The sequence below is a fragment of the Scyliorhinus canicula genome, chromosome 8, assembly GCF_902713615.1.
Source record: "Scyliorhinus canicula chromosome 8, sScyCan1.1, whole genome shotgun sequence".
Classification (NCBI taxonomy): domain Eukaryota; kingdom Metazoa; phylum Chordata; class Chondrichthyes; order Carcharhiniformes; family Scyliorhinidae; genus Scyliorhinus; species Scyliorhinus canicula.
Window position 1 is genome coordinate 49957134 of NC_052153.1, and position 72089 is coordinate 50029222.

Consider the following 72089-nt stretch of genomic DNA (forward strand, 5'->3'; position numbering starts at 1 on the left):
CGGGACTTGTGGCTATGGTGGGGGCTGCTGCTGGGGTGACTTTGTTCAGTTCCCGGTAATCAATGGTCAGTCGCCATGATCCATCCAGTTTCCTGACGGGCCAAATCAGGGCATTATCAGTGGAGGCTACTGATCTCAGTACGCCCTGGTCTAATAAGCTATCTATAACTTTTGAGATTTCTCCCTCTGCTTCCTGGAGAAATCCGTACTATTTCTGGGGTCTGGGGTCAGGACCTGTAATCTGCACAGAGCCAGTCATTCTGCCACAGTCGTGTTTGTGCTGTGCAAATGCTGCTTTGTGTTCTTGCAGGACTGCCCTAACCTGTTTGTCTGCACTAATGGTTCGCAGGTCGAACCAGTAGTCTCCTACTGAGCTAATTCCGTTTACATACTATCCCACTGTGAGCGTGGCAGGGACTCGAGCTGCCTTTGCCATTTTCCATACACATTTATTGACTGGATCAAATGAAAGGTTGTGGGAGCTCATAAAATCGATCCCTAAAATATGTTCTGCTGTGTGGGGTAGATCAACCAACACTATGAGGTGCTTGGTGATTATGTTACCGATTTGTATTGCTACAGGGGCTGTGATGTGTCCCTGTTGTAAGTGACCTGTAAAGCCACTGAGGGTGATGGTGTCTGTTGTGGGCCACGTGTCCCTCTGGAACATCGTGGAGGAATTGAGTGTGGTGCGAGACCCTCCTGTGTCCCAAAGAAATTCTACGGGCGGACCCTGGACTTTGCCTGCTACGACCGGTCGACCGGACTTGTCCCAAAGGGTGTCGTAGACCCAAGTTGGGGAACCCAAACACCGTCAGTCTGTGCTTGATCATGTCTCCATGGTCTGAACGGGCGCTAACACTATGTATCGGCTTTGCCCTATTTCTATTTAGGGTGCCTGTCTGTTGCACCCTGTTGTTTCTGTGGCGTATTGCACTCTCGTGCAAAGTGTCCTAACTGTCAACAGTTGTAACACTCCTGTGATTTGGGCTGGGGTGGGCTGTTCCTACTCTCATTTATCCATGCGGGGTTCTGGTGCGCTTTAACTGTATGCATGTCTGCATCTGCCTGTTCTTCCTCGGGTTTCTTAAATGTAGGTTTGTTCTGAATGGATTGCTCCCAAACGCGGGATAACTTTTTCAAAACCCATTTCTCATTGTGGGCCTCATCTGAGGGGTCGTAATTCGCTCAAGCTCTCTGTCCTGCCTCTGTTGCATGAGAGACTAGGATTCAAGTCCATTTTGCCATCTTATCTGGGGACAAATGGGCGTGGGCCAAAAACTGCTGTGAAATGAATCCACAAGCGTCCAGCAAACGGTGTGGGATGCTCTGTTTTCTTTTGCCTACATCTATTTAGGCCTTCTACCGGGTCTCCTCTGTTGTAGCTGATCGCATCAAGGATCGCTGTGTGCATCTCTGTTAGGGTGCCTCCTCCTACATTTTGTGGGTCGGGAAGGGCTGCCACAACTGAAGGGTCGAGACTTAAAATTGTGAGCGTTACCTGCTCTCTCTCGTCCAGGCCGTACATGGTGGCCTGCTGTTTAACGCTAGTGAAAAACTGGTGGGGGTCCGATGTGGGGAGGAACGGTGTAATTTTTTTACACGCGTCCCGTAATTGGGTCACGGTTAAGGGGGTTGTGTACAGAAAATCTGCTTCTCCTTCTGCTGCGGCCCTGCGGTGTGTGGTTACCTGGTTCATAGGAGTGTGTTCTGCCTGTTCAGTGGTCGGGTGGGGTGCTCTCCTTTTCTGGAGATTCTCCTGCGTACATGCTCCATGTATGTATCTATGGGCTGTTTCGTTTAATTCTTGCCAATCTGGGCCGTTTTCCTGGTCTAGTTGGGGTCCGAATGTGCTCTGAAAGCTATTTTGAACAGAAAGCAGGGATTGCAATTCTGCAATTTGCTTCCGGCACTTTGTGTGGTCTACCGAACTCTGCCTTTGTTCCGTTGTGGAAGCATGGAGTACTCGTAGGGCTGCTTTTAAATCATTGTACTGTTTCTGCAATGCTTCTACCTGCTGTTCTGTTTCCTGACTTACCAAGACTGCACGTTGTGTGTCCTGGTAGGCCTTATCATACTGTGTCTGAAAGCTACTTAAGTGCGCCAGACAAGACTGGTGTGCCCTCTTGAGGTACCTCTCTGTCTTTTGCTGCTAACTTCTCTTTCAAATCTTTATTCTCCTTCTCAATCTCGCTCACGTCTACCTTACTGGTTTTATCTCTCTCTATCTCTCTATGGAGCGTCCGAATGACCTCCTACCCGGTGCCTCGCAATTGTGCCAGAGAGGACACGATTGCCATCGGCTTGCGACCTTTTCCCAAGCTCTTCTTGTGGATCTCTGTCAGGTTCTCCCACCAAGTATGTCCTATACTCCCGGAACCTGTCTCCTCATCAGCACAGAATTCACTCCAAAGGGGCCATCCTTTCCCTTTGAGGTACTTCCTAATTTCATCTTTCCAAATGGGACACTGTCCTACTCTGCTGGTCGCTGCGACCTCGAATTCCTGTGGGTTCATTAGGCGTTCCATTGCCTTCATTGCCTTCATTCCTATCTCTGGGTTCTCTACTGAATTTGGAACAGAGGGTGATAAAGCGGTGATGTGAACACGGGTATGGCTTACACTAATTTCCGGCCTACAAAATTCCCGACAGTTTTAGGCAACAAAATCTCTCAGGTTTACCTTATATCCCTGGTAGTACGCATGCATTAACACACTTCCGAATTCTGGAGGCTTGATCAGTATTGCTTTCCAATTGGATTTCTAATTCAAATTTTGGGTTCTCTCGGAGTGGTGGGGCCACTTCTAAGTCGAGTCCCATCAGATGTCGCCAGTAAATGTTGCTCGTTATGCTTTCCCTTAATTTGCTCTGTTTTAATTACCTTTGCTCAAGAGTCGCCAGGTATCTTTTTGATACCACCACAAGGTTCAAAACCAAATTCTGATCAAAGACTCGATACACCAGTTAGTAAGTTTGAAATCAATGCACATTTATTTGTACACACAGTCAATTATTACTCATGCACAAACTCTACTCACTAAACTACAACTACAGTAGTCCCCCGTTATACCGCGCTCCGCAATACCGCGGTTCGCGATATACCGCGGGGGGGCTGATGGATCCCAACTGTCAGTTGTGTCAATTTCAGCGGCCGGCTGATTATTTCAGTGAGAGCAGCTTCCCTCTCTGGATCAAAGTGAGCCGGCCGCTGAAATTGACACTGCCGGCTGCTCTCTCCCTCCAATCAGAAACATTAAAACTTAAAAGTTGGATTGGAGGGAGAGAGCAGCCGGCAGTGTCAATTTCAGCGGCCGGCTCACTTTGATCCAGAGAGGGAAGCTGCTCTCACTGAAATCAGCCGGCCGCTGAAATTGACACTGCCGAGGGGGGGCGGGCCGGTGTTGGGGGGGAGAAGAGGGGGGGCGGGTGTTGGGGGGGGGGGGGGAAGAGAAGAGGGGGGGCGGGGGTTGGGAGGGGGGGGGGTGTTGGGGGGGAGAAGAGGGGGGGGCGGGTGTTGGGAGGGGGGGGCGGGGAGAAGAGGGAGGGGCGGGTGTTGGGGGGGGGAGAAGAGGGGGGGCGGGTGTTGGGGGGAGAAGAGGGGGGCGGGTGTTGGGGGGGGAGAAGAGGGGGGGAGAAGAGGGGGGGCGGGTGTTGGGGGGGAGAAGAGGGGGGGCGGGTGTTGGGGGGGAGAAGAGGGGGGGGGCGGGGGTTGGGGGGGAGAAGAGGGGGGGGGGGGTGTGGGGGGAGAAGAGGGGGGGCGGGTGTTGGGGGGGAGAAGAGGGGGGGCGGGTGTTGGGGGGGAGAAGAGGGGGGCGGGTGTTGGGGGGAGAGGAGGGGGGCGGGTGTGGGGGAGACCCCCCTGGGTGTGTGGGGGAGAGAGGGTGGACCTGCGGGTGTTGGGGGAGAGAGGAGGGCCCTGCGGGTGTTGGGGGAGAGAGGGGGGCCCTGCGGGTGTTGGGGGAGAGGGGGGGGCCCTGCGGGTGTGGGGGACGGGGGAGGAGAGGGGGGGAGGGGGCGAGCCGGAGGGTGTGGGGAGGGGGCGAGCCGGAGGGTGTGGGGGGACAGGGGGCGAGCTGGACGCTGTGGGGGAGAGCAGGAGGGTGTGGGGGAGAGAGGAGGGCCCTGCGGGTGTTGTGGGGGGGGGGGGGGGGGGGGGGGGGGGGGGGTGTGGGGGAGAGGAGGGGGGGCGGGTGTGGGGGAGAGGAGGGGGGGCGGGTGTGGGGGAGACCCCCTGGGGGTGTGGGGGAGAGAGGGTGGACCTGCGGGTGTTGGGGGAGAGAGGAGGGCCCTGCGGGTGTTGGGGGAGAGAGGGGGGCCCTGCGGGTGTTGGGGGAGAGGGGGGGGCCCTGCGGGTGTTGGGGGACGGGGGAGGAGAGGGGGCGAGCCGGAGGGTGTGGGGAGGGGGCGAGCCGGAGGGTGTGGGGGGACAGGGGGCGAGCTGGACGCTGTGGGGGAGAGCAGGAGGGTGTGGGGGAGAGAGGAGGGCCCTGCGGGTGTTGGGGGGGGGGGGGGGGAGAGGAGGGGGGCGGGTGTGGGGGAGAGGAGGGGGGCGGGTGTGGGGGAGAGGAGGGGGGGGTGTGGGGGAGACCCCCTGGGGGTGTGGGGGAGAGAGGGTGGACCTGCGGGTGTTGGGGGAGAGAGGAGGGCCCTGCGGGTGTTGGGGGAGAGAGGGGGGCCCTGGGGTGTTGGGGGACGGGGGAGGAGAGGGGGGGGGAGGGGGCGAGCCGGAGGGTGTGGGGAGGGGGCGAGCCGGAGGGTGTGGGGGGACAGGGGGCGAGCTGGACGCTGTGGGGGAGAGCAGGAGGGTGTGGGGGAGAGGGGGAGAGGGAGCGAGCCGGAGGGTGTGGGGGGAGAGGGGGCAAGCCGGAGGGTGTGGGGGGGAGAGGGGTCTAGTTGGAGGTTGTGGGGGGAGGGGGCAAGCCGGAGGAAAAAAAAAGAAATTGACACTGCCGGCTGCTCTCTCCCTCCAATCAGAAACATTAAAACTTAAAAGTTGGATTGGAGGGAGAGAGCAGCGGGCAGTGTCAATTTCAGCGGCCGGCTGATTTCAGTGAGAGCAGTTTCCTTCTCCGGATCAAAGTGAGCCGGCCGCTGAAATTTTAATTGGATCCACGATGGGGGTTTTAAATTTATTTAAAAATCTATGCTAGCGCTTCCCATTGTGAGTCTACGGGGGTCTGACGTCTCCCCCCGCCCCCCGTAGACTCTCAATGGGAAGCGCTAGCATAGATTTTTAAATAAATTTAAAACCCCCATCGTGGATATCCGCGGCTCGGTTACAACGCGGGTGGCTGTCTTGGACCCCAACACCCGCGTTATAAAGGGGGACTACTGTACTACTAAAAGCCTATACTTAGCTTCGGGCGCCCACTCAGTCAGAGGAACAATGGCCGTTGTCCAGTGCTGATACTGCTGGCTTCGAACTGGTATAGAATAGTAGCTAGGAGCGCCTATCTCATAGCGTGCGTTGACCTTACTTGGCTGGTGCTTGGCGGGCCTCTCGTCGTTGAGAGCCAAGGCCAAGATGAAGGTGAAGAAGAAGAGAGTGATCTGTCTTTGGGGACTCCTCTTTATACCCCAAAGGGTTTTGCGCCCTTCTGGGCGGTTTATAAACTTGGCCCCAATTAACTGGACCATGTCCCAATCATTTGCATTGATTCTCTCCAATAAAGGGGTCATTGCTTGATCACGGGGCAGGCCCTAGGTGACCGTTGGCCTGCCTTTGTTTTAGTCTCCACTGGCGCCGGGGAGTCTGCCCTGGTACCGATTGCTTAAATGTTTCTCTTTTGTCCCCGGAGATAGCTCATTACTATGCTAATGGCTTGTAGTATTCAGTTCTGTCTGGGAGCTGCAAGTTCCAATCCATAGGCAACCCTTGCACCTGCTTGTTTTCCTAGTACTGTCCAATTTTCCCTGTACTCTTTGCAAGTGTCCATTTTCAAATCAGGACGTGGCCACCCCAGGTGGCTACACCACCACTACCCCCACACAACCTTCACACTCATACCACCTCCACAGCCCTACTCAACCAACACCACCACTCCTACATCCCCTGCCCAACACACCCCCCACCCTCCTCCCGACTCACAATGCAATTATGCACCTTGTGTTGTGTCTTGCTGGAACTCCTGATGATGGGGCGAAGGTTTCGGCCATGGATCAACTTGTCCAAGGCCTGGGGCACTCTGTGCAGGCAGTGGCCTACGCACAAGACAGGCTTGCCCTTTCATAGGCAGTCATGTGCCAGAGTCACTGGACATTGCAGCGGCGCTCCTGAATGTGGTCTTTCACAGTGGACCGTAGCTGAGAGTGTCAGTGACATTGCCCAGGCACTGGACAACATGGCACAGACACAGAGGGAGCTGGTCCAGTCCCAGAGGGAGGTGGCGCAGTCACATGTTGATGTGTCACAGGCTCAGAAGGTGGTGCCACAGTCACAGCATGATGTGGCGCAGTCCCAGATGGAGATGGTTGACTCCCTGTGCTCCATAGCCGTGAGAATGCAGACCCTGGTTGAAACCAGAGCGTGCCTCCCAGTACTGACAATGCTAAATTTGTGTTGCTAAATTCATGATGGTTGGCGTAGTGTTCACAAAGATCACAAAAAAAGCTTTAACATGAACAAAGCCATAAATTTATTTATACTACTAATTTCGATTTGACATGAACTCCTAAAAATACAGTTGATAATTAACATATAATCTACACTCACCTACAAATAATCTCTACACTATAATAAACCATCATCTGCTCTTACTCACACTATATTTACTTTGTCGATGGTAGCCATGATGTGGAGATGCCAGCGTTGGACTGGGGTGAGCACAGTAAGAAGTCTTACAACACCAGGTTAAAGTCCAACAGGTTTGTTTTGAATCACTAGCTTTCGAAGCACAGCTCCTTCCTCGGGTGAATGAAGAGGTGGGACGCGCAGCAACGCAGAATCGCCGAGCAGAAACTTACAGCCAAGTTCTGCACACATGACGACGGCCTCAACCTTGGATTCATGTTGCATTACATTCACCCCCCAGCATCTAGTCCTGGGCTTGCGAAATCCTACCAACTGTCCTGGCTTGAGACAATTGACACCTCTTTAACCTGGGATTACCCCACTCTCCAGTTGCTCCGTCTCGACCTGTAAAGACTTAATTACCTGCAAAGACCCGCATTCATAGTATCATCTTGCATCATTGACATTGTCTATATATATATATATATGTTTCTGGAACCCACCTCTTCATCCACCTGAGGAAGGAGCTGTGTTCCGAAAGCTAGTGATTCGAAACAAACCTGTTGTGCTTTAACCAGGTGTTGTAAAACGTCTCTAGTTAACTCCTTCACTTCTCTACCCCCACAAGGCTTAGCATCAATGTCTTAAAAGTAATAATCTTTATTGTCACAAATAGGCTTACATTAAGACTGCAATGAGGTTACCGTGGAAAGCCCCTAGTCGCCACATTGCTGCATCTGTTCGGGTACACAGGGAGAATTTAGAATGTCCAAATGACCTAACAGCACGTCTTTTGGGACTTGTGGGAGGAAACCGGAGCACCCGGAGGAAACCCATTCAGACACAAGGAGAACATGCAGACTCCACACAGACAGTGACCCAAGCCGGGAATTGAACCCGGTACCCTGGTGCTGTGAAGCAAGTGGTACCCACTGTGCTACCATGTGCTTTAACCCTTGCAGTTCTTACATTTATGAAAATAATGCAAGTGCCAGGTGGCAGGGGAGCCTCAGGGGTTAGCTCTACCTCCAACCCAGTCTCAGAGTAGCCCGGGGACCATCAGGTTCCCTGAGGGAGGAGGTGGTGATGGGGGCCACGCCGGTGACTCTGCAGGGGGGCGAGAGGTGCTGGAAAACCGCAGCACCTCACACCCCCCCCGCCCCCCTCCTCCTGTCCCTGGTGAATCTGGTGGGCTGGGGGCAGTACAGGGCAGCACCACGCCACCTGGGACACACGAGCAGCAACTGGGCCCATCCAGGCCTGCTCACCCAGAAGACCGCAGTCAAAGGGGACCCAGGTCACAGCAGGCCGCCTCTAATCCTGATGTATCATCTGGGGATCCACCTAGACATAGTGTCAGGGTCCACAAGGCCAGAAAAGTAGATACCAGCTAAATTGTCTTGAGTACAGGACACAGTTTAGCGATGGGCCTACGGTGCAAACCTGTGTATAGTTTTTCACATTAAACACCTGTGCACAATGTTACAATCTGCCTCCGTACTCTGTCAGAAGGGTGTGAGGGGTCGGCAAGCTGCAGAGGAGGCACGGGGATGGAGATGGGCGGACATTGAGGGTGGGAATGGGCGGACATTGGGTGCGGGCATGGCCCAGGGACTGTAGTTCAGCCAGAGCGTACTGTTCACTGCTCCAATGTCCCACCCACGCCCCCACCTCCGCCACCCCAGGGATTCGATGGCACCGTGTGATGTAATGGCCATCTCATATTCCAGGGGCTCACAGGTTGACGGAAAGATGTGCTACCGTGGGCAGGAGTCAGACGTTGTCAAACGATGCGGAGCCCCAGAGTGAGTGGTCATCATCCTCAGTGGGAGTGGTGCGGTGTCCGTGCCCCTGGGAAGTCCCCCCCCCAGCTTTGTCGGCAAACCTGAAGGCGATCAGGAGTCCTGTGCGCGTTGGCCATGGCCCTCAAGTTGTGCGGCCTCCCATGCCTGCCTGGGCCCCATGCCCTGCCCAACCTCGCCCTCCCCTGCATCCTCGTCAGATTAGGACTGGCGTTTATCCTCTTCCTCCAGCACATCGCCTCTCTGCTGCGCGATGTTGTGGAGGACGCAGCAGGCTGCCACGATGTGGGACACCCTCCTAGCATTATACTGGAGGGCCTCTCCAGAGCAGTTCAGGTACCGGAACCACATCCTAAGAATACTGAAGCACCGCTCGATCATACCCCTGGTCGGGACATGGGCGTCATTGTAGCAGGCCTCCGCGTCACTCTGTGGCCTCCAGATAGGTGGCATCAGCAATGGCTGGAGTTGATAAACCCTGTCACCCAGTAGCCAACCCCTGAGCTGAGGGTGCATCTCGAAGAAGCCGGGAACCGTCGGGTGTGCTAGGCTGAAGGCGTCGTGCACACTGCCCGGGTATCGGATGCAGACATGCTTGATGCGCATCTCATGGTCACATACAACTGCATGTTCATCGTGTGGAACCCTTTTCAGTTTGTGAAGATCGGCCTGTCATCTGCAAGTGCTCAGGCGACGGGCATCCCATCGATCACCCCTGGACCCGGGGCATCTCTGCAATAGCGGGGAGCCCCCCTGCCTGGGCATCCTGGTGGGCTAGGCCCACATTGAAATGGATGCATCATGCCGACTGGGCATATAGGGCCTCTGTGACGGAGCTCTGTGAGATCCTGAACAGGTCCCCACTGAGCACCTGGAAGGACCTTGTGGCATTGAAGTTCGGGGCCATCTGGAGCGGGTGTCCTCCCCCATTACCTGCACTGCCAGGTGCACCATGATCCAACATCACATTGTGCCCCTACTCAGCTGGAGCCTTCGACGGCATGTCTGGTCCAGCAGGTCTTCGAATGACAGGTGCTGCCGGTACAGGCAAAGCCTCATGCAGCGCCTCCTTTGCAGCTTCTCCTCCTCCTTGGACTGTTGGGCAGCCAGATCCTCAACGGCTGCCTCCTGTTCCTCTGGGGCATGCTCCGCTGCTGCAGCTTTTCCTCCTTCAGCAGCTCCAGCTTGTACAGCTATATCCCCCAGGGCTGCGGCAGCCAGGAGGAAGGCTGCCATTGCTGGCTGAAATCCATTATTTGCAGGGGGTGAAAGCCTGACATGTTAGCATGCTCTGTACCCCTGTGCCCAACCACGTCCAAGGGATTACACAGTGGCCCCAATTGGCACTGTGGACCCTGCCCCCACTAACCCATCCCTGGCCTCTGGTCCTGGCGCCCATCCCTCCTACCAAGGGTACCATTGACTGATGCTGGCCTTGCCAGTGGTAAGCTCTGCAGCCCCCGTCCGCACACTCGTTGGGGCTACTGTGGGCATTGCCCTTGGGGGGGCTTCGGCATGGTTAGGTGATCCGATGGAACTTGTGCGCCTCGAAAAGGTCAAACACAGACAGGATCAATTGAGGGGTTTTATCGATGATGGCGCCCGTCAGTGTACTTCAAAGAATTGGTCACTGCTAGAGTTTAAGGGAGGGGGGGGTTTACTTGCTTACAGGGAGGGTGTAGCCCAGGTAGGGCGGGTGAGTGGAGGTGTGAGCCTTTTTATAAAGTGTTTGTTGATGGATTCTTGAGAATGGATCATTTTGGGCCCATCAGTTGTTCTTTGTGATGAAAGTGTTTCAGTACGGCAGACATGCATCTTCAGGTGCTTCTCCAGTCTGTGCACGTTGCTGCACATACCCTGCCCTCACTCGACCACGACTTCTGTCAGGCCAATGTTGCAGTTCACACCAGCTACTGTTCAGAGATTGGTCTGTCCACCCATCTCCTCCGGTCTCCCATCCCATAGTTCCATCAGTGATTGAAGCTTCATGGTCTAGAACTCTCTCAGCCGTACTCCATTTCTCTCTAGGTTCCAAAGCCTCAAAATCTATCAAAGCAACTGCACCTTTTGTGTACATTGTATAGTCATTATAGCATACATTTAGTCACTATATATATATATATATATATATAAAACAATTTTTTTTAAGTATATAAAAATTTAATGTTCCTTCTCTTGAGCTGTGAACATTAGTGGTACTCACTTCACTCAGGGACAGCTAAGTCAAGCTGTGCTACTGAAAATCTATCGGAATTGCACAAATGTTTAATTTTTAAGCAGGCTGACTGCCCCCTAGTGGTTAGCAAAAAATGGTGTGACACTCAAAACGTTACTGCACTTGTGTACTTCAGTTTGCCTTTTGGTGTGAAAGCCAGAAATTGTACAAGGTCCAGAATTATTTCCAGCATAACCTTGGACTATAGCAAGGCTGCGTCCAAGGCATTCTTTGGTTCATAGCGGTACAAATTTAAACTATTGCATGCTGAAGTTCTGAAATCAGCAACTTGCAGGTGGAGGTGAGGAAGGGTGAGAGGGGGTTGATGGGATCGCTCCCCCACCATGGAGTTAATCTTGGGCATCTTCACTGGAGGCTTCACCAAAGGTTTAACATTTGTTTAAATTAACACCAGAGGCATTAGAACAAACAAGAAGTTGAAGATCTGACCACAGACCATCAGTACCCATATTCATTTTAATATAATTTTCAGCAAAAATGGTGCAACGGTTAATTGCTTATTCAAGATAAAAATTAATATATATATATTTACACACACACACACAGAACAAGTTGTTCAGCAAATGTAGGCTGAACTTCTGAAGCATTTTTACATTATGTCAGACTGCTTCAAAGAATTGAGTACTCACTGAATTTTGAATTGGAATTCATACTTTTGACATCTTTTGCCATTTTCTTTTTACTAGTCTAACAAAAATAAGTAGTGAATAATCAAAGGCCACTTGAAAAGAACTTCAACCAGGTCACTGGGCTACATGTTTCAATGAAGCGATAAATGAGGGAAGCAGACAATCACTAAGCTACCAGCTGGAAATAGGGCCAATATATAAAGGACATGTTCCAAATTATCACCAGGCATGATGTGAGTACTGTATTGTTAGCCAAACGTCCATTAATACACTGTATACAAAACACTTTAAAAGGCAAGTCAAAATTGTAGAACATGTAAGACAAGACAACATAACAGTGTAGAAAGAACAGGTAGACACCAACATAATGTCCTTGAGAAAAAATAATCCTTTGCAATTAAAGATAACCCAGATTCTTAGGACCACACAAAAGTTTTAGATCGTAATAGAAGTTTCAACGTTCTGAAAATAGGCAGCAGGGGAAAGAATAAAGGGGGAAAAAAATCTAATTTCCAGGGGCTAAAAAGATATATGAACCATCCTCTCTGAGGTAGGTTTGTTGGAACTCTGGTTTGTGACTCTTGCTCTCCGGCCAATACAAAATGAAAGCCGAATATCTTCACAATGATCCCAAACTTGATCCAAAGTACTTTGCAAACAGACAAAATGAACACCTGGTCACTTTTACTCAAAGCTGGGCTTGCCTTCCCTCCTCGCCCATAGAAGTAAGCTGCTTCAAAATACATTTGACTGATGGAGCTGGAGAGAAATTCTGCACAATAGCATAAAGCTGAAAGTATGACTGTTAAAGGTTGGGCTTTGCAAATTTCTCTCAGAGCAACTTAAGCAAGATCTCGTAGGTTGCATTGATAATACCCCATGATATAATTGATCGATGATAATTGAGGTGTACACCTCTCATTAGATGAGACAGTTTTCTATCCCTTTCACTCCAGATTTGCCTGAGGACCTTTGAAAAAGTCTGAAATTCCCCTCCAAACTGTGACTGCATACGTGCTTTCACTACATTGATTGGATAGAACATTATTCCGAGCATTGACCCCAGAAATCCTCCGCAGATGAAGTCATTGAGAACATTCATGCTGTACGTATTGGCTTCTGGCAGGCACTGCTTGACAGGCCCTCGCAAAGCAAAGAACAATGCATTACTTGGTCCATTGCGGAGTAGTATTGGTACAAGACCTCTGTAATATTCTTTGATACCATAGGCTCTCAAAACCTTGAAGGCATGGAAGGTATTTTTGAATCGGTTATGATGCCTGCGATCCTGCAGCAAAGCCTGCACCCTCTCGAATGGTGTCAGCACCGCTTCTGCAGTCCCTGCTAATACTGCAGACACGCTGCGGTTGAACAGCTCTGGAGCATTGGTTGTTCTCTTCAAGAGACAGGAAAAGTCCTCATACAGGCCAAACATCAACGCAACAGTAGTGGTCTTTTGCAGAAGTGGAGGAAGAATCCCACGGTAGAGATTGCGAAAGCCATCCTGCTTTAGCTGCCGGATGGCATCCACTGTTGTTAGCCCATGCAGCTGCTGTCGAAACAGCACCTTCTGGATGGGGAAGGTGATGGCAATGTTATTGAAAGCTGCAAAATAGCCACAGACATAATATTTGGCAGGTCCTACACAAGAAATCTGCTCTGTCAATTCTTGTGTAGACCCTAAGACAAGGTCCTTTGGTCTGTTCTGTGCTTCAGTATCCATGTGTCTCAAGTGTTTATCCTTCTAGATCAATCAAACTGTCCTCAATTAGCCTCATGGTTCTGTGGATGGTAGTTGGAAAGTTTAGAGATAGTTACATTGATATTAAATAGCAAATATAAACATTTTGCATGTACCTTTCAATTTCTACCCAGCCTTTTAAAAAAGAAACCAAGAGTTATATAGTGCCTTTCACACCCTCTGGACCTCTTTGCAACCAATAAATTATTTTTTGAAGTGAGACTTTTGTAGGCCGAACATAAGAACCCTATCTACTTCATCTCCGTTAGGTGATTGTGGGTTTACAGTACCTAATCTAGGCTGACAGTTAAAAGCAGTACTGAGGGAGCACTGAACTGTTAGCAGTGCCATCCTTTGGGAGACTTGAAACCAAGACCATGTCTGCCCTCTCAGGAAAATGTAAATGATTCCATGGTGCCGTTCGAGGAGGATGTGGTGAGCTCTCCAATGTCCTGGCCAATCTGTATCCCTCAACCACCATAACTAAATCAGATTATCTGCTCATGGCTGCTGCATTTTCTACAAACAGCAGCGATCTTATGAGGAAAGGCTGATGGACTTGAGGTTGTTTTCATTAGAGAGAAGAAGGTTAAGAGGTGACTTAATAGAGGCATACAAAATGATCAGAGGGTTAGATAGGGTGGACAGTGAGAGCCTTCTCCCACGGATGTAGGTGGCTAGCACGAGGGGACATAGCCTTAAATTGAGGGGTAATAGATATAGGACAGAGGTCAGAGGTAGGTTTTTTACGCAAAGAGTGGTGAGGCCGTGGAATGCCCTACCTGCAACAGTAGTGAACTCGCCAACATTGAGAGCATTTAAAAGTTTATTGGATAAGCATATGGATGATAATGGCATAGTGTAGGTTAGATGGCTTTTAGTTTTTGACTTCCCATGTCGGTTGAACATCGTGGGCCGAAGGGCCTGTACTGCGCTGTATCGTTCTATGTTCTATGTACACTGCAAAAGTATCTCATCAATAGCAAAGTGGTTTGAGACAGAGGCTGTGAAAGACAATATATAAATGGGAGTTTGTTCTTTGCCCTATCTGCTACTTGAACTCTGGCATGATCTATAATGCACCCCATCTGGTTTTTTGAGTGGATGCCAGTCACAGGCCTAAATTGTGCGCCACTGTTATTTTCCTGCAGACTTAAGACTCATCCCACAATACAGAAAATAGGCATTCAAGTATGCAGAATTTCTAACCCTCCTCTTCCAGTTTCAATTGAAAGATGCTGAGCTTCAACTTCATGTTAGAATAGTGACTATTATATGCAAACACTTGTGCACAATGACACCTGTATGCACATTACACAATAACCACAGCTCTGCAGTCTGTTAACTTCTCAAATAGGACAGATGTGTTGAATCATCTGTTTGCAACTGGGCCTTGAAGACTTAACCTACTTGCCTTTAGGGTGCACTCCTGCTCTGATGCACTTATATGTGAAACATAAGTGGCACCAATCAGCATGTGTCCACCCTTCAACTAGCTGTAAACTGGCAACCACCAACTTTCTCCCATCTTCTAGCAACTCCTAATGAAAAGGACACTATGTAGAGATGGCAGGAGAAAATAGGAATGGGCTGGTGCAATGCAGATATCCTGCCCTCTTACATGAATTGTTTTCAGCAAAGCTAGTGTCGTAGTCAGCATCTGACTATTCATTAAAATATTGCTTACAAGAACTTTCAGTTTTAAGCCAAAATGTTATTTTACCCAAGCTGTTTACAGGGATCTACATGAAAATGGATAGGGCAGTGATTCTGTTAGAAGTTAATTGATCAGAATACATCCTTTGCCTGAGATGAAAGTCTATCAAAAATCTAATACCGGGGTCAAAAAGAACATCCAATAGATACCCCGGGAACTATATTGTTAGCCCTCCCAGTACTAGAAGCACAGCAAATCTGGGACAGACTCAGAAAATTTAGTGACTCTTCCTCCACCCCAAACTTCATCTGGAATCGTTTCAGCACATAATTGGATCAGGGAGCTGCCAAAGATTGTACAATTGCATTTATAAAGTTGTGCTCTAGACTACTAACGATAAAATAGTTAGCCCTTGAGTAATCATGCTGCATACCTTTTTCTCCATAATAAAAGAATAAACATTACGTACAGTAGTTTAATGTTTGAATTACTGGCCGAGAATTCCAGAGACTTGGACTAAACATCCAGAGAACACGAGATCAAATCCCACCAATGCAATTTAAGAATTTAAATTCAGTATAAAATAAAATCTAGAAATTGAAGATTTCTGTAAAAATCAAACTAATGTGGACTTCCGGTGGCGGTGGTGGGAAGAAGCCGCATGTTGGAGGGTCCCCGCCCGAGAATTGATTTTTTGGAGCTTTGATGCCGCATCCCAGGAGCAACTTTTGATTAAACAAAGGTAGGAAGGCACAGAGAAGAGAGATGCCCAAATCTTAAAGAAAAACAGCCGTGTAAAAGGGGGCTAATGGAGGTCTGCTGGTAGGTGGAAAGGTCTTCTCAGGAACTGGAAGGAAGGCGGGGGCTGGGGTGCCGGGTGAGGCGGCACTGGTCACGGCAGAAAGGATGACCAAGGCGATGGCCGTGGAACTTGAAAAACAGTTCACAAAACACATGGAAGTAATGAGGAAGGAGATGGGGGCGGTATTGGAAGTGCTTTTGGAGGAGGCGATTGCCCCGGTGAGGGCGGCGGTATTGAGTGCAGCGGCTGAGGTGCAGGAGCAAGGTGAGACACTGAAGGAAATGGAAGAGGCATTATCGTAACACAGTGATCAACTCAACTCGATGGGTTAAGGAGCTGCGGAGGGTGGTGGAGACCAACAGGGTCTGCGAGCCAAAATGGAGGACCTGGAAAACAGATCCAGGCGGCAGAATTTGAGGATCGTGGATCTGCCCGAAGGGGTGGAAGGCCGAGGCCGACGGAGTATATATGTTAATGGTGATCATGGTCAATTCCCGATTCCTTTTTTGGGTTTTTTAATTTGATGCTTATATTGTCATGTGGGCTGTTGTGTGGGGGCTGGTGGGAGGATGGGATTGTTGTTGTTCAGAAGGAGTTTGACATTGTATTCGTTACCATTTACTGTTATTGGTGGGGGTAAATTTTGAAGAAAATGTGAAAAAGGAGAATAAAAACATTTTTTTAAAAATCCAACTAATTCATTATTGTCCTTAAAGAAAGAAAGTCAGGCATCCTTACCTAGTCGGCCCTCTATGTGACTCCAGCTCCACACCTACATGGCTGACCCGGAATTATAGCAAGCCACTAGGAGCAGACAATATTTTATGCACATTGCGACAATTATTCGAATATAATATTTATAAGTGCAGGCAGATGTCAGTTACGATTACTCTGGACACTTAGTACAGTGCCAGCTAATACATGCTAAAAAAGGATTGTTACTTACGTAACAAAGGGTTTTTGTAATGTTGGAGAAAGATATGAATAAGCTACAGTACATTATTTATAAGGATCAATGGACTGTACTAGTGCAGATGATGTAAAAGGCAGATGGCCAATAGCTTTCTGTCACATACTTGAGGTCAATGTTGCAAACAGCACCGCTTCAGTTTACAGATGCTAACAGAAACTCCCAGACAGCAGAGATAAAGACATTCCTGGCAATTTTAATTGTGTTTTTGATTATTTACTTCTTCCCACTGGGACCACTAGTGTCAACTTGTTTTTAAAAATGCAACTTAAATTTAAAGAAATCTGAGACTAAACCCCAAGGTTTTGCTTTAAAATGTGGGAAGGAATTACTGTGCTTTTGCAGCAAGAACACCATAACTTGTTCCAGTGTCTTTGGGACATTGCAGCGACACAAATCACCGGTCAGGATTCCCAGCTGCATTTACCTGCTGGAAAGTGTGCGAACCGGGGTTTAAACCAGATGAAAAACGTCAGTCGATGGCAGGGCTGGATTTGACTTTGCTGCCTTCAGGTTGATTAGCTTGCTTACTGTATGGATGCCTATTTGTAGTATTAGAAGATTATGCAGACCAACCTTCAACAGAAAGGGTACATAAGGAAACAACATTAAGGATTGCATTTTCCAACCCACAAAATTTAAACATGAGCTGCAGAAAATAAAAACAAATAAGTTGTCTGGAACTTATAGCACAGATTGACCACGCTCTCCAGCTGCAGCTTAGATACTCTCCTGTGTAAGAGGAATTGAGAACATTACAGATGTTATAACTTTGACCAATCCAGGGCTTCATTTAAAAAGTAAATCGGTTTTCTGTTTCATGTTACTTTAAATTGTTTCTTCTCTTCCAACCCCGTTTATTGTATTATTTCACATCATGAGAAAGAAGGGTCACCCAGCCAATTGCTCCAGGGTCACCCAGCCAATTGCTCCAGGGTCACCCAGCCAATTGCTCCAGGGTCACCCAGCCAATTGCTCCAGGGTCACCCAGCCAATTGCTCCAGGGTCACCCAGCCAATTGCTCCAGGGTCACCCAGCCAATTGCTCCAGGGTCACCCAGCCAATTGCTCCAGGGTCACCCAGCCAATTGCTCCAGGGTCACCCAGCCAATTGCTCCAGGGTCACCCAGCCAATTGCTCCAGGGTCACCCAGCCAATTGCTCCAGGGTCACCCAGCCAATTGCTCCAGGGTCACCCAGCCAATTGCTCCAGGGTCACCCAGCCAATTGCTCCAGGGTCACCCAGCCAATTGCTCCAGGGTCACCCAGCCAATTGCTCCAGGGTCACCCAGCCAATTGCTCCAGGGTCACCCAGCCAATTGCTCCAGGGTCACCCAGCCAATTGCTCCAGGGTCACCCAGCCAATTGCTCCAGGGTCACCCAGCCAATTGCTCCAGGGTCACCCAGCCAATTGCTCCAGGGTCACCCAGCCAATTGCTCCAGGGTCACCCAGCCAATTGCTCCAGGGTCACCCAGCCAATTGCTCCAGGGTCACCCAGCCAATTGCTCCAGGGTCACCCAACCAATTGCTCCAGGGTCACCCAACCAATTGCTCCAGGGTCACCCAACCAATTGCTCCAGGGTCACCCAATCAATTGCTCCAGGGTCACCCAACTAACTGCTCCAGGGTCACCCAACCAATTGCTCAGGGTCACCCAACCAATTGCTCCAGGGTCACCCAACTAATTGCTCCAGGGTCACCCAACCAATTGCTCCAAGGTCACCCAACCAATTGCTCCAGGGTCACCCAACTAATTACTCCAGGGTCACCCAACTAATTGCTCCAGGGTCACCCAATTACAGGAAAATGGTTGTTGAACGCCAAGTAGATGAGGACAGGCTGCAATGCCCTAGTTAGTTGAACAGTTCATCATTACACAAATTCTACTTTTACATTTGAAATGTTAGTAACCCCAAAGAACTACAATTGCCCATAATACCATGTCTGAGCGCCACTATATAAATTTCAGGTGAAGTACACAAGGTCCACTATTTTACCTTCCGAAACACCAACCAGAAACTGTTCATAGAAATAAATCATACTCCTAACAAGTGAATGACCAGTTTGTACGGTCAAAGTAGTGAAGTTGAAAATGACTGCCGCAACCAGGTTTTTTTTTTCTTAAAATATTTTCAATTAAGGGGCAATTTAGCGTGGCCAATCCACCTACTCTGCATATGTTTGGATTGTGAGGCTGAGACGCACACAAACAAGGGGAGATGTGCAAACCCCACACAGACCATGATCCGAGGGCAGGATCGAACCCGGGTCCTCAGCGCCGTGAGGCAGTATTGCTAACCACTGGGCCACCGTGCCACCCTCCAACCAAGTATTTTTAATCATGAGCTGGTGTTCTCAGCTTCTCAAGTAACAGATTAATCCACATGTATACTGTCACATAGTAATTGTACCCGAGAAAAACCAGGACTCTCAATTACGTCAGTGAAACTTATTCAAAGAAAGGTACGGTTTGCTAAAATGTATTATTCACTTGAGACAGCAGTTTTGGCTATAGAAGGCAGTTTCTGCTAACCAGACACTCACTGTGCTTCAAGGTATGACCCAAATGTGGGTCAGCTCAGTATTTTTGGGCTGATAACCAAATCAGAGATCAGGTTAACGTGAAGCTGGTAACACTGTGCATCACTATCATCTCAGTGAATTCACCCAATTATTTCCTCTCTATATTTTGAGATATACCTAGTATAATTTATAAAACTGAATCCCTTCAGTAGTCAGGAGGTTATGGAGGGAGAATTCCATCCCAAAACTAGGGTCCACAAATATAGGTCATTCACCAATAATCCAATGTAGAATTTGGGAGAGCCTTCATTACCGAGGGGTTAGAATGCAGAACTCTGGAAGGGAAGATTAATAAACAAATGAGAAAGAAAGGAATGGGATAATGTTATGAAATAGGGTTGTGAAGAGGCTCACGTGGAGCAGAACACCCCGGCAAAATGGTCTGTTTCTGTGCCTAGTCATTTGGTGGTTTCTTCTGGTGGGTATGACCCTACTTGTGGAGGGCATTTGAGGAGACAGTGTGCCAGTACATGAAAAAGAAGCAATGGTTATCATTACAACTTTGGTAATAGTCCCAGAAAATCCAAGCCACGAACAAGGATGGGAACATTTGGTCTCATATTAATGCAATGTATATCGGTAGCACAGTGGTTAGCACAAGTTGCTTCACAGTTCCAGGAACTCAGGTTCGATTTACGGCTTGGGTGACTGTGCAGAGGCAGCGCGTTCTTCACGCGTCTGCGTGGGTTTCCTCCGGGTGCTCCAGTTTCTTCCCACAGTCCAAAGATGTGCAGGTTAGGTGAATTGGCCATGCTAAATTGCCCTTACTGTCCAAAAAGGTTGGGTGGGGTTACTGGGTTACGGGAATAGGGAGGTGGTGTGGGCTTGGGTAGGGTGCTCTTTCCAAGGGCTGGTGCAAACTCGATGGGATGAATAGCCTCCTTCTGCACTGTAAATTCTTTGATATTATTGTTAAGGGAGATTGTGCTGATCGTTTTCTTAAATAAACAGGGACCACAAAGCAAGTACGTATTCCATTTTTGGCCTGGAAACCAAAACATTTTGAAACCCCAACATCCAAAAATATTTTCAAATAGCTTGCAATCTGAAGCAAGGTTCAAGGAATAGCTGATGAACGTAGGTTTGAAAGTCAGCTCTGAATGTTGAGAAATACAAGTAATCAGTCGAACCAGAAAAGCAATTAGCATTCAGTAAATGAATGGAAGGGGCATCCTATGATAGCTTGGACAGACAACCCCACTTGCACTTATTTAAGCTTTTAATAACAGTGCCCCAAATTGCTTTGTGGAGCCATGATCAAAGGAGCAGATACTAAGAGAGTTGACCAAAAGCTTGCTCAAGAATGTGGGCTTTAAAGCAGGGTCTTAAGGAGGGGAGGCTGTGGAAGCACTTAAGAATTTAGGGAGTGTTATAGGCCAGGGTTTAGAGAACCCCAAAGTGTATCATGGAGTTCACCTGACCCACAACTTTTAATAGATTGTGGTATGGGGAGCACACGGCCCACTCTACAGGTGTGTTACAGCAGAAATGGAAAAGTATTTTTTTTAAAGCAAAACAATGTTTATTCTATGAACTCAAGTTAACCTTTTAAAACATAGTGAACATCTTAGCAATCATTAATTCAAATACAACTTCCAAAGACTACAACACTAAGCAATCCTTTAAGCTTTCCTTTTAACATCCATAAGACTTTAAAACAAAACCTTTAACAGAAGCACATCAGGTTAAAGTCATTACTGAGAGCAGTTATTAGTTTTAAATCACCAAAGGATCAATTTACATTCTTTAGATTACAGTGAGACTCATGCACCTTCTGGCTGTGACTGCAGCTATCCAGCTCTGAAAACAAAACTAAAACACACCCTGCAGCAAACAGCCTAAAACCAAAGTAAAAAGCTGACAGACACCCAGCTCCACCCACACTCTGACATCACTGCAGCGATAAACACCATTTCTTAAAGGTACACACTACAGATATTTATACACACACCCATTTATAAACACTCATTTCTTAAAGGTACTCTCACATGACAGGAGGGAATTCAAGACCTTTGGACTAAGGCAATTGAAGGTATGTCAATGGTTGAGGGATAGGTTTGCAGAAGAGGCCAGGATTAGAGGAATGTAAAGTTAATCTAGCTACAGGAAACTTGGATCTTTTGGCAAATTTGGTAATTTGGCGACCTATTTTGATAGCCATGAGTGGCCAATCTGCTCCATCTGAATTACCAATCTCTGGCTTTAAGCTACAAATGCAAATTGGACAGTTAGCCAAGTCATTTTTTCCTCGATCAATACACTCATGCACTACATTAATGTAGAGATTGACACACCAGGGAATTACAACGTTTCGGTAAAATGTTTTGATGAATTTTTTAAAAGCCACTTGCAGGAACACAGTACGTTCTAGTACGTTCCAGTCCTGCTTAATGTGAGTTTCCCAGATGCAAACCGGCTATTTCTGAACTGTTTGCAGTATCTCTCTAACCTCTTCAGATCAGCAGGCAAATAATGCAAAATGAAGGAAACATTTAAAAAAATGATAGGATAGATTGCAAAACTACAATAGTCACCCAAAACACCAGTCAAGATTAAGCTTTTAGATTCCTGCATTGGTCATTTGGAAAGGTGAAGTCTGTTATCATGCAAGGGTGCGAGCAGTCTAACGATTGCCAAAATTGTCTATTTATTAGAAAATCATTACAAAATGGCATAGAACCAGAGGACTAGAGACAGCTTATGTTAATATTTCTATATAAAAAAGGGAGATAAAACAAATCCAGGGGACGATAGACCAATTAGCTTAGCGTCAGTGGTAGAAAAGACAATAGAATCCTTACTCAAAGTTATAATCAAGAAACATTCAGAAACTGAAACTGTAATAAAGAATAGTCAAAGATTCCTTAAGGAAGGTCATGCTTAAAGTAACAAAAAGTAGACAACGGCAATGCATGCAGTAAATGTAATATACTAAGATTTTCAAAAGACCTCAATAAAAGAGTATATTGTACACATTCAGAACAGGCAGAGTCAGGGACAAGTAGTAGAACAGAGTAGGGGACCGTGGGATATGGTGTTGCGGCAATGACTTTTTTTGCCATTTACATGAACAGTTTGGACTCAGGAATGGGAATATATGAAAATGTGGAAGATACCAGACTGCAGAGAGGTAATAATTGAGGAAACTGACAAAATACAAGACAACATTAATTAACTTGTAAAATGGGCATGCAACTGACAAACTAATTTCACTGTAGCCAAGTGTTACGTGGTGCATTTTAGAGGGAGGAATAAAGAGCTCCACACTCCTTGGAAGAGAGTAACTCCTTGGAAGAGAGTCACTCCTTGGAAGAGAGTCTTAAGTGGGAGAGAGGCAAAGGAACATAAGAACTAGGAGCAGGATAGGCAATTAAGCACCCACTCCGCTATCCAATACGATTATGGCTGATCTAATCTCTCTGCCTCAACTCCACTTTCCTATCCATTCTCGTAGAGTTTCTGCAGTGAAGGAGCACATTTGGCTACCGAGTCTACACCAACCCTCTGAACGAGCACCCGACCAAGGCCCACGCCCCCACCCTATCCTTTTGGACATAACCCTTCAACTCATTACTAATTAAAAATCTGTTAATCTCCTCAAATTAAAAGGACATCAACAATGGTTGTACGGTCGTCTTTAGACTTTTAATTGCAGATTTTTTTTTTTAATGGAATTCAAATTTCACCATCTGCCATGGTGGGATTTGCACCCAGGTCCCCAGAGCATGACTCAGAGTCTCTGAATTACTAGTCCAGCAACAATACCACTACGCCACTTCCTCCCCTCTAATCCGTCAATAACTTTCACCATCTTGCATACCTCAATTAGATCTGCTCTTATTCTTCTAAACCCGAGAGACTATAGGTCTAAACTACTCAATCTCATCATTAGACTACCCCTCAATTCTGCAAACAATCTAGTTACCCTCCTCTGAACTGCCTCTAGTGCAACAAACATCCCTTTTCAAATAAGAGGACCAAAACTGTCCATAGTATTCTAGGTGCACTCTCACCAATGCCTTGTACAGTTGCAGCAATAATTCCTCACTTTTATACTCCATCTCTTTAGATAAAGACCAAAATTCCATTTGCCTTCCTCATTAACTTCTGTACCTGCATGCCAGTTTCCAGAGATTCATGCAAGATGACACCCAGCACTCTGAACTTTCTCTCCCTTTAGATAAGTTACTGTTCCATTTTTCCAACCAAAATGGATAACCTCACACTTATCCACATTAAACTCCATCTGCCAAATTTTGGCCCACTCATCTAGCCTCTCCATTGGCCAGATTTTGCCCCACTCACCTAACCTATCCATCTTCATTTGTACATTTCTTCCTCATTGCAATTTACTATCCCACCTATTTTAGTGTCATCTGCAAATGTGGCCTTTGTACCTTCTATCTCTACATCCAAACCATTAATATATATTGTAAATAGTTGGGGCCCGAGAACCAAACCCTGTGGCACCCCACTAGTTACATCTTGCTAACCAGAAAAGAAACCATTTATCCCAACTCTGCCTTCTGTCAGTTAGCCAGTCTTCCATCCAAGCTAACAAATAACTCCCAATCTCATGTGACCTTACCTTGTGAATTAACCTTCTGTGCGGCACCTTATCAAACGCCTTCTGGAAGTCGATACATTACATTTACAGGATGTCCATTAGCCACTCAACTTGTTACACCTTCGAAGAATTAGTCAAACACGATTTACCCATCATCAAACCATGCTGACTCTGATGAATTGAGTTTTGACTTTCTAAATGTCCTGTTATTACTTCTTTAATAATGGATTCGAACAATTTCCCAATGACAGATGTTAAACTAACTGCTCTATAATTTCCTACTTTTTGTCTCCCTCCCTTTTTGAATGAGGGTGTTACATTAGCACTTTTCCAATCTACTGGAACCTGTCCCGCATCCAGGAAACTTTGGAATGTTATAACCAATGGATCCACCATCTCCATTGCCGCTTCCATTAAGACCCTAGGATGTAGGCCATCAGGCCCTGGGGACTTGTCTGCCTTCAATCCCAATAATTTTTTGTAGTTTTTCCCTATCAATGATGATGGTTCTAAGTTCCTCCCTTTCCATTACCTCTGCATTACCTGTTACTATAGTACTAGTGTCTTCCACCATGAAAACTGTGGCAAAATATTGATTTAACGTCGCCGCCATTTCGGTGTTCCCTAATATTAACTTCCCGGTCCATTCCGCCAAGGGACCAACATTCACTTTAGGTGAGGTTTTTGCTATATTTTTATATTTTGCGCTCATTTTCTTCCATAATTTACCTTTTCTCTTTTCATTACTTTTTAGTAACCCTTTGTTTTAAAAAGCCTGCCGCTGGCCGTTGCAATATGAATCTTGGGTACAGATTTGCAAATCTATAAAAGTAGCAGTGCACATTAGGCAAGACCATAGAAATGCAAAAACCGAACTTGAGTTTAATCAGAGAAGTACAAATTGAAATGCAAGAAAGGTATATACATATAATATATATATATATTTTTAAAGTTTATTACTTTTAAAGTACCCAATTAATTTTTCATTTCCAATTAAGAGGCAATTTAGTGTGACCAATCCACCAACCCTGCACATCTTTGGGTTGTGGGGACAGGAGCCACGCAGACACGGGGAGAATGTGCAAACTCCACACGGACAGTAACCCGGGTCCTCTGTGCCATGAGGCAGCCGTGCTATCCACTGCACCACCGTGCCGATCTCAAGAAAGTTATATTAAACTGGTGTTAAAACTACAGGATCTTGGTTCGGCCACATACAATACTTTGTACAGTTTTGGATCTCTATATTACCTAAAGGAAAGAGACACACCAAAGAAGGTGCAAAAAGATTTACGAGAACGTCACCACAACTGAGAGCTTATAGCTACCAGGAAAGACTGGACAGGCTGAGGTCCTTTTGACTATTAAAGGGAAGGCTGGGTAGACATGGAACTGATGTTTCTACGAGTGGCAGAATCCGAACTAAAGGACACAAGTCACTAAAATTTAATAAGGAATTCAGAAGTATTTAGAATGTGGAACTTGCTACCACAGGGATTAGTTGATGTGAATAGCATAGATATATTTAAGGGCAAGCTAGAGTAGTACATGAGAGAGAAAGGAATAAAGTAAGATGAAGAAGGGAGGGGGAGAGTAGTATGGAGCATGAACGCTGGTGCAGATCAGCTAAATAGCCTGCTTCTGGGTTGTAAATTCTATGTAAAGGCAACGCTTATGCCACCATCCAGTGACAAACTGCTGGATACTGCTATTCACCATACAGAACAATGGGTAGGGGCGTGCTGTTGTTTCACATTTTGTAAAATATTTATTGAGATTTCTTTTACATTTGACTAGAGCCATTTGTTTTAAAGTAATGGATTGGTATGGCTTCCAAGGGTTAGTTTGACCTTGCAGATTAGCACCATGGTTGTGTCAGGAACTGGCTTGTGACCGATGATCAGACTTCACTAATCAGCAAAGAATCAAATGCTACAAGCATATCTGTGCATTATTAACGGAGCTTTCTAATTTAACCAACAGAAACACCTGCACTGTTACCACCTCATCACTGTTTCAGGAAGTGATGCAAGGCATATTTGAAACGCTGGTTTTTGAATACAGCACCTTAGCAATCTTTAAATCTCAAACAGAACAGCAAGTCTGTAAAATTTGCTGAGCAAATTCATGCCTGGCCCATATTGCTCTCAAATGCAGCAACTTATACTGCACATGTCCCATGTTGCGGGAGAAAGGAAGTCAGTAAAACATATTCGGAAAAGCTTTTTAAAGTTGCACCTTACATTTTGAAGCTGGTTGCTGTTCACCTTAAAGGACAGCTTTGAGAGCAGCAGACAGCATATCTGATGAATGCTCGCAGCCAGCCAGAATGATCATTCTTCACAACTGCCGACAGCCTATACAAAAGTGAACGTATTTGCACAATTATACATACACACTTCCCAGTCATTTTCACTGAACACAATCGAGGCACATTTTCCTCTCCTCCACACACACCTCCTCTCCTGCTTCCCCACCTCGATGGACACCTTGCTGCAGGATTCTCCTCACATATCAGCTAAGCAGAGAAAGGGGCCTTGCTTTCACTGTGTGACTCAGTATCACGCTCGGAGTAAAGCATTTACGGAGTCATCAGAGAACTCTGGGAAAGCTTTAAAACAACTGAACTTACCAATTAAAAATATCAGGACTGACAAGCCTATTACATAATTTGCGGTTCAATAAAAGCAGTGAACAATGTATCCGGCAACAGAAATATTAACTAGCCAAGAATCTTCATGGTTAAGGTTAATCACTGTGTTTTCACATCTATGAAAAGACATTATTCCATTGTGTCATGTTAGCTTTAATAACCCATGCCCTTCCTGCAGTTACTTATTTAAAATGTTTATTCCTCATTTAAAGATGAAATGGTTTCTGTCGCAATTACAATCCCAGCAACTAAGCAATATCAATGCTCTTTTGCAATAACCTCATCACTTGTGGAATATCTTGGCAGAGAGTGAGCTGGTCATGGTTACTCATTTGTTCCAGGAAGTAAACTCGAGCGAAGGGAAGTAATCATGACCAACTGAAATCTAATTGCATTGGATGGTATTGATCAGAGTGCCTCAGTACAGCATTCAGGAGATTGTCTTTCAAGGCTGAAACCTATTTCCCAGGCATTTGATGTGACCACAGGATAAATATTCTAGTAGACGACCTCACCTCACAGGTTCTCAAACTGGGCTCTGCAAATTAATCAATTCCTTTCCACTAAGGTAAGCCATAGAGCTTATACTGCATAGCATCTCAGAAGTTCTATAATCTTTCCACCATACTTATTGACTTTACGAGAATAGAATTTCTACAGCTTCTTACGCCAATAAAAGCAGCAATATTTTTATTTTCAGAAGTTACAACAGGGGGTCCCAAGAGTGAATCAATTTTTGTAGAAAACTACTGACGTCTACTCTGCTTTAAGGAACATGGATTTGATTTGTCACGTGCACAGCGGTACAGTGAAAAGTATTGTTCTGCATACAGTGCAGTCAGATTGTTCCGTACATGAAAAAACATAGGACATACGATAAATACACAATGTAAATACATAGACACAGGCATTGGATGAAGCATAGAGTGTAGTACTACTCAGTAGAGAAGATGCATGAAAAGATCAGTTCAGTCCATAAGAGGGTCACTCAAGAGTCTAGTATCAGCAGAGAAGAAGTGGTTTTTGTTAGTGCGTGCTCTCAGATTTTTGTATCTCCTGCCCGATGGAAGAGGTTGGAAGAAAAACAAACAAGGCGCAGGCAAACGTTCGGCACAACGTCGTGGGCCAAAGGGCCTGTTCTGTGCTGTATTTTCTCTGTTCTAAGACTGCTCCAACATTTAATATGACATGGCTGATCTGACAGTAACCTCAAATCTGCGTCCCGCCCACCCTAATAACCTATCACCTCCTTGCTTGCCAAGAATCTACACACCTCTGCCTTCAAAACATTCAAAGTCTCTACTTCCTCCACTATTCAGGAAAAGAGTTCCAAAACTCAATCTTCTGAAAAGATTTCACCTACCCTCGGTTTTAAATGGGCAACTCCTTATTTATAAACAGTGACCCCTAGTTCTACATTCTCCCACAAGAGGAAACATCCTCTCCACCTGTCACAACCCCGCAGGATCAGGTATGTTTCAATCAATTAAGGAAACAACAGATAAGCCCAACAAACTATGCAATAAACCTGCATCTGGATACAGCGCTTCCAAGAATAGGTTAGCAAGGTATGGCCATAGAATCATAGAAATGTACAGCACAGAAGAGGCCACCTGGCCCATCATGTCTAATCTGGCCAAAAAAGAGCTGCATTCCACTTTAAGTATGGTTTGCAAAGTTTGAAAATTCCTGAGTCACCATTATGTACACTCCATAAATTCTGGAGAGACACATGACCCAACCATGTGCTAGGACAGCACGTACCAGGTCAATTTATTTGTCTCATTGCCAGAAGTGCATAGGTCAGGTAGAGGTGGAGCATGGAATCCAGCTGGGGACGAGAGGTGACGTTGACCCAACAAAGCACAACTTCAAGCAGGTTTCAATAAAATGGCAGAGCCACAACACAGATTTTGCAGTCATGCACTTGCCTTACAAGCTTTAAATTGGCACACCAAAAATAAAAGTTCAGTAGCCCAGCATAGTTAATAGGTTATTACTATCGGCAAGCTGCTGTTCACTGATTTTGCCTACCTTTCAGAAAAAGTTAAATTATGTAGACAAATGAAAAGTGGAACACAATCCAAATATCCCAGCAGGGCTCCTAGTGAGAAAATGAGCTGCAGAACTCCACTGCTGACAGCTTTTCCATTTAAAGACAAAAATGAAGGGATGCACACACAAACATCCACCCTCTTACAAGAGATTAGAAAGTATTGCTGCCGTTTCCCTATCAGTTGTCATACAGTCATAGAGTTTTACAGCACAGAAAGAGGCTCTTTGGCCCACCACGCCTGTGCCAGCCATTAAGCACCTACTTGGTCTGTAGCTTTATACACTATAGTGTTTAAAAGTGCTCTTCTAAATGCTTCTTAAATGTTGTGAGGGTTCCTGCCTCGACCACCCTTACAGGCAGTGAGTTCTAGACTCCCACCACCCTCTGGGTGAAAAAGGTTTTCCTCAAATCCCCTGCACCTTAATTTAAAACTATTCCCCCTGGGTACTGACCTCTCTCCTAAGGGGAAATGTTTCTTCCTATCTACCCTATGTTCCTCAATTTTGTACACCTCAATGAGGTTCTCCCCACCCCCTCCCACCTTCCCTGCTCTTAAAGAAAACAACCTCAGCCTAACCAGCCTTTTTTTTCATAGCTGAAACGCTCCAGCCCAGGCAGCAACCCGGTGAATCTCCTCTGCAGCCATTTCTCGTGAAAATCACACCCTTCCTAGTGTGGCAACCAGAACTGCGCACAGTATAGACAGTATGACTTCTGCACGTTCCTCCAGTGTGATCTGCAAAGAACTAAAACTAATCAGGAAAGCTGATTAATGGGAGAGGAATTTCATTATATCCCGCCTTATTTTGGGGTCATTAAAGTCAGAGATCGTCGTTGCCAGAGGGGCAGACTAATTCGGTTTTGGGGCCTATTTGTGTATATTTCAATTGGACTTTTGCACACAGACATTCTACAAAATAGCAGCAGATCCAGAATATTAGATTGTCACAGGTGTAAATCTATAGCAGCATAACTCAGTCGTATTTTGCAGGTAACCATAATCCCAAACAATGTCTTGATCCATTGCAACGAACACTGCAATTTACACACAAGGTTAACAGACAGGTGCCTGCGATAATCCATGCAGAATAAGCACAACATCAATTGCACCACCTGAAGAAGCCATATGTTGTGTCAGTGGCTTTTTGGAGAGACTGTCCTACTGCTTGCTGTGCACAGAACAGCTGTCATATTTGACTATAATAGACATTGACACTTTAAGTATGCAAATTAGAATTGTAAGCTTTCTTTACGATTCAGCCTGGACACAAAAGGCACCAACTAATGTCTACCATTGGTTAAACATCTCTTTTGCTCGCGGAAGGTTAAAAAGGTTACAGGGGGGCACCATGAGGAAAATTAACCACAAGGATGAGCATTTGAAATTTGAGGTGTGATGAGAGCTGAAGTTTCAGAAGGGAGGAAGGCTGGGCACAAAGGTATTTGAATAATCAAATATAGAAGTGAGAAAACCATGAATGAGGGTTTCAGCAGCTGATGGACTCAAAGACTTTATATGACTATTAAGTATATTCCTGGTCAGCTTCCAAAAGACATCCATTCTGGAACTGGTTTTCTACAGAGTAGGAAATCAATTTTTCTATGGAAAAACATTTCATGCTGAAAAGCCAAAATCATCCAGTTCAGCTTCCACAGCTGACAGTTCTATATTAGTTCCTCTTAAACAAGCATGCCTTTATTAACTTAAATGCTACAGCTCTCATGACGTACAACATTTGAGAAGCCAAAGCTAGTGGCACTAACAAGAAAAATACTTCCTGTTGCGAATTGTCAGGAAATCTGCACAACGTAAAGTGAAGAAAATTGGTGTCAGGGCAACAAATGAAAAACTGAAACTTGCTGTCAGAGATTAGTTAGTGTCTAAATTGTGTAACTATTAACTTTACACACATGGGAAACTGCCTTACAGATGAACCAAAAACAACTTTAAATACATCCCCATTTTGGGAGTCTCAGTGCAGCTCTTACACACTTATCTTTCCAGGCACCGCAGGCACATAAAATATTCATAATCTATTCCATTAACAGTGTAGCAACATTACCTACACGCCTCCATAACATGAGAAAACTGATTGAGCCTAACAAAGGTTGATGTGCAGCTTTCTGAGATTTATTTTGCGTTTTTTTCAAATTATATGGGTCTGTGGATCCTGATCTTTTTTCTTTAAATACGTGTTGCATTACAGTTTCATGATTAACAATTTCAACAATTTGCATTTATATGCCTTTAATGTACTAACAACATCCCATGATATCTCATACAGAGACATATTAGGGCAGTAACAAAAAGCTTGGTTTAAGAGATCGGTTTTGAGAGTTCCCTGGGAGAAAAAAAAGAGATATAGAAGCGGGGTTGGGGAGGACGGGGGGTGGGGTGAATGGTCAAGAGGCCAGAATTCAAGAAAGTTGTTGAAGAGGTACAGAAATACAGGAGGATGAGACCATGGCAGAATATGACAACGATGATTATAACATCAAAGGTGGATCATGTGCCAGTATAGACCAGCGAGTACCAAGGTGCTAAATGAACAGAAGTTGATGCAAGTTAGGATCCAGGCAGTCATGTTTCAGATGACCCTAAATGTATGGAGGGCGTGAGGCAGGAAGCCAAACAGGAGAGCATCAGAAGATTATATCTATAGCGAACAAAGGAATGGATGAGGGATGTTGCAGATGAGCTACGGTAGGGGCGGAGACAGGTAATGCTACAGAGGCGGAACTGTCTTTGTGATTAAACAAATATTGGGTCAGTATCTCATCAAAGGATCAAATAGAATGCCACGGTTACGAATGGTCTGTTTCAGCTTCATACAGGATGAGCAATAGAATCAATTGCAGAAACCAAAGACGTTAGCTTGGCTTTGGTTTTGTGTGCTTAGTTGGAGGAAATTTCTGCTTACCTCGTACTGGATTTCAGTTAAGCAAAGTGACAAATCAGGTGTCAAGACAAGTGGTGGTAAGGTAGAGTTTGGTGTTGTTGGCATACACCTGGAAGCTGACATATTTTGGATGATGTAAATGAGTGAATGTAGATGAGTAATTAGAGGGGGGAAACCAAGAAGTGACTCTTGAGCATTCCAAAGTTAATGGAATGGGAGGGGGAAACATTTGAAAATGCTTCCCTAGCTCTGATTGAATAGGTAGGAATGGAACGAGACAGGGCAGTCCCACTCACCTGGACTACAGAGGAAAGGCATTGGAGAGGTTGGCATGACCAACCATTCCAACACTACAGACAGGTAGAGAAGAATGAGGAGAATAATTTACTACTGTTACATAGGATATCGTGCAATTGGGATTATGGGTTGTTCAGTACTGTGGCAGATAAATCTGATTGGAGGCATTCAGACAGTGTGTGGGAAAACTTGAGCATGTATTTGGGAGGCAGCAACACATTCAAGGAATTTGGGGCACAAAGGGAATTTCGAGAGGTGGCAGATGTTTGTAACAACTAAAGAGGGATCATGGATAGATCTTTTTGAAGTGATATGACAACAGTAGATTTGAGGGGGATTACTACAGATTAACAGGGCCATTTTTTCCAAATTACCCAAAATACACGCTGCTAATTTTAGAGCATTCTGAAAGCAGCCCCAGACACATTTTAGGAAAATTGAGTTTAAAAGTCTGGAGGCCAAATTTCATAGTCAAATTTCATAATCAATGCAGCATTAATGAAAGAGAGGCCAAAGAACAGTCAGCACAAAGGAGGAAGGCTCTCTGGTACTGTGGACAATTCTACATTTCAGGGAAACAATGAAAAACAAAATGAGAATCAGATTTCGAACCACAGAGGTTTACAACATGGCCATTCCCGTTATACCCTCTTTGACACTGTAAACAATCTCAAACCGATTCCAAAAAGAAAATGCTGGAAAACCTCAGCAGGTCTGGCAGCATCTGCAGGGAGTGAAAAGAGCTAACGTTTCAAGTTCAGATGACCCTTTCTCAAACTGATGCCTGTGTCTCCCAATAGAACGTTATTTAATCCCAAATTAATCCGAATAAATCACTTTCTCCCAATAAAACTGTACAGATGTTTACAACACAGAAAAGGGCCTTTGGCCTAGAGCATCTGCACCAATCAAAAACAACCACCTAAGTATTCGGATCCCATTTTCCAGCACTTGGTCCATAGCTAATAATATAATAATAATTGCTTATTGTCACAAGTAGGCTTCAATGAAGTTACTGTGAAAAGCCGCTAGTCGCCACATTCCGGCACCTGTTCGGGGAGGCCAATACGGGAATTGAACCCATGCTGCTGGCATTGTTCGGCCTACTGTGCTAAACCAGCCCTAGTCTTGTATGCCTTGGAATCGCAAGTGCACATCTAAACATTTAGAGTCAATGGTTGCAGCACAGAAATTTAACCCCAAATTAATTTTACTGAACAAATCCCAAATTAATGCCACCGAACTACTCTCTCCCGACAGAATTGAATAAGACCCAGATGAATTCCATTGAACCACTCCCCCAACAGACTGGAATCAATCCCTAATTAATCCCACTGTACCACTCCCCCCACCCCCCCACCCCCCCAACAGACCGGGTATCAATTCTAATTTAACCCCACTCCGTCGCCCTAATCACTCTCCCAACAAACCTGAATCCATCTCAAATTAATCCCACTGAACCACTCTCCGACAAACCTGAATCAATCCCAAAGTAATCCCACTGAACCACTCTCCCAACAGATCTGAATCAATGCCAAATTAATCCCACAGAACCTCTCTCACCCAACAGACCTGTACCAACCCCAAATTAATCCCAATGAACCGCTCTCCCAACAGACCTGTATCAACCCCAAATTAATCCCACTGAACCGCTTTCCCCCAACAAACCTGAACCGATCCCAAATTAATCCCACTGAACCACTGTCCCCCAACAAACCTGAACCGATCCCAAATTAATCCCACTGAACCTCTCTACCCCAACAGACCTGTATCAACCCCAAATTAATCCCACTGAACCACTCACCCAACAGACCTGAACTATCCCAAATTAATCCCACTGAATTCCCCTCTCCTAATAAACCTGAACCAACCCCAAATTAATCCCACTGAACCTCTCTCCCCCAACAGACCTGTATCAACCACAAATTAATCCCACTGAACCGCTTTCCCCCAACAAACCTGAACCAATCCCAAATTAATCCCACTGAACCACTGTCCCCCAACAAACCTGAACCGATCCCAAATTAATCCCACTGAACCTCTCTCCCCCACCAGACCTGTATCAACCCCAAATTAATCCCACTGAACCACTCACCCAACAGACCTGAACTATCCCAAATTAATCCCACTGAATTCCCCTCTCCTAATAAACCTGAACCAACCCCAAATTAATCCCACTGAACCTCTCTGCCCCAACAGACCTGTATCAACCACAAATTAATCCCACTGAACCGCTTTCCCCCAACAAACCTGAACCAACCCCAAATTAATCCCACTGAACCTCTCTCCCCCAACAGACCTGTATCAACCCCAAATTAATCCCACTGAACCACTGTCCCCCAACAAACCTGAACCGATCCCAAATTAATCCCACTGAACCTCTCTCCCCCAACAGACCTGTATCAACCCCAAATTAATCCCACTGAACCACTCTCCCCCAACAAACCTGAACCTATCCCAAATTAATCCCACTGAACCACACTCCCCCAACAGACCTGTATCAACCCCAAATTAATCCCACTGAACCGCTTTCCCCCAACAAACCTGAACCGATCCCAAATTAATCCCACTGAACCACTGTCCCCCAACAAACCTGAACCGATCCAAATTAATCCCACTGAACCTCTCTCCCCCAACAGACCTGGAGCAACCCCAAATTAATCCCACTGAACCTCTCCCGCCCCCCCCCCAACAGACCTGTATCAATCCCAAATTAATCCCACTGAACCACTCACCCAACAGACCTGAACTATCCCAAATTAATCCCACTGAATCTCTCTCCCCCAACAGACCTGTATCAACCCCAAATTAATCCCACTGAACCACTCACCCAACAGACCTGAACTATCCCAAATTAATCCCACTGAATTCCCCTCTCCTAATAAACCTGAACCAACCCCAAATTAATCCCACTGAACCTCTCTCCCCCAACAGACCTGTATCAACCACAAATTAATCCCACTGAACCGCTTTCCCCCAACAAACCTGAACCGATCCCAAATTAATCCCACTGAACCACTGTCCCCCAACAAACCTGAACCGATCCCAAATTAATCCCACTGAACCTCTCTCCCCCAACAGACCTGTATCAACCCCAAATTAATCCCACTGAACCACTCACCCAACAGACCTGAACTATCCCAAATTAAGCCCACTGAATTCCCCTCTCCTAATAAACCTGAACCAACCCCAAATTAATCCCACTGAACCTCTCTCCCCCAACAGACCTGTATCAACCACAAATTAATCCCACTGAACCGCTTTCCCCCAACAAACCTGAACCAACCCCAAATTAATCCCACTGAACCTCTCCCCCAACAGACCTGTATCAACCCCAAATTAATCCCACTGAACCACTGTCCCCCAACAAACCTGAACCGATCCCAAATTAATCCCACTGAACCTCTCTCCCCCAAAAGACCTGTATCAACCCCAAATTAATCCCACTTAACCACTCTCCCCCAACAAACCTGAACCTATCCCAAATTAATCCCACTGAACCACTCTCCCCCAACAGACCTGTATCAACCCCAAATTAATCCCACTGAACCGCTTTCCCCCAACAAACCTGAACCGATCCCAAATTAATCCCACTGAACCACTGTCCCCCAACAAACCTGAACCGATCCAAATTAATCCCACTGAACCTCTCTCCCCCAACAGACCTGGAGCAACCCCAAATTAATCCCACTGAACCTCTCCCGCCCCCCCAACAGACCTGTATCAATCCCAAATTAATCCCACTGAACCACTCACCCAACAGACCTGAACTATCCCAAATTAATCCCACTGAATTCCCCTCTCCCAATAAACCTGAACCAACCCCAAATTAATCCCACTGAACCTCTCTCCCCCCAACAGACCTGTATCAACCCCAAATTAATCCCACTGAACCGCTTTCCCCCAACAAACCTGAACCGATCCCAAATTAATCCCACTGAACCACTGTCCCCCAACAAATCTGATCCGATCCCAAATTAATCCCACTGAACCACTCTCCGACAAACCTGAATCAATCCCAAAGTAATCCCACTGAAACACTCTCCCAACAGATCTGAATCAATGCCAAATTAATCCCACAGAACCTCTCTCACCCAACAAACCTGTACCAACCCCAAATTAATCCCAATGAACCGCTTTCCCCCAACAAATTTGAACTGATCCCAAATTAATCCCACTGAACCACTGTCCCCCAACAAACCTGAACCGATCCCAAATTAATCCCACTGAACCTCTCTCCCCCAACAGACCTGTATCAACCCCAAATTAATCCCACTGAACCACTCACCCAACAGACCTGAACTATCCCAAATTAATCCCACTGAACCTCTCTCCCCCCCAACAGACCTGTATCAACCCCAAATTAATCCCACTGAACCTCTCTCCCCCCCCAACAGACCTGTATCAACCACAAATTAATCCCACTGAACCTCTCTCCCCCCCCAACAGACCTGTATCAACCCCAAATTAATCCCACTGAACCTCTCTCCCCCCCCAACAGACCTGTATCAACCACAAATTAATCCCACTGAACCTCTCTCCCCCCCCAACAGACCTGTATCAACCCCAAATTAATCCCACTGAACCAACCCCAAATTAATCCCACTGAACCACTCCTCCAACAGACCGGGTATCAATTCTAATTTATCCCCGCTCCGCCGCCTGGCCTCTCCCCCTGTGTGTGATTTAACCCCACTTTCACCCTCAGGTTTCACCTGGAGCTGCTCCCTTCCCTCCCGCCGGCCAGGCCAGGACCTCCCACTCCACGGAGTCCTGGGCCAAACACACCCCGCTCTCCCCTGACCGCGGAGAGAGTCCCCCCCCCCCCCCCCCCCCCCGGGGTCAGCTCACTCCCCGTCCGGGCTGCTCGCCCCATCGAACCAGAGCCAGGGCCGCTCATTACCTCCGTCTCCTTGACTCACTTTGCACCGCAACGGCGCCACCCCCAGATCCCACTGGACCCCACCCCCTGCCGCGGCGACCGGTGGCGTCGACGCCGCAAGAACGCGCGCGCGAAAGCGCGCCTCCGTCTGCGCGATGCCGTCACGCGCGTTCGTTCGCCCTACCAACCGCGCGATAGCGCGCAGTCACGTGGGCGGCCTTGGCCCTTGACCCGACAGCTGTTCTCACCAGCGGTCACCCTGGGCAGTGCGCTTGGGGTTGTCAACCCTCCATCATTGGCCGGGTGTATTCAGGAATTGGAGGTCAACCCCCAGGACACCCTGGAGACATTTGAAAAGATATTTTTTGCTGGCGGGACGGGCAACATCCGGGAACGGGGTGACTGCTGATTGGATTACTTCCGGAGCACTGATCAAGTGTCCTTGTTGCTGCTGCTCCCTCCCTTCATACCCTTGGTGAACAGGCCCTTCATCAAACACTGCCGAGGCTGCCAAACTAAAACATTAGCGGTAAATGCTGCTCACATTTTGTAGGTCTGGCAGCATCTTTGGAGAATGAGGAACAGAGTTACTGGTTGGGGTTAGGGCCACTGCTGATTTTGATCCATATTAATCATGCACAGGATTCAATTTCAGAATTTGCAGATAACAGAAAACTTGGAAGTATATGTGAACTGTGAGGAGGGTGGTGTTAAAATTCAAGAGGGTATAGGTGTATTACTCTAAAGGGGATGTCGGGCAGAGGAACCTGGAACATCAATTGAGGAAGGTGGCATTGTAGGCTGACAAAGTGGCAAATAAGGTATACAGGATCCTGGGCTTTATAAATGGAGGCATAGGATATAAAAGTAAGGAAGTTATGATGGACCTTTAGAAATTACTGCTTTGACCTCAACTGGAGCATTTTGTTCAATTCTGGGGACTGCTGTTTCGGAAAGATGGAAAGGCATTAGTGAGAGTGCAAGAAAAAATTGTGGATGCATCCAATGATGAGAATTACCTGGATAGATTGGAGAAGACGGGCCTGTTTTCCTCAGAAAAAAGAAGTTTGAGAGGAGATTCAGTCGAGGTGTTCAAAGCCAAGAAGAGTCTGGGCAGGGTAGATAGAGAGAAACTGTTCCCATTGGCAGAAGGATCAAAAACCAGAAGGTCCCAACTTGGAGTGAATGGCAAAGAGCTGTGAGGATAATGGGAGGGGGGCAGGGGCTGGCTGGTAGTGTGATCCAGAGGGGCAATTAAGTCGTGGAGTGGTTGGGGATAGTCGTATGAGGTTAGAACTAGTAGTCACGTCGAGGGGACCGGTGGTCAGGGTTTTATTTTTGGGAGGTTAGCGTGAGTGATTGATGGGTTGGTTTTGTAGTCACTAAGGTGATTAATTGGGTTTTAATTTGTTGAACATTTCCTGGATAGCTATCCAGGTGAGTACCACAGAACTGTCTAAAGTCTCTAACTCACAGTCAGAGATATTCACGGAGGGTTCTTGGCAGCAAGAGAATTTCTGATCCAAGTTGAAACTTCCTGGGCAATTCCCACGAAGGTCAGTACAACCACAGGATCCTGACATGAATCTTGGGACTGAGGTCCAGTCTCTGATGATCCAGAGACCGGAAGATTTGGGTGATTGTTTCAGGCTACTGGTCTTTCATTGGAATTGGGAAATATTTGAGCTATTACAAGCTTTAAGGAAGTGAAAGGGTGATTGGATAAAAGGAAGAATGTTTGAACAGCAATCTCATTAACAACAGCTGCTTTCTGGAAAAAATGGGGGCAAAGGTTATGACCTGAAACAGTTGAACTCTTGTTACAACGGGGATGGGAGAAGTGTGCAATTTATCTAGCCCCACTACTACACAGATTGGACCATTAATTTCAAAGTTTAATTCGGTCACAAAAAGGCCATTAATTTACCTTCGCTGCTGGTGGACCCGGAATAAAAGAGACTCTAACCAGGCTTCTTTCAATAAACTCAATGATTGTTTATTATAAAATAAAAGTTATTTTCTAAACTGGGTTGCAAGAACACAACTGTATTCTGGAAGTATGGGCTGGATTCTCTGTTTGGGAGAAGAAGTATTCGCGCCGGAATTGAATCATGTGCAATCTGCGTCCCAAAAAAAACCAAACCTGGGTGTTCCCCAAACCCCTGTGATGCCAGGACTAAACAGCTGGCTTGTAATGCAGAACAATGCCAGCAGTGTGGGTTCAATTCCTGTACCGGCCTCCCCAAACAGGTGCTGGAATGTGGTGACTAGGGGCTTTTCACAGTTACTTCATTGAAGCCTACTTGTGACAATAAGCGATTATTATTATTATTCTACTGGGGGCATTGCTTGAATAAAATTCAGGAGATCCAAATGGGCCAGCACTCAACTGACGTGAACTGGAAGCAATTCCCAGTCCTGCTGGTGCCGTATTCGCTACAGCCGGAATTCATGTTAAAGAACCTGACAAACTGGAGCTGTTAATAAACGCTCCATTCGCCACACACTCATTCCAGCCAAGAAGATTAATCAAAGAAGGCCTATTTCCAAAGCCCTCCCCTAATTTCGGGAGTCTTAAATGGACCGACTGCTCGATGCCATTGAGGAGAGACGCGACGCGGAGACTAAAGCCCATCCTCCTGAACAGCGCCTTGGAGGAGGTGGCAGAGGTAGTCAGTGCTGCCAGCATCACCAGGAGGACTGGCACACAATGATGAAAGAAGATGGATGACCTCCTTAGGCTGGGCATCCTGGTGGGCTTGATCCAGATTGAAGGTGATGTAATCCGATGCCCGGGTGCATAGAGCACCATCACAGCACGGATGCACCTATGCACGAACGTTGGTGAAATCCCACACTGGTACCCCCTTGAGCCCTAGAATTAATCAGAGGCATAAAGGTTCAGGACGACCCGTCACCTTGATGGCCACTGGGAGTGGGTGTCCCCCAAACCCCTGTGATGCCAGGTGGTCTCCGTGCTGCGTCAGCATATGTGGTCTGGCAGCTACTTAAAGGACAGGCGGCAACTGTATTTACATATTCTGATGCGTCCTCCGCCAGTTGAACAGCCGACACTTGAGCCTCATCGGCTGGCCCCTGCTCTTCTGGGGCAGAGCACTTCCCTGGTGCTCTCGCCTCAGTGCATCCACAATGGTAGCAGTTGCCAGGTGGATAGCGAGAATAGCTGGCTGTATTCTGAATTCCATGGGCTGGATTCTCCGCACCAAAATTGCAGCCAGTGCCACGCAGTGCCTTTCAATCAGCCACATACAGTTGTGTCAAGCTAGCAACTAATGCCATCTTCAGACACACCTGCATTTTCATCAACTACAGACAGGTGAGGGTAGCTGTACAGAGAGCAGAAGGATTCACGGTGATGACCGGGTTTCCCGACATGCAGGGTGCTATAAACTGCACACGTGTGGCCATCAGGTCACTAGCTGGAGAGCCGCAGGGCCTTCATCAACAGGAAGAGGTACAGTTCACAGATTCTGGAAGTCTGCCCATTCCCAGGGAGCGCTCTCCATTCATACATCTTGCAGCATTCCCAGGTACCAAGGCTGTCTGGCTCCTGCATGCTTGGATGGATGGCTCCTGGGTGACAAGGACTATCCCTTGAAGAAGTGGCTCATAACCTCAACTCATCACCCAAGAATTGAGAAAGAGGAAAGATATAACAGCAGTAATGCAAGCAGAACAGTGGTGCTGGAGGCAACCATCGGGCTGCTTAAGATGTGCTTCCAAAGCCTTGACTGATTTAGGAGATCATTGCAGTATCTGCCAGAGCGTGTCTTCCTCATAGTGGTCGTGTGCTGCACCCTGTACAACCCAGCTCTGACAAGGCGGAACCCAGTGGAGGCTCAGCAGAGTGAGGCATGACCACAGGCCAGGAAAATAACTCCAGTAAATTAGAGATGGATGGCAGGAACATTCAGGGGAGCAGGAATGTGAGGAATGCGTTGATCCAGCGAACCTTTGGCTAGGCATCCAAGGCATGGAAGCCGGTTCAATCTAATGGCAATGTCTCACTCACAATAAAACTTTCCTTAAGAGTCCAACCCAGAAATGCTGCACCACACCAAGCCCTCAGCTTGCAAGCCTGTGCAACATCTGGGCAATGCACAAATTATGCAGCGAACTTAGCCTGTTGAATTGAGGAACATGCTCATGTGACTTAACATGAAAACAACAGACCCAAAAGAAAACTCAAAGCAATGAACACAAATAATTTCACCCTTGACGCACCCGTTAAAGGTGTCTTGAAATTACGCCTGCAGGTGCTGCATCTTGGTGCCATCCCCTCATGATGACCGTTGGCCTCCTTTGGCCACTGGTGCCTGAGTTGGCTCCAGGGGAAGAAGCGTCCAGCAACAATGTTGCGGCATCGCCAGATGCTGCGGCCTCTGGCAGAGGGGTGGCCTCATCCAGAGTTTCCTGAGAAGAGTTCACAGAGATGGCAGACAGCCCATCGGCCAGCATAAGGTGTGTTTGCACCTCCCTGCTCACCATTGATGGATGGGTTCCTAGCAGAGATTAGGTGCCTCATTCATCTCTCACAGTGGCAGTGACCTCCAGAGGTCACAGCCGGTGTGCTAGCTTGCAGATCTGAATGTGACCCCTGGAACCCCTTAGGGTGTCCCTGAAGGTGCCTCTCCATGAGAGATGCCACTTTCTCAATGGAGCAGGTCGTGAGCTTGTACTCACACTTGCTCTAGCTGCTGGGCAATGGCGTCTTTGGCATCCTCTCCCACCTTGGCCTCCCTGCTGGCCCTGCACCAATTGACCCTGTGCCTCTTCTCTTGCAGGTCTCAGCCTGGGACACTGCGCTCCCTGTGCTAGCCTTGCCTCCTCTCCCTCCCGCCCCTCTCTTCCTCTTTAGAGGAGGTCCCATCAGCTGAGTACACTATCCTTATTGGATCAGGTGCAGAGGACCAGTGTCTTGCAATTGATGGAACACTGCCCTCCAATCATCAGAAAATTCTTCCAGAGAAATACTGAAAGTCACATCTGAAATGCTAAAATATAATTAGGAAACTCAAACAAAACTCTCTACTCACACAGCTACGAACTATATCACAGAGAACCTGCTATCGCCGTTTGATGAGGAAATGGAAAAACATAACGTGATGAGTGTGGTGAATCACAGTCCTTGTAATTCACACTGTTATTATATATGATGTACTGTGTCTATGTAAGCTCGGTATACGAACAGTTGCGTGGCTCTGCCCATAGGGGGAGATGAGGAGTTTGTACTGGGCTCCACCCTTGGCTCCGCCCATGGCTCCTCCCACTAACCGGAAGTATAAAGCTTGGCAGTTGTGAGCCTGCCTGCCAGTTCATCTCGTCGCAGGCAGGCTCTGTTGTAAGACTATTAAAACCACTGTTCACTTCCAACCACATGTCGTGTGAATTGATGGTCACATCAATGAGCTAAGAATGGCATAAATAGCGTAAAATCACTGTAGATTGGACTTTTAATGGCATTAATGAGCCCTTTAATTGTCCTAGAGTGTGCACCTGATTTGTGCGTGCACCCGCCAACCTCAAACGGAAACGCTCCTGGCGTTTTTGCGCAAGATTTTATGTGTTCCCGGCCCAGACTCGTAAAATTCTGGCCCATGAGTTTCCATTGAACTTCACTGGATCAGTTCAGGAGGCCAAGGTCAGAATGGAAGAGGGGTGACAAATGAAACTGACAGTCACTGAACAGAGATGTTCCTCAAAGCGATCACCCAATCTTTGTGTTTGCTTTAATTCTTTCATGGGATAAGGGCATCGCAGGCTGGGCCAGCATTTATTGCCCATCCCTAATTTCCCTTGACGGGGCATTTAAGAGAGAGGAGAGTGCATTTTGAACAGTGAATACAGTCTACAAAACTGAAAGTGGTGTGGTATCTCCTGGAAGATATGTTTGCGACATTGAGCAGGGGGAAAAAATAGGTGTTGCATCTCTTGTGCTGCATGGGAAAGTGCTATAGGAAAGGGGTGTCTTGGGTTTGGTCCTTTGTACTCTACAAAGGTATCCACCAAACACTTCCATTTGTCCAAACCAGAACCTTTTATTGAGACTTGTGTGGTAAGATGGCAATCTGATACAGAGCATGTTATCATGAAGTCTGCTAACAACTCCTCTGGAACATGCACCTAAAACTGACCATTCACATATATGTCTAATTACCCTCTCAATCTTCTTCTGAAGATGGCTGGATGATTCTCCCTTTATATTGGAGTCACAGGTCACATGACCTTGTTTGAGAGACCACATGGTGTGTCTGTACCACCACCTGCTGGTTGGAGGTTGCACACCATCCAACTATGATATAACCCACAGGCACCACAGAGGTAACTGCGGGATGGATTGGATATTGCAGGGGTCAGGTCTGATGGCAGGGGAGGTGTAGGTGTGTTTGGTGATGGAATCACACTGGAGGTGGCTAAATTGGTAGAGGATGATCCATTGAACATGGAGACTGGTGGGGTGCCAACGTACATAAGACCATAAGACATGTGACCATTTTTTTTCAGCTGAGGATTCCTCTCCACCTTTGTTGAGAGGGCCATTGAATATGTTCACCCCAGTTCCTGCACTTTTACTCTCACCACTTCCCCTCCTTCTCCAAACTGCAATAGTTTTCCCCTTCCCCTCACTTTCCACACCAAGCAGCAAGTCACCATACACACCAATCAAATAAATAATCAGATATTTGGGGTTCTTTGTGGTGTGGGTTAAAGAATAAGGATTGACCCTGTTCTTCTTCAAAATAGTACTAAGGGGTCTTTTATGCCACGATGAAAGCATAAGCAGGGCCTCAGTTCAACAACTTATCCAAAAGACAGCACCTCTGACTGTGCAGCAGTTCCTCAGTGCTGTACAAAAGTGTTAAATGTGGATTTTGTGCTCAGGTCCCTGGGGAAACTCAAGCCCATGACATTTGTGACTCAGAAGGTGAGGATGCTATGCATGAGTCACTGCTGTCAGATTGCGAAATGGAACTTGGCAGCAAGCGAACTGCTATTTATCTGATAAGATTAAATCAACTTCTGAAAATTTGCTTACAATTTTTTTTAAATCCAAGGCTGTAAGAGGTCATTGTTAGTGTCTGCAGAAGCTTGAGTGCTTCCTGGTACTTTTGTTCCACTCTTACTTAGCCAGTCATAACCAGGGAATTGTCTGCAATGTTTTCCCTTCCTGCTCTTTGGACTTGGATTTGAATTTATTGTCATGTGTACCGAGGTACAGTGAAAAATATTGTTCTGCGTACAGTCCAGACAGATCGTTCCACACGTGAAAAACATAGAACATACGATAAATACACAATGTAAATACATAGACACAGACTTTGGGTGAAACGTATGGAGTGTAGTACTGCTCAAAGAACAATGAACAGTATACACAGGAACAGGCCCTTCGGCCCTCCAAGCCTGCGCCAATCAAATGTCCTATCTAGACCAACTGTCTATATCCTTCTATACCCCAACTGTTCATGTGTCTATCCAGATAAGTCTTAAAGATCGCTAACGTATCTGCCTCAACCACCTCACTTGTCAGTGCATTCCAGGCCACCACCGCCCTCAGTAGAGAAGATGCATGGAGAGATCAGTTCAGTCCTTAGAAGTGTTATAGATCAGGGTTTAGAGAATCCCAAAGTATATCATGGAGTTCACTTGACCCACAACTTTTAATAGATTGTGGTATGGGGTGCACACGGTTCACTGTACAGGTGTGGTACAGCAGAAATGGACCAGTATTTTTTAAAACTAAACAATGTTTATTCTATGAACTCAAGTTAACCTTTTTAAAACAAATAGCTAATATCTTAGCAACCATTAATTCAAAGATAACCCCCAAAGAATACAACACTAAGTAATCCTTTAAGCTGTACTTTTAACATCCAAAAGACTTAACAAACCTTTAAACAGGAGCACATTAGGTTCACATTCACTATTGAGAACATTTATAATTCTGAATTCACCAAATGATCCATTTGGATAGTCTTTGGATGGCAGAGATCAACAGGACAGCTCTTTGTTTAACTTCAGCTGCAGCTCACTGGAAAACCCAGACACACCCAAGCTTTTCTCAAAGTGAAACTAAAAAGCAGAACCAGAGCTCAGCTCCACCCACACTCTGACATCACTGCAGTAACATGAGCAGCTAACCATTTCTTGAGGCGACATTCTCATGACAAAAGGGTCATTCAGGTAACAGCAGGGAACAAGCTATTTTTGAATCTGTTAGTGAGTGTTCTCAGACTTTTGTATCTCCTGCCCAATGAGAGATGTTGGAAGAGAAAATACCCAGGGTCTTTGATTATGCTGCACACTTCCCAAGGCAGCGGGAGGTGTAGACAGAGTCAATGGATGGGAGGAAGATTTGTGTGGTGGACTGTTCTACACCGTTTCCTCCAGAATTCCCCGGGAGTTTTTCTTTGCCCCCCCTCTGTCTCTCATTTATGTGCTTCCCTTTGACGATACCATCCACATGTACACTGATAACACTCAGTTCTATCTCTCTTGGCCTCCTCCACTATCTGTTTGTCCAACATTCAGTACTGGATGAGCAGGAGGTTTCTCCATCTAAACGCTGGGAAGACAGACTCCACTGTCTTCAGTCTCTGCCACAAACTCCCGTTCCTAGTCACTGATTTCGTCCCTCCCTCTGTTCACTGGCTGAGACTGAACCAGGCCGTTTGCAATGTTGGTGCCATACTTAACTGTGAGATAAGCTTCCAACCTCATATTCCTGCACGACGTTGTTCATCTCCACCTTTGACTCGGCTCACCTGCTGAAACCTTCATCCATACTTTAGCCTCTAAACCTACCAATGCACTCCTGGCCATTTTCCTAACTTCCATAAACTGAGCTCTTCCAAACTTCTGCTGTCAGTATCCTAACTTGCACCGAGTCTCGTTCATCCCTGTGCCCACCGACCCACACTGGCTCCTGATCAGGAAACATTTCAATTTTCAGATTCTTATCCTTGCGTTCAAATTCCCTTATAGGCTTTGTGTCAAATGTAGTCTGATACTCTCCAGTGAAGCGGTTTGGAGTGTTTTACTGTAATTTGCTGTTTACAGGAAGAATCCTTAGTTGGGCACCAACTAGCCCCGACCATGTTCTCGTCCAGAGCACGGAGCAGGAGAGAGCATGCAAATTCCTCATGTCTATTCATTTGAATGTAATTATTGGGCAGGAAGCTCAATTCACCGGCCTCCTGGGGTGCTACCCCCAACCTCAGACCCCCCTCCACCACCAGAGCCAAGAGTCCCGCAGGCATGAATTAGGACTGGTATTGACAAGCGAGTATCTGACACCTTGGACTCCGAGACAGGGGCAAGCGGGTGAGTACCCTCTCGATACTAATCTCTAGGGTGCCTGGGGGTGGGGTGGTGGTCCTTCAGGAGAGGTGGGAATTGGGGGGCTTGGGCTGGGCTGCAAGGCCTCAGATCGGGGATCTTTCCTAGGTGGAGGATTGCGTGGCAGGTCATGCCTCTGTGGCTTTGAAAATGATTAAACTGTCTTTCAGCATGTCAAGCTTTGATGTCTCTCCCAGCATGTCAAGTTCAAAGATATGTCAGGTAAAGGAAGCACTTCGGAACAAAGAAACAGCCTCTTTTAAAAAAAAATTGCAGTTAGAAAGAACATCTTGGAAAAAGTTAAAAAGGAATGAAACTGACTGAAAAAAGCACTTCAAAGGTTTCCAACACATCATAGGGAACACTTATACCGTAAACTGACAGATCATTGATATTGACATGCTGGGAGAAACATCAAAGGATTTCAAGGCTACAGAGGGAAGACTTTCATCTTCACCTGACAGATCTTTGAGCTTGACCCCCCTCCTCCCCCTCCCCCCACCCACCCCCCATTGCCAATGTATGAATTTTAGTGAGGAGGGAACCGTGGCAGGGCCCCCGCTAATAATATTTAAATTCATTTATATCTATTAAAATGAGATGGCTTGGGCCTCGTAACATCGTTGGCAAGGGTGGGGGAAAATTGGGAAACGTGATTTCTCGCATTTCCCAGTTATCGTGGAATTTTCCATCCAGGCCGCCAATCCCACGGGCAGCGAGGGTGGGCTCAAAATCGCCCCCAGTGTCTCCGCTATGTCATCCCTAGATTCGTTTAAATGCACAGATGTAATCTGTCCAGTCCAAAGATTTTCTTTTCTTTGAATTAGATTATTTAATACACCTTTTATTTTGAAAACCAATGTCATGTCCACTTGATCTGTCTCCTTGATAAATACGAAGCAAAGTAATTATTTAATGTTTCTGCCATTTCACTACAATTGCCTGTAATTTTACCTTGACTGTCCCTTAATGGCTCAATACTGATCTTGACTTTCCTTTTATATTTATGTGCCTGTAGAATATTTTACTTTTTATGTTAATTTAATTGCATAATTCCTCTTTACCTTGCTAATTACTTTTGACTTTTCTCATGATCTCTTCATATTCTTCCTTGTCTTCTACTCTTCTGCTGTCCATGTATTTGGCGATGTCCCTTTTCCCTACACTCAGTTTTTCCCTTATGCTTTGATTCATACATCTTATTAGTGTTTTGTTGGTACTTGTTTTTTTATTGGGATATATTTCTTCTGGGCCTGGTTGAAAATCATTTTAAACGATTTCCATTGCTCTTAGACATCATTGTTTGCCTGTATTTTTGTCCATTTTATTTTCCTAGTTCTCAGCTTCTTGAAAGCAGCTTTTCCGCTGAGGTTATTCTCTGCTGAGGTCTGCTGAGGTTATTCATGAAGGCCCTGCCTTCTCAACCTTGCACCTCGCCTATGGTCCTCAGGATAAATTACCACCAGTCAGCTCTCCCCCCCCCCCCCCCCTCCCCCCCTCCCCCAAGAGGTAAGCAGCCTATGGTCATCTGGGACTATGCGGCTTTACCTTACCTTATCCCGGTACTTGTCATGCTTTTGTCCTTCTCAATTATTATCTGAACTGTATTATATCATGGTCATTATTGTCTCAAAGATGCCCTACATTTACTTATCTGCTCTGGTTCATTTCTCATTACTTCATCCAACAGCAGATTACTCCCCAGCCGACCTCCTTACAGACTGGGTTTGAAAGGAATCCGGCACACATTGTAAGATCTCCATTTTATTTTTCTCTTTATCAATCCTTTCTGGCCAGTTAATTCTGTGGTAATTAAAATCCCTTGTGATTATTATCTAATGTTTTTTTAAATCTATTGCCCTTATTTTATCTAATTCTTGCTCCGTGTCCCTTCCACTATTAGGTGGTTTGTAGACCATCCCTCTTTGTGCGGTTGAGCCCTTTTTATATCTATCAACATTTGCATACTATTCTATCTTACTGATGGAATCATAGAATCCCTACGGTGTAGAAGGATGCCATTCGGCCCATCGAATCTGCACGAACCCTCTGAAAGAGCACCCTACCTAGGTCCACGCCCCTCCACCCTATCCGTGTAGCCCCAACTAAGCTTTTGGAGACTAAGGGGCAATTTAGCATGGCCAATCCACCTGACTGTGAGAAGAAACCGGAGAACCCAGAGGAAATCATGCAGCTATGGGGAGAAAGTGCAAACTCCTCACAGTCATCCGAGGTTGGAATTGTGGGGCAGCAGTGTTTACCACTTCGCCAGGGTGCTGACAGGTGAATTGGCTGTCACTTTTTTCTACTGCTATTATGCTAATCATAATAAATGCAGATACCCCACCTCCCCTTTTGACTTCAGTATTTTCTAAATATGTAATACCAGAAATGTTTAATTCCCACTCCTGAGTTTTCTGTTGTCATTTCTCAGTAATCCCTCATATATCTGGTTCCTCACAACATGCCATTGTCTCTCATTCCCCTATTTTAATACGGATGCTGTATAAACTTAGTTCAGTCGGCCCTATTTTCTCCTATCTTGTTTAATTTATATTTAAACTTTTTAAATTTCTTGTAAATTCTTCCCTCAGTCTTACTCATTCAAAGCTTTTGGCACCTTTCCATTTACCCTGTTTACAAGGATATTACAGGCTGAAGTCATTGAATCTGTCCCATTGGAACATCTCCTTTTTACCCCAGTGCGCCATGAAAAGGAATCCCTCTTCCCACACCAGCCCACTAGTCACATGTTAACTCATCCTGTTGGCAGATCTAGAACTAGGGGGTCACTGTTTAAAAATAAATGGTCGCTCATTTAAGATGGAGAAGAGGAGAATTAATTTCTCTCTCAGAGTGTTGTGGGACTTTGGAAGGCGGTGGAAGCAGAATCTTTGAATATTTTTGAGGCAGAGCCAGATAGATTCTTGATTCACAAGGGGGGTGAAAGGTTATCGGGCTTAGCCGGAATGTGGGGTTGAAGTTATAATGAATCACCATATTCTTATCGAATGGCGGAGCAGGTTTGAGGAGCTCAGTGGCCTATTCCTGCTCCTAATTTGTATGTTTGTAGGTAATCTTTGTGTCTCTAAGACAGAGGTTATTATTCACATCTGCCTTTTAATTTAGAGGAAAAAATCTGTTTGCATCGTATCACTTCACATTAATTCCCGGGGATGGGGGTTAGTGGTGGATAGGCAGTGTCACTGGCAACTACCTATGCTCTCTGAGTGGGTTTCTTTAATAATAAAGAATGAAGGCCACTCAGTTATTGGCTACTGATGCTTCCTTCCCCCAGGGAAGCAGTGCTGCTGCTACAATTTTCTTACAGTTAGTTTCTAACCCCTGACACATCCTCTGCGGGACTGCATCCCTGTTTCCTGCCAAATAATGTGTTCCAAATAAAATGGGATTTACTTCCTCACTTTCCAAATTCCTCTTTAGGCACCCCAAGATATCCCTCACTCTGACACTAGGTAGGCAACATAACCTTCCGGACTCTCATGATTGATTAAAGATGACCCTATCACTGTCATATTTCCTGTTCTCTCGTTCCTCCATGGGCTGCATTGCGTATTTTGAGCCTGTGGTGGTATGAATAGGAGCACTGCCATTGGTACAGAGTACTGGCTTCCCATTGGCTCTGGCTGGTCATGTGCCTCTCGGCTGATTGGCTGGGACTAGTCATGTGACTGCTCACCAATTGGTCGAGGGGCAAGTAGACCCCGCCTCCGAGGTGGGGTATAAGTACCCAGAGTTCCCGGCGGTCGGACTTTCACTGTAGTCGACCACCGGGCTAACATCTAGCTGATTGAAGCCTAAGTTTGGACCTTCATCGTGTCTCGCGTCCAATTGATGGTACATCAGAGCCATGGTCTGTATTGTGGCTGTTCACCTCGCAGTCTTTCTCCTCATCTTCACAGGTAGTCAGGACATCTTCTGTGTTCAGCAACTCCAGTGTCTCCTCCTTCTCAACTTCTCCTAAATTTCTTCCAGTGGCTCCCTGGTAGTTACACCCTCCCCTTTCTGAAACTGCTTTCCTCTAGGAAGTGTCTCAATACAACAGTCTGGCAATTCCTCCCCTTCTCTGCTCCCAGTCACCCACAATAATCAGGAATGGGGGAAATGTCCAGTGGATAGACCATTACAATGCCTTCATCTTTCTTACATCTAAAAATTGAGGCAGGTCCTGAAGTATTGTCCTCAGTACAGGAACAGGACTCTGGGTGGCAAAACAGGCAAGAATGAGAGATTTAGGGGAACGTGCTCTTGGAACAGTTTACAAACTGTTGGGAGTGAGACTTTGCATATTTAATGGTTCCTTCATTGATTTTTTGAGAGTCATGTTGCCCATAAATCGCACCATTGCCACATCACCATTGCAATTATTTTTCTGTATAATAATGGCATAAATCCAGCAATTTAGTGACCATCATTAACTATGATAGAGAATTGAATGGTTTCTTCTCAGCTTTGATGAAGTGTTTCTTATCAGCTTTAGTGATGCTAACAGGAGGAGTTTATTCCAGTGGCCATGATAGTTGTCTACACAGTCAACTGGACATTAAATTCACAACCATAATAAGTGAAAACAAAAATGAATATTCATCCCCCCAAAAAACTCATGAAGTTCGTCATTCAATTTCCAACTTGCTCTGACAACCTTTCAGCTGCATTGAGCCTGAACCTACCGGCAGACTCGAGTATGGGGAAAATATGCTGAGCCATTCCAGAACTTTCATTTTTAAACTAGTGCAGCATTGACTTTAGAATATAGAAAGTGAAATGCGCTACAATGGTGGGGCGGGGTTGAGGGGAGTAGCATAGATACATTTGTGGGGAAGTTAGATAAACACATGAGGGAGAATAGTAATGGAAGGTTATACTGATAAAGCCAGATGAAGACAGGTGGGGGAGGCATGTGTGGGAGATAATCACCAGCATCGTCCTGTTGAGCCAAATTGTCCAAGCCTGTACTGTGCATTGTGTATCATTTTTTGTAACATAATCTGGCAGACACAGACTGGGAATTTGCCTGAAATCAGCAAAGTCCGTTAGCGAGCGTAAAAATCGTATCACAGCCGCCAACCACAATGGTGGGTTATTGCGCCATATCGTGTTGCTGTAGCGTGCTTCAGTAATTAGTAATCCATGGGAATCTTGCCATATCGCTGGTTGATGGCCTCTGATTCACCCACCTCACTGTGATCTCAGAGCTCTTTCACTCTGGCCACCTTATTTAAAGGGGGCCCCTGCACAGTGTTCACACTCTGTTAGTATGGGAAAGCTGCAGAAAACAAATGCGACTGGATTCCCAATTCCTGAGACTAAATGTTAACGCTGGGACAGGATTCGAGGACTTCCACAACAGCAAAACTGGTGCGGCACCTGGACTGATTCAGCAACTGTTAAGGGGCTAGCACAGGCACCACGTGGAACACAATCGATTCCAATGAGAAATGATGCTGGATTCACAGGATTTGTGATTGACACTCAGGAGGCCAACAAATTGCAGCTGCATATACACACTTCATTCCCCACACACACCAGCCCAGCCAACAAGATGGCACTGGTTGCACTGGAGCACACCCATACTGCAGATGGGTCGGCTGGGGCCAGAGAGCCCCTAGGGGGGTGCCCTGGGGGAACACTCATAACCATCCATGGCCCTAAGTTCACGGTGGGCAGTCAGCGGCGTGCGCAGCTGCATTGCTGTCTTGCACGCTGCGGCAACGGTGCTCCACGCCCATCCACCCATGACCCCACAGTCTGCCTCCTGGCCACCCCTTGCTAATCCCCCTCCCTCTCCCCGGCACAACTGTCAGCAAACTGTGGTGATGTTGGACACTTTCTGTTCCCCCTCTCTGTCCCTCAGCAGCCACAGTTTTTAAAAGCACAAGTGAGCCTTGCCATCAGGAATTTGGAGGTGGAGAATCTTGGAGGCCCTGGAGAATACCGGGTCAGGCCCGCTTATGATGTACGAACGGAGTTTGCTGTATGTGAGTTCTGGAATGCATTGACACTGCTGTCGAGGCGATGGAGAATTGTGATTTGGCATGAAATCCGCGCCCCCCCCTGATTCCGTCGTCGGAAACGATTCCCCGCCCAATCACGTTTCCCAATTCCGCCATCAGCCGACGGAGAATCCAGCCCATGGTATCCAAAGGGAAGAAATATGCACCATCCAAATTTAGTGAAGCCACCTTGGTGTACCTTCTGGGTTGCGTATGAGGTCTGTCATGATGTCCTCTACCCCAGCTTGGGAATAGAACTACAAGTTGTCCAACCCAGCGAGGGAGGTGGTGGTCAGCACCAAAGAACTACAAAAGAGGCCAACTACCAAGTGCAGGAAGAGGATTAATGATCTCCTCCATTCCGCCAGAGGAAGTCACCGATCTCACCTCTTTTACTTCGCAAGTCCATCACACATTCACACGGATCTCACGCACTGCCACGTCAGGGGGCATCACCACTCACTCTCTCACACACCCTCACATCTGCACCTGGCCTCGTCTCCTCTGGAATTTGTGTCCTTTTCCTGTCCAGGGCTCCACTCACAAACCACACATACCAGGCATCCTTATCATCTACCCTTGCATGCGTCTTCTTCACACTCTTGCCATCTGTCTTCATGCAGGACAAGCTGGCTCACAATAAGGAGAGATCCCTAGCGGCGGAGGAGTTGCCGAGATCAAGGTGCTCTCTGACAACTGGCCAGTCTCCGGACTATGCCCTAAATCAGTTCCTGGAGCTGGAGCAACTGTCACAGGAACATCAGGAAGTGATGTCAGCTGCACTCCTCAGATTGCAATGCACAATGGAGGGGTCCTTCCAGCTTCACACAGAGGTGATAGAGTCGGCATGCCAGCACACAGAGGTCCACACTGGCAGGTTGGGAGCTACCATGGAGACCTTGGTCCAGGACACTGGCCCTACACTACTCCAGGAGCTGCACCCATCAGTGTCAATGTGAGGGGGCTGTGGGGAATCTTCATCCCATTCCAGCTTTCAACTCTCCTCAAAGTCAGTCAGGGGCCCTCAGGCATCCATTAGGAGGAGGACCAGCAGCTTTACATCCTTGGGCCATCACCCAGGTGACTCCAGGAGTGTCCAGCCAATCTAAATCCACGTTTCCTGTGACCCTCATCACCACCAGCTCCATAGGCTGAGAAACTGAGAAACTGGCCCATAGCAAGACCCTGAAAGCAGGCTGGGGCCTCCAGGTCTCAGCCCTCCAGAGGACACCGCCAAGGTCATCACAGACTACAGGACATAGCAGTCAGCCGACAACCTCCACCTCCGCTGTGGATATCGGGGAAGCAGCTAGAGCGAGCGACAGGGTAAGGAAAGTTTAAAAAATGTAGCTGACCAACATGAGCATAGATGTTAAACACTTGTACATAATGTTCACAACTTTAAGTACACTCTCAATCATTTCATGTCTCCTTACCTATGCCTCCTTCTTATGATACTATCAATCAGGTGTGAAAGCTTGGTTCCTGCACCTACTAATGGCAATTGTTGGTATTCTGGGCCTCTGTGAAATGAATTACCTTCTTACCCAGTGAGTGTTCCACTTCAACATCACTTTCTAGATCAGTAATGCCTGCACTTTAATGAAAAGTATGGTTGCTGCAAGAATCTCGTACCCAAGCGTCACAGGGTCCTGTGACGTGCAGTGTTGGCTCTGCCTCATTGAGGCAAAGATGCCTCCCTTTCTCGCCTGCATTCTCGAGAGGAGTGGTGTTGAAGGGAACAGGTGATGAGCCTGGCAGAAGGTTCATGTATTCTGTAATGTCATGTACCCGCTGTGTCTCAGCAGGGTCTCCCTGCTATCAGCCTCTTCACAAAGATATGTGCGCTGCCCTCAGCCAGACAGTGCCAGATATTCCCAGATGCAAAATGATGACCTCAGCTCAAAGTCAGAGAATCTTGCTAACTCAGGTTGAAGAAACAATTGCACTGAGATGTCCAACCTTGAGCACCTGGAGCCCAGAACCTGCGACTATTAGCAGGAGAATGGTATCTTCACAAGGTTGGTGGTCAGCGATGCTCATCACATCGCCTTCATCTCCAGCAGGTTATTGATGCAGCTTGAAAATGGTGATTTCTAAGGGTCACATCAGCCTTTAGGCCAGCTCATTATTGCTTTTTGCAATGTGCCGAGGACCAATGAGATAGGATAGAGACTGCTCTGAGCCAGAACCGGGCTCCCCATAAGTCAAGATGCATACCCTTGAGGGCTTCATGTTGTCTTATCATGTTGAACTTGCCGAGGACAAGGTCTGGCCATGAGGAAATGTTGCTTGTATGTCAGAGGTAGCATCTCAATATCACGCAGCCAATTGCCAGGCACCGTCATTCCCAGATGTTGCACCCCCATTCTTGTGATGAACGAAACTATTCGGTTTTTAAAAATTTTAATTTAATTTTTTTTTAAATTTAGAGTACTCAATTCATTTTTTCCAATTAAGGGGCAATTTAGTGTGGCCAATCCACCTACCCTGCACATCTTTGTGTTGTTGGGCCAAAACCCATGCAAACATGGAGATAATGTGCAAACTACACACGGACAGTGACCCAGAACCAGGATTAAACCGGGAACCTCGGTGCTGTGAGGCAATCGTGCCAACCACTGTGCCGCCGTGTTGCCCTGAATGAAACTATTCAACCTGAACTGAAGCTGCCAGACGAATATGTAATTTTGGGGAGTGTGCCACAGCAGCCCACTGAGTCATCTGTATATGTTGTGACACCAGCAGGATTTCATCAGGTCTCTTCTCCCAAGTGGCACAGTGGTTAGAATTGCTGCCTCACAGCGCCGGGGACCTGGGTTCAATTTCGGCCTTGGGTAACTGTGTGGAATGATAGAATCATATCGTAGAATTTACAGTGCAGAAGGAGGTCATTCAGCCCATCGAGTCTTCACCGGGCCTTGGAAAGAGCACCCGACTGAATCCCACACCTCCATCCTATCCCCATAACCCAGTAACCCCACCTAACCTTTTGGACACTAAGGGGCAATTTAGCATAGCCAATCACCTAACCTGCACATCTTTGGACTGTGGGAGGAAACCCACACATCAGGGGGAGCAAGTGCAAACTCCACACAGACAATCACGCGAGGCCGGAATTGGACCCGGTTCCCTGAGCTGAGAGGCAGCAGTTCTAACCACTGTGCCACCCTTGGAGTATGCACATTTACCTGTGACTATTTGGGATTCCTCGCCCGGTGCTCAGGTTTCCTCCTGCAGTTCAAAGATATGCAGGTTAGACGGATGGGCCATGCTAAATTTCCCCTTGGTGTCAAAAGATGTGCAGGTTAGGTGGATTGGCCATGCTAAATTGCACCTTAGATGTGCAGGTTAGGTGGGGTTATAGTGTTACGGGGGTAGGGCAGGGAAGTGGGCTGAGGTAGAGTGCTCTTTCAGAGGGTTGGTGCAGTCTCGATGGGCTGAATTGCCTCCTGCACTATAGGGATTCTATGAAGGCAACACACGGTTGCCTTGGACATGATGGATCTCACTGAGGAGCCTTGCCAGATCGAAGGCATGTAGAAATAATGACACTCACATTCACCCCAGTGGTCCTGTATCTTTTAGGCTGGTGCTTCAAATGGGATGCTGGATGAATGTGTGATGTCTGAATCCGGAAAGACCTCCTCCAGGTAGCACATCATCTCGGGCTGACACATGCCCACGTGATGTCCGCATCCTTCAAAGCATCACAGCAATGTGAGAAAGCCGTGCAGTGATGCACTGATATCTGGAGGTTCTTGGTTGAAATTAGAGAAGCAATGGTCGTCTTCATACTGGCCCATGATGGAGGAAACCTGTCCAAGTGTGTCCTCACTGCATCTCGTCATCCTCCTGGTGACTCCCAACGTACAGGTTCTGCCTCTACGCTATCCTCTAAAATACACACGGTGCCAGTATCTGGGTTGGTGCTTCAGCAGCAGCTGTCTGCTCTTGCTCGTGCCTTTCATTTTAAAAAATATATATTTTATTACAAACATATATCAAAACAGGTAACAGCGAACAAACACCCCGGGAAACATGCTTCCCTACAATCAACTATACAGTCTGTACAGATTTTTCCCCTTTTTCACCCCCCCCCCCCCCCCCCACCGCTCCGCGACGAACAGCCCCTCAAACATGGTCCCAAACATCCCCCAGCTTTCCTCAAACCCCCCCTGAAGAACCCCTTAACTCATGCTTTATCTTCATCTTCTCTAACCACAGGAAGTTGTACGGGTCACCCAACCCAGCCGCTACCCCCGGTGGCGATGTCGAACGGCACTCCAGCAAAATTCGTCGCTGTGCAATCAGAGAGGCAAAGGCCAAGACATCGACCTTCCTCCTCTCCATGAGCTCCGGCTTCTCTAAGACCCCAAATATAGCCACCAAGAGCCAGGTCCACTTCCTCCTCCACTATCCTGGTTAAGATCCCGAACACACCCACCCAGAATCTTCCCAATTTTTCGCAACCCCAAAACATGAGCTTGTGATTCACTGGCCCCCGCCCACACCTCTCACACTCATCTGCTACCCCCTGAAAGAACCCACTCATTCTCGCCCGAGTCATATGCGCCCTGTGCACCACCTTAAACTGTATCAGGCTCATCCATTTACAAGAGTTGGTCCCGTTTACCCTACACAGTGCCTCACTCCATGCTCCCCAATTGATCTCCATTCCCTACTCCGTTTCCCATTTCTCCTTGATCTTCACCACCTGCTCGCCTCTCTGCTCCTCTAGCCACTTGTATATATCCCCAATTCTTCCCTCCCCTTCCACATCCGGGAGCAATAGTCGCTCCAGCAGGGTGTATCCCGGCAATGTAGGGAACCCTCTCGACCTTTCGCGCAAAGTCCCTAACCTGCAGATACCTGAACTCACTACCCCTCGGCAGCTCTATCCTCTCCCTTAGCTCCTCCAAACTGGCGAACCCTTCCTCCAAATACAGATCCCTCACCTTAACCAGCCCCACTTCCCTCCACCACTACCACCACTATAGTGTACACTATCCACCAACCCCCCCCCCCCCCACCCCGGTTCACACTCATGATTTTCGCACAACGGCATTAGCACCGACATCCCTTCCACCCTAAAATGCCTCCTCAACTGATTCCATATCTTCACTGTGGACTGCACCACCGGGCTCCTTGAATACCTACTTGCAGCCATTTGCTCGTGTCTTTTATGGTGAGGCTGCAGTGTCTGGCCAGACAGCAGGTCAGGGGTATATGAAAACCAAAATACAGATGGGAGTGAGGGACGTGGGAAGGAATGGGGTGGAAAGCACAAGATCCATGGTCACACCATCTCTTCCTGCCACTCAAAGAATTGGGCAAAGTGGGATTTGAGAAGGTTCATAAGGCAGAAACATAACATCATCTTGGATATTCTTGGAAACATCCTGTGCAATGGCTTCAGTCACTAGTGGCCCAATAACATCACTGTATACTCCAAGGGGCTCAAGCGATGTCAGTGTGCTTGTTCCCCGCTGGTTCTCTGCTGCTCCCTCCTGCTATGAGCAATCTTGTCCTGCAAGAGGAAGGGAAGATTTTCAGTGAGTGTGCTGCATTGTGTATGGGTGATGTGCCTGAAATAACTAAATAGTTGGCAGTATGTGAGAGATTTTGGTGTGAGGGAACGGTGCTAAGTGTGTGAGGGTGAGGTGGAGCATATAAATGTTAGGCATCAGTCCTGATTGATGGAGATTGCAGTTGGGTGAGTAATGAGGGGCAGTGCATTTGTATGATGTTTGCAGTGTAGTTTGTGACGTAGTGTTTAGGATTTGCAGATGCATTCACTGACCTTGACCATCCATGTGTGATCATTGAACATTTCCAGCCTTGCAGCCAAACGCCTTGATTTGATCTCCATGGCTACCTACATCCATTCCATCCTGACCTGCTCTCTGCCTCTCAACTCTCTGGACTGAGGCCTCTAATCTAAGAGCCCTCTCTCTGGCCTGCTGCTCCATTGGTAATCTTTATTCTTTCTCCAAAAGACTTCTACTGCATATCATTTTTTGCATGTTTCCCACCTGGAAGCCACTCACAGGGCTGAAGTCAAATGGAGCATTGCTGTTTCCCTTGGGTGTTAATAAAGACACTTACCTTTTGGAGCATCCCACTTTCCTATCACTGCCTGATTTTCTGACCCCTGTGAAATCCACGCAGGAGTGAATTTTAAATTGGCAACCAATGAAGCTGAGAGGCCTGCTTAAATATGTCATTGAAGAGCCCCAGGTTTCCATAGCACCACTCAGCTGACACAAGACCTGCTTCCTTATACCAATAGTGGGATGGGTGGCATTTTTCACATTCGACTTTAACTACTCCCGCCCACTTCCATCCTCTCCCTCCTGTGCTGGGAACCATTGGGGCCTCTATCTAAGAAGGCAACGGCACTCAGTTTTGATGAACAGGTTAGGTTCAGCTAACATGATTTCTATAACATTAGCCAGACTGTATCATGGACACATAATCATCAGTTAACAGCTGAGCTCAAGAACGTATCACAACAAAGCACCAGTGATAAGCCCATGGACGCTCAGGGGTTATTGACTTTCATATGGCACCCAGTATTGAGCTGAAATAGTGAGGTAAGCCTCCCACCTGATTAAACATTGTTATGACCCTACTTATAGTGTGCATAGTTCTGATCGCCAGACTACCAAAAGGATATTTCAACTATTGAAAGAATATGGAAGAAGTGAACAAGAATGGTTGAAGTAAAGGGGTCCAGATATGAGGAGGGATTATGAATATTGACCATGCTATCGTTGGAAAAGAGAAAGCTGAAAGATGATTGTGAGAATGTCGGAATTTCAGATATATTGTATAGGTATTTAGTGCAGTAAGGGTTAAAAGACTGGGTTAGTGTGTGTATGACTGCTGCAGTATTGTTTTAAAGAAATCCTAGTTTAAAAGATAACAAAGAATTTGGTAGCCAGGGGTGTGATTAAACCGTCGTAAAAAGCTTGGGCTACTAGAATGTTGTTTTGATTTAGGGGATTCCCTGTGGAGTTAATTATATTTCAGCTTGGTAAGATTATGTCATTACTGGGTGGAGCTAAGTTATCAGGCATTTTGCAGGGAAAACAGGCCAGTGGATATCTAGCTGAAGCTGTAACCACAAGTCAAGCAGTTTGTCTCTGCAAGTTAAAAGATATGCCTGCAGACAGAAGGGCAGTGTGGTTGGAAAGGGGAACAAACCAGCTGAAACAGTTTATGCACGAGTCTGATAGGAGTCAGAACTTTTCTTTAAAGTAGTGTCAAAAGATCTTTCTTTCTCAAAGAACATCTATGTAAAGCAAATATTCTTGAGTGCCAATGCCAATGGTACTTAATAATGGATTGAGAGCTGAGGTGGTTTTTCCCTTGTTGTTTAAGTGGGAATAAAGATAGCAATTAAGGGTATTGTATTCATTGTATTGAGTAGTATTGTTAAAGGGCTAATTGTAACTTATTTTATGGTGTAATGTTAAAGATATTTTAATACTGTGTTAGTAATAAAGTTGGTTTTAATATACCATATTCCTATTTCTTTGCGTAATCATTCCTGGAGCGAGGTATCCTTTCCCTTTTTTTTAAAACAATATTTTATTCGAAACATACACATCAACAAAATACACAATCCATCAAAACATAGTCAACAGTTTGTGCACTTTTTCTCCTTTTAAATCCTCCCCCTCCTTCAACGAACAGCTCCTCAAATAAAGTCAAGAACAGCCTCCACCGCATCTCGAAACCCTCTTCTGACTCCCTCAACTCCAACCTAATCTTTTCCAACTGGAGAAACTCATACAAGTCCCCCAGTCAGGCCACCACCCCTGTCAGTGTATCTGACCTCCAATTCAACAGGATCCTTGACTGGGCAATCAGAGAGGCGAATGTCACTATGTCATCCCCCTTCTCCTCCAGCCGCTCTGCCACCTCCAAAACCCCAAGATTGCCACCATAGGGTCCAGCTTAGCCTCCACCCCCACTATTCTGGATAACATCCTGAACACTGCATCCCAAAAGCTCTCCAGCTTCTCACAACCCCAGAATGTGTGAGCATGATTTGCCGACCCCCCGGCCACACTTCTCACACACATCGGTAAACCCCTGGAAGAACCCACTCATCCTCGGCTGAGTCACATGCAACCTGTGCAACACCTTGAAACGAATCAAACTCATCCTTGCGCAGGAGGGGGTTGAGTTCACCTGCCAGATCGCCTCACACAGAGCCCCCAACCTATTTCATTCCCTAATTCATCCTCCCACTTATCCTCACTACACGTGCCTTACCCTGCTCCTCACTCACCCGTATATGTCCCCAACCTTACCCTCCCCCAAGTCGTCAGGAAGCAGCAGTTGCTCCAACAACGTGTACTCCAGTAATTGGGGGAATATCTGCTACACCTTTTGCGCGAAGTCCCGCACCTGCATATACCTAAACTTTCTACCCCATGGCAGCTCAAACCTCTGCAGCAGCTCGACCAGCCCCACAAACATCTCCTCCGAGAACATATCCCTAACCAGATCCAGCCTCGCCTCCTTCCGCTTCCCATACATCCCATCCATCCTCTCTGGCTTAAACTTGTGGTTCCCACTCAATGGCGTCAGTGCAGACATTTTATCTAACTTAAATGCTTCGTCAGCACATTCCATATCCCGAGTCAGCTGCACCACCGGACTATCCATATACTTCCCCAGAGCTAATGACAATGGGGCAGTCACCAGGGCCCTCAGATTAGAACCCATGCAGAACTGAGGTATCCTTCCCTCACAGTCTTATATAAGGGCCCTCCTGTTTGTTCCCGTCTATTCCCTTGATTTTTGATTTCTTTTGCTTTTATGATTGCCATTTTGATTCATGGATGATTAATAGACCTGTGACTTTAAGGCAAAGCAGCTTGTACATGGCCTGTGCCTTTAAATTGAGAAGAGGATTGTAGAAGCAGGTGACATCAGTGATGGCTCACTTTGAATTACTTGGCTGGCTGCCAATGAACTGGTTCGAAGTGCAGTGCTCGGCCCGGTGGCCCGCGGTGATTGGTTCTGATCTCATTGAGATGTTTTTCAGAGAGAAGGCTGGGTTTCTAGTTTGATGTTTGATTCTAAAGCCTGGATGGAGGAGCTCTAACTCCCACTCTCAAAGATCTGATGAATTCTCCGTAGAAATCCAGTGTATGAGCTCTCTCTCTGTCTCAAAAAAGGCTGATGTGAAGCCGAGACCAGAATCTGCCAACCCTCTCTCGCAGAGTTGACTGTGCAAGCAAAACACTGCAACTGATAACCCTCTCTCTGCCAAAAAGAGACTGAGGTGAAGCAGAGACCAGAATTTGATAACTCTCTCTCCAGAACAGGCTTGTCAGAGGCCTCTCCTGGGAAAGCTGCAAGATACCGCTGAGCTGCAAAGAAGATCATCACATGTTGTGATCCAGAGACTTTAAACCCCACTCAAACGGCAATGTGAATGCACTGAAGAATTCATCACCTGAAGCAAGACCTTTTATCTTTTGCCCTTAATCCTTATTATTCTTTCTCCCTTTTCCTTCCCCTCTGTGTTTGTCTGTCTTGTGTGTGTGTGTGGGTAGAGGGTGGGGCAGTTAAAGGAGAGTCAGGTGTTAACGGACATTTAACCAACTGTTTTCACTGCATTTTCATATTGGTTCCAGTTACAAATAAACAGTAATTGTGTTGACACTTACAAACCTGGTGACTGTAATTATTGGGCATCTGAATGCCAAAGGGTGCAAGTCGGACATTTGGCTCCTCGGGGTCTGCCAGTTGAGAAGATCATAGCTGGTCAGATTGTGGCCTCATCTTCATCTTTCTGTCTACCCCCTAAATCCTTTGACTCCCTTGTCAGTCAAGAATCTATATATCCCTGCCTTAAAAATATTCAGTGACCCTGCCCCCACCACCCTCTGGGGAAGAGAATTCCACACTCTCACATCCCTCTGAGTGAAAGAATTTCTCCTTATTTGGTTGTATGTCATAGCAACGCAGCTCAGCTTTCCATCATTATGCTCAGTTGAAGAGATGTGTCAGGCACTCAGTAGCAAGAACACACATGCATGCACACACACATTGCCGTGATTCCCAGTAAGAGAAAATAGAAGTTTATTGAGGTTTTCCAGTGCCAAATTGCAGGTTGTCTCGATTCCCTTGGTGCCGTTATTGAATCAGTCATTCTGCAATAGTTTCAGCAGCTTAAAGTTGTACATTTTGAAACAACTTGCTCACCAATTTAAGCAAGATGTTTGCATCAAAGTATTATTGCAGTATCACAGAAACAGACAAATACAAATACACCTTATATATTTTAATTGGATCTAAGCATACACTGCAATATGTTACTGTTATTTTTTGCCACACAGTCTAATACAGTAAATAAAGCCTTTGATTATCACACTGATAAAACCATAGCAAGTACATTTCCCATTACCAACTGACTGCTTCTCAAAGCTTTATATTGGATTTTATCTTGTAGAAAGAGTGACAACGCTGACATCTGGACCAGCTCATTAGGAAAAGGTGCAAAGTGCATTGTACATACATTGAGAAACTCAAGTGTCTAAAAATATTGCATCACAATTTGCCAGTCCAATAAAAGCACTCACTCACTTCAATGCTTTACAAAAGACTGCAGTGGTACAAATTCCACGCAACATGGCAAACTGAGGTACTACTGGAGATAAGCGTATTAAGAGCAGCCATGCTTTATTTGTTAATGAATATAGAGCCTGGTTTTATATTACCCTTTTTAAACCAACACTTACTTGGTGCCATTGTCATAGTTTTGCACTGATTTTGCACCTGATGTGCATTTGTAGAGTCCTTGAATGTATTGTGCCAAATTCATGTCCATCTTTGCTGGAACAGCTTGGAGAAGAAGGTTGAGAGAGATTTGATACAGTAAAGGTATTCAAAATCATGAGAGCTCTGAATGGCGTAGATAGGGAGAAACTGTTCTGGGGTTGGGGGGGGGGGGGGGGTGGGGATCAAGAACCAGAGGGCACACGTTTCAGGTAACTGGCAAAAGAAGCAATGGTGAGATGAGGAAAAGCTTTTTCACAGAGTGGTTGGGATACGGAGTGTACTATCTGATAGTATGGTGAAGGCAAAGTCAGTTGAGGCTTTCAAGAGGGAATTGAATCATTAACTGAAAGGGAAAAATTGGCTGGGCTATGTGGAAATGGCAGGGGAATGGCACTAGGCGAATCGCTTCTTCAGAGGGCTAGCACAGACACAACAGGCCAAATGGTCTCTTTCTATGCTGTAAACATTCTATGATGGTATCACTGCACGTTTGAATCACCCCAATCAAATTTCTGTTCTGCCTACAGTACTGAAAGGCTCTGAACAAAGTCACAAATTACACCTTTTTTGACCCACTGCAAACTCTGCTCTCTAGCCCCCACGCTCCACCCCTCTTCCAAGCAGCTGCCAAGGCTGTGCCAGACTGTCCGTAATCTTGGTGTCATATTTGGTTCTGAGATAGGCCCAAGCCTCAGCTCATCTGCTTCTGCATCCCTCAGTTTTAGCCAGTTATCTCCAGATCTGACTATTCTAACACACTACCTCCCACATTCTACCCCTCAAAAACTTGAAGTTATCTGTGCTCCATCTCTCATCAAATCCCTTTCACTGACCACCGCTGTGCCCATTGACCTACATTAGCACCCTGTTAAGCAACACCTCGATTTTAAAACTCCCACCCTTGTTTTCAAATCCCTATCCCTGTAATCACCTCCAGCTTGAGAGCTTTCCGAAATATCTGCACGCTACTAATTCCAGCTTATTGAACATTTCCAGTTGTAAACACTCTATCATTGATGGACATGGCTTCAGCTGGCTGAGCCCTGTGCTCTGGAATTCCCTTCCTAAACCTCTCCTCTACCTTGCTTTCCTTTAAGATGCCCTTAAAACCTACCTCATATGGCCCAAGCTCTCCTTATGTGGCTGTGTCATACTTTGTTTTACAAAGCCCCTGTGAAGCCCCTTGGGATGTTCCACTACATCATATAAATACTAGCTTGTTGTTCTTGTTCCTAATGCTTTCGACCCAGCCTTGGTGGATCATTTGTCCTGTTCCTGTAGGAATTTTCCCATTCCCCAAACTGATCACATTGATAACAACAACTCACAGTTATACAGTATCCTTAACATAATAGAAATGTCCCAAAGTAGCTCATATGAGTATAATCAGACAAAAGCTAACATTGAACCAAATAAGAGTTGAGGACAGGTGTTGGTAACCAGAAGGCTTGTCAAGGAGGTTTGTTTTATGAAGCTTAGGCGGAGAGGTTTCAGGAAGGAATTATAGACCTTTAGGCTAAGACTGCTAAAGGTGCAGCCACCAAGGGAGGAGCAAATGAAGTTAAAAATGCGTGAAAGGGCAACGTTGGGTTGAGGAGGTTCCAGAGACAGAGACTTGAGGCAAGTTTAACATGAAAGATGAGGACTAAAATAATACCAATGAAGGCTGTGAGATATTGTTAATTTATAATAATGAGCAATACTGGGCCACAACCTCCTCGGAATGGAAATCAGCCTGCGATTGCCATACCGTACCCACTTACTGGCACCAAATTTCTTTAGTGCCTGAATCACCCGATCTTCCTGACTCAGACCAGACAAGATCCAGGCAGAGCAGCGGATCCCCAGATCCTGTGTCACAGTCTAAAAGAATCACAGTAAAGGAGGACATGCCAACTTTTTTACAGCACTAGTTCCTGTAAAGCAGGTGAGTTTAAAGGTCCAATTATAAATAGCAGGCCATGGAGAAGGTAAATGGATGGGATATATTAAGATACAAATTAGGAGCAGGAGTAGGCCACTTGGCCCCTTGAGCCTGCTCCGCCCTTCAATAAGAGCATGGCTGATCTGATTGTAACCTCAACCCCACATTCTCACCTACCCTCCGATAACCTTTCATTCCCTTATTAATCAATAATCTATCTAGCTCTGCCTTAAAAATATTGATAGACCCTGTTCCACTGCCTTTTGAGGAAGAGAATCCCAGAGACTCAGGGTCCTCTGAGTGAACTTTTTTCCCTCATCTGTCTTAAATGAGTGCCCCCAGTTCTAGATTCTCCGACAAGAGGAAGCATCCTCTCTACATCCACACTGTCAACACCCCTCAGGATCTTAAAGGTTTTAATCAAATTGCCTCTTACTCTTTTAAACTCTAGTGTATACAAACATAACCTCTTCAACCTTTCCTCATAAGACAGCCAGTTCATTCCTGGTATTAGTCTAGAGGGGGAGAGGGGGACGGTTTGGAATCTGGCAAGATGAAGGGTCGGATATTGAGGGGGTTGAACGGATATCGGGGGTGGTGCTGGCCAGACATCAGGGAGGAGGGATCTGTTGGACATCGGGGTGGGGTTTCCAGTTAACCTCTGCATTGTTAATTGAGTGCCACAGTGCCATTGCTATGAAAACAATCATAGCCATTCATGCCTGAGCACAAAGAAAAACATTTGACACGAAGCAATGATTTTGTTTCTTCAATGGTGGCCCAGTGTAAAGTAGAGACAATTAGATTAAGAAGGTCCTTGTTCTGTATCAGTTACTGGATCTCAATCAAGTAAGCAAGAGGGAAGCTGTTAAGTTATAATTGGCATGAAACCCCTGAGCTAAGGAATAGAGGATGGCTGGGGTTCATATGTTTGATTACTACTCAGTGACCTGTCCCCTACTGCACATCCCAAACTCTGCAAAATCAGATATAGGAACAATACTGAGAGATGACCCCATGACCAGGATCCTTACACTCATTCTCCATACACAAAAACTGCACACGAGACAATGTAACTCCGCCCCAATGCAAACCAGTACTTTCTGCAAAGGAAAAAGTAGCTGAAAAATGGAAAGCGATTCCCCAAAAATATATTGTGCAAATACAGATTTCTGACATCACAAAAATATAAAATTGTTTTCTCATAAAATTTGAAGGTTTTTTTCCTTTCTCCTTTTTAATTAAAGAAGCAGAAAATACTTTTCCGATCTTGGCTGTTCTGATTCAAACCACAAATTGGTTGCATCAATGTAAAGAATAAGGACTTCCTGTAATTTGAATGAACTAATTGTGTGCCGATTGACATTGCCCAGCTGTATTTTTGCCAACAGTCTCAATTGTCTGGAAACTGGCAAGTGAGATGATTAAACCTGTTGGCTTCATGCTTATCATTAAAGAGACCTAAAAGGATAGCTATGTTCCTTGCCCCTTATTGGCAGCACGGTGACACAGTGGGTAGCACTATTGCTTCACAGGTCCAAGGTCCCAGGTTCGATTCCCTGTCTGTGTGGAGTCTGCATGTTCTCCCCGTGTCTGCGTGGGTTTCCTCCGGGTGCTCCGGTTTCCTCCCACAAGTCCCGAAAGACGTGCTGTTAGGTAATTTGGACATTCTAAATTCTCCCTCTGTGTACCCGAACAGGTACCGGAATGTGGCGACTAGGGACCTATCACAGCAACTTAATTGCAGTGTTAATGTAAGCCTACGTGTGACAATAAAGAAGATTATATACTGATTATGCTTCACATCCCTTTGTGGGGTTGCTTAACTCAGTTGGCTAGACTGTGGTACAGAATGATACCAGTGGTGTGGATTCAATCCCTATATTGGTTATGATGGTAGATGGAGGCCTACTCCCTTGCCTTGCCTGAGGTCTGATGCAGAGTGGTGCCCCGCGAGTTGCCTAAGCTCCCTCATGGACGATGGCTAATTCCCTGCTTCACATCTCTATTTAATAATAGCAAGCAAGCTTAATTTAAAGTAATGTAAAGCTTAATTTGAGATTAAGATTACCATTGTGATATTTTTGCCATCACTGTGCCAATGGTGTTGACTTTCTGCATGCTGACTGCTGTGAATTTGGTGGATCCCAGATGAAATAGCAGAACTGTGCTTTCAGTGATGTTCTGGGTTCTTAGTGGCTCTGTGGCTACAGTTGTGGGCTCTCCCCATTTCCTCCCCCACCCCAACTGCATTCTTGGATTATGCAACCTTGCAACAGGCAGATCAGGCTGTCGCGGCAAAGATTAATTTATGCGAATTATGGATGAAAGAGAAAATCATTGAACAAAGTACCCGAAATTATCACTTTCACTGCACCTACCACAATGTGCTTCTGCAAAAGTATGTACTGATCAATAGAAATATTTATTTTACATTCTGTCAAACGAAAATGACCTTCCTTTAATTTATTTCAAAACATCGAGGTTGTAGGAGGTTTGAATCATGGAATGAAAAATATAAGGACAATTCTTTGATCCTGATTAAAAGCAGTCTTGGCATCCATGTATAAAACTGATTCCCATATCCAACAATTGCACAAGAGATTGTAGGCTGGGAGGTTCCAGCCCGCAATGTTCATGATATTAGTTTTAATGGTTGGTGCGTCCCAGCTCCAGGCCTGATATATTGTGATGCTCTCTCATCAGGAGCAGTGCACCAAGGAGTCAGAAGCAGACTCTTTAATCCAATAGCTGGAGAAAGCTTTCAAGGAAACCCTAGCCAATGATGGAAAATGCAGCCCGTCTCCAGCCAAAATGAGGAAATCCAATGTTTGCCACTTAATGGCATAGCATGGAGATAGGAGCAGCATTTGTAATGCCATGTTTCACTCCATTGAGGCGAATAACATCAAAATTGTCATAACCTCCATGGGGGACTCGTGGAGTATGGGCTCGCCAAGTAGCAGGCGGAGGTCTACTACCTGGGCCTTATTATGGGAAAAGGTTTAAAGCAGGTCCAGGTCAGGGCCTGGTGACGTCAGTCCTCCCAGCTAGGATTACACTGGAAGTGAGATAGTGTGTTATGCAGACTCCTGTAAATATTTGTAAATAAATCTATCTTACGTTTACCGTTGGCTTCCTATGCGTCATTCTAAAAAGTCAAAGCATGGAACATTCTACCAGCTTAATGCATCTGGTGCTAATATCAGACACTCCCAAAAGAGATAGATGCTAAGCAATACTTCTTATGTGTCCGCTCCTCTGCCTACTTTAACAGCAAAACAATACCATCCCTCTTTACCTCAGCACATGATCACACACACTATCCGCATACATACACATATGCACACACATGCATATAAGTACACAACACGTGTGCACAGATTTTTCATTTATATAGGAGCCATCAGCTTTGCCCCTCTGAATGGGATGGCTAATTTGGTGTCAACCCATACCAAATGATGAAGTATTTTGTGGCATCACCTTGTTCCCTCTAGAAACTCATTGGAAAACCCCTGAAGAATGTTAATCCTATGGCCATGGTGGAAAGAAACACAATGGGATGAGTTCAAAACTCAGTTCTAGGATGAGAGGTCAGCTCCATTCTAATGCTCTGACTGGTATCACCATCTAATACATTTGGAAGTCCTGAATAGCCAATCAGCGGCCAAGAATTCAACCGTAACATTCAAATAAGACGTTGTCTTGCAGCAGCTCTGATTGGCCGGCACTGGCCGCATGACTTATAACAACATGTCATTTTGTACTGTACACTTATCTGTAAGGGATGAACTCAGTGCACTGTAACGTACTTGCTGCATAATTCTATTTCTTTTGAGATGTTATACTTATATTCTCACACTTTCCAAACATTGTTTTCTATTGCAAAGGTGGATCATTTGAACAGCTGGGTCAGACAGAAAACCCCAGCAGTCAGTGCAGTACACTGTTGAGCTAGTACTTTCATGCTTAAATCATCTGACCTTCTGCTGCATGCATCCTCAGAGGCTTGCACAAAGGTTTTATAAGTCATAACAACTTCTGTCAAGTTACTGAACACTTCAGCATGACGCTCCGCACAGTGCAAGCAAGTTGTGAACTGGAGACACGTCGCTGTGAGCTGTATGAGGGTCTGGAAACTTTCAGAAACTCCCAGGAGCATCTCCACAGGAGCCTGGCCTACTTTGATACCCTTCTGGCAGGCGGACATCAGCTTTCTGCTTTCAGTATAGAGTTTCTGCTCGGTTGCTGAAATGAGAATTGCGCATTCTTCCTCTATGTGACTTTCTCTGGGGAATTCTTTCAACACACTGAGTAGCTCAATGATATCATTCTGTATCAGGTTGAATCCATTTGGCATGTTGTACCTTTTATCTTTGAACTGCGAGAGAACTTCATGCTTTGACATGGCATCTGTTTGAGGAACATCAAAGTAGCACCCGGTGAGCGTGGTTTCACCGTTTTGCCTAGTAAATATGGTGAGGTATTGAGATAAGGGACTTCCTGAATCAGGTGGAGTGGTCTTCGGTGAAGATTGCTGTGTGGAACTTGCTAGATATTTGTTTTCATCGTCAGTGTCCAATGTTCTAAAACAGTTTCCATATGCTATCTGGCAGCCACACACTTCCTTTCCACCCATTGAGAGCTGTGTATCTGTTTCCTTACCCGTGTCAATTGCAAGCGCAACTGAGATTCTGGAGTCAATATTCAGATCGAGTTTATCTCTTGTTGGCTGGAGGCTGCTCAATTTGGTAGATGGACATTCAGCTTGTCGAGTTGGGGTTGCAGATTCCTGACTCACTGTGCTGTCTACCTCATAAAGCGGCTGTGATGTATTTTCCAGGGACAATACTTCCTGAAAGGGGTTTTTTAATTGTGGGCAAAGTGGCGTTGCGCTGAGCTCATTTATATGTGTTTGTGTGGGAGGCACAAGTGACTCAGTCTGGTTGGTGCTCTGCTCTATTCCTGATAAGCAATCTCTCGAACTGTCTTCCACCGGTTCCATAGGAAATTCAGAAATGGTAGGGGACCTCGCGGAGCAAACTTCCATCTTTGGTTCTAAGGTTGGAGATGCCAAATATTTAACCATGCCAAATGTCTTAAAGGACACTCGGTTTAAATTCAAGAGCAGCCTGGACATGTTGAGAGAGTAAGCATCTTTGCTTTCTTTGTCTCCCTCAGATGAGTTCCTCCTGCTGGAGATTTCATCTTCCAGAACTGAGTTTTCTGGGAATATTGCCTGATCCTCATTGGGCATCACCATGTACATTTGTGAAGTTTTAGTGCCATTGCCATCTTGGCAAAATGATCCTCCTCTATCACAGATTTCAACCTCTTCTTTGAAGGTGAATGCATTCTCTTTGGAGTCTATTTGACGTAAAGTTTGTCCGAGTGGAGTTCCATTTTGATCCACATCCACCCATTGAACGCATTCACCTCTCTTTTCTGGGACTGTATTGTTTTCGACAATTGTTTCACCTTGTTCTTTGATTTTTGAGCTTGTGCCGTTCTGGATTGGTTGTTCATCAGTGCAAGACACAGTGGGCACATTATACATCTCATCTTCAATTAGATTCTGTGAGTAAGTATGCCCAAGGTCCAGAATTACACCTGAAGAAGTGGGGCACCTCTCCATATTGGAACAATCTGTTCCAGGCAGATTCACATTAAGGAGAGGTTTGTTTGTGATCTCTCCTCCTTCAGAACGGCCTGCTTTAGGAGAATTGCCCTCTATAGTGTCTGAATCACAAGGGTAACGTGTAGCTGAGACCGGAGTAATGACTGTTATTGCTTCTGTGACTGATTTTGTTTCCATGGTATCAGGCTCCATCTCCATTAAATCTGATGTGACCTTTTTATGGGCACAGATGGAGATGGACTTTAATGGACCAATTGGCTTAGTTTCCAACAAAGCCGGTTCATTTTCAGTGCTTGTCAAAGAAGAGAGAGTTAGTGATTGCTGCATTATTGACACAAGGTTTTCCCTTTCATAACAACACATGTGATCTTCACCTTTGCTTGAATAAGATATAACAGCTTTTACACCATAAAGGTCCTTCGGTGGGAAATGCATTTTTGCTGCATTTGTTGCATATCGTTTGATGTCCATTCCTGTCCCATAAAGACTTAAACTTGCCTGTGCATTCAATTTCTCTTCAATCCCCTTAATATAGACAGACTCCAAATCTGCCGAGAAAATGAAAAACATTTCAATTGTTGATGTAGTGCTAATATTTTCTATAAATATCAAACAGCACATTTATTGTTCTGCAAGTTAACAGACAGCAGTTCGATTTTCTTCTCCACAACTCTCATTATGCCTTAGGTGCCTTAAACGATACTACAACGATATGAGGCGCGTGCTGGCTATGATGTGGAACATGCTACCACAGAAAGTAGTTAAGGCCAAAACATTGTATGTTTTCAAGAAGCAGTTAGATATAGCACTTGGGACAGAGGGGATCAAAGGATATGGGGAAAGCAGAACCAGGCTACTGAGTTGGATGATCATAATGAATGGTGGAGCAGGCTCGAAGAGCAGAATGGCCTCCTCCTTCTGCTATTTTTTATGCTTTTGTTTCAAAGCTGGGGTCCATGAAGGGTCACCAATGGGTCCACAAGACTGCCTGCCGCCATATGACCGGCAAACACCGGTTCAAATGCGCAAAGTTTAAAACGAATTAGAGAAATGAAATGAGCCAATCAGAGCAAGACCTCTTGGACCATGAATGCTGACAGGCTGACTGCTCCGCGAGACGTTGCTTTGATTGGTCCATTTGTGTGAGGACCAGTGCATGCGTGTGAGGTTGATTGCATGTGTGTGAGGATGATTGTGTGTGTGAGAATGAGTGTGTTTGTTAGAATGAGTGCTTGTGTGAGGTTGGGTGTGTGAGAATGTGTGTGAGGATGAGAGTGTGTGAGGATGGGTGTGCGTGTGAGGATGTGTGTGTGAGGATGACTTTGTGTCTGTGGTCGGGTGAGTTGATGTGTGTGGTAGGATAAGTTAATGAGTATGTGAGGATGAGTGTGTGAGGTTGAGTGTGTGTGAGGATGCGAGTGTGTGTGAGGATGTGTGTGAGGGCTGGTTTAGCACATTGGGCTAAATAGCTGGCTTGTAATGCAGAACAATGCCAGCAGCGCGGGTTCAATTCCTGTACCGGCCTCCCCGAACAGGTGCCGGAATGTAGCGACTAGAGACTTTTCACAGTAACTTCATTGAAGCCTACTTGTGACAATAAGCGATTATTATTATTATTATTATGTGTGTGAGGATAAATGTGTGCGGATGAGTTTTTGTATGTATGTTAGGGTGAGGATCTGTGTGTGTGAGGATGAATGTGTGTGCATGTGTGGGTATGTGTAAATGAGGTTGAGAGTTTGAGCATGAGTGTGTGTAAAGATGAGTTTCTGTGTGTGTTAGGATGAATGTGTGAGGATCTGTGTGTGTGTGAGGATGAGTGTGTGTGTTTGTGTGAGGGCGAGTG

The 72089-nt window shown here is 46.1% G+C and overlaps 2 protein-coding genes across 12 annotated transcripts in view; both read right to left on the reverse strand.

Annotated features, from left to right (window-relative positions):
• Positions 1-11205: 11205 nt before the first annotated feature.
• On the reverse strand, positions 11206-36781 carry slc25a51b (solute carrier family 25 member 51b). 10 transcript variants are annotated; one of them, XM_038804515.1, is made up of 5 exons: positions 36526-36586; positions 25960-26073; positions 16995-17143; positions 16336-16401; positions 11206-13179 (listed from the first exon to the last, which is right to left on the reverse strand). In XM_038804515.1, exon 5 carries the CDS (start codon positions 13118-13120, stop codon positions 12230-12232), a length of 891 nt encoding a protein of 296 aa, XP_038660443.1. In that variant the 5' UTR covers positions 13121-13179; positions 16336-16401; positions 16995-17143; positions 25960-26073; positions 36526-36586; the 3' UTR covers positions 11206-12229. The 10 variants fall into 10 exon arrangements, with proteins under 10 accessions (XP_038660443.1, XP_038660444.1, XP_038660442.1 ...); XM_038804516.1 differs by lacking the exons at positions 25960-26073; positions 36526-36586 and adding an exon at positions 36753-36775; XM_038804514.1 differs by lacking the exon at positions 25960-26073 and having other exon boundaries at positions 36526-36632.
• Positions 36782-66259: 29478 nt separating this feature from the next.
• Positions 66260-72089, reverse strand: part of LOC119970237 (FERM and PDZ domain-containing protein 1) — a 178421-nt gene continuing 172591 nt past the window's right edge. For both annotated transcript variants that reach the window (XM_038804525.1, XM_038804526.1), the window contains one exon: positions 66260-70791. In XM_038804525.1, coding sequence (XP_038660453.1) covers positions 68501-70791 — 2291 coding nt within the window. In that variant the 3' untranslated portion in view covers positions 66260-68500. The remainder of the gene's footprint in view (positions 70792-72089) is intronic.

Bases quoted from the DNA above. Each gene is read 5' to 3' on its own strand.
- slc25a51b (XM_038804522.1), bottom strand. From the start codon at position 13,120: ATGGATACTGAAGCACAGAACAGACCAAAGGACCTTGTCTTAGGGTCT.